The 72,089-nt window shown below is 39.1% G+C and overlaps 1 protein-coding gene across 1 annotated transcript; it reads right to left on the bottom strand.

The window, feature by feature from the left end:
• Positions 1-54,000: 54,000 nt before the first annotated feature.
• LOC126251923 (S-phase kinase-associated protein 1) lies at positions 54,001-67,973 on the bottom strand. Its single transcript, XM_049952672.1, has 4 exons — positions 67,847-67,973; positions 67,630-67,732; positions 60,426-60,634; positions 54,001-55,031 (listed from the first exon to the last, which is right to left on the bottom strand). The coding sequence occupies exons 2-4, from the start codon at positions 67,730-67,732 to the stop codon at positions 54,855-54,857; spliced, it is 489 nt and encodes a 162-aa protein (XP_049808629.1). The 5' UTR covers positions 67,847-67,973; the 3' UTR covers positions 54,001-54,854.
• Positions 67,974-72,089: the final 4,116 nt, after the last annotated feature.

The following is a 72,089-nucleotide window of genomic DNA, read 5'->3' as shown; positions in this document are numbered from 1 at the left end:
CACTACACATCACAGGCTGCTACTCAGGTAGCTGGCTGTATGTGGTGTGCACACAAAGGTTTTTTTAGAGTAGGTGGTTCTCCATCCAATCCAGATAACAAAAGCTATCAGAAACCCAGAAGAGTCAGTGTAAGATGAAAAGAAATGCCTCCCACAGGTGAGAGTATTAAAATCCTAATGGTAAACTGACAAAGCATTCATCACAGAGTGCTAGTGTTTAAAGTGCTCATGAAAAGCAATGAAGTTCACATGATACTATACAGAAAATTTGTTGAAACCTATAACTGATAGTAGTGAGCTTTTTGGGGAAATTTTAAGTATATATCAAAAGGAAAGGCTAATGGGAAATTGAGATGGTATATTTGTCACAGTTGACAAGAAACTCAAATCCTCCCATGAAGAAATTGCAGCTGCATGTGAGATTGTTTGAGCAAGACTCAATATCAAAGGTGGGCAAAAACTGGTAACTGGATCCTTCTATCACAAACGAGACTCATCTTCTGATGTAGGTAAAAACTTTAGAGAAAACCTCAGTCTACTTGTGCGTAGGTTCCCCAATTGTACTGTGATCATTGGTGAAGACTTTAATCATCCAACAATTAAAAGAAAAAATTACAGTTTTGGTAGTAGTGGGTGTGATTAGACATCCTCTGAAACTTCACTAAATGCCTTCTCTGAAAATAACCTAAAACATATAGTTAGGAACCATGCTGATGATGGAAATATATTGGGTCTAATGGCAACAAATGGACCTGATCTCTCTGAGGACATGAATATCAAAACTGGTATCAGTGACCATGACACGGTTGTGGCAACAATGATTATCAAAGTCGAAAGGACAGCTAAAACAAGCAGAAAGATATATATGTTCAGTGAACTAGATTAAAAAAAAAAAAAAACAGTAGTGTCATATCTGAATGAGGAACCTGAAACTTTCAGCACAGATCAGGAGCATGTAGAGGAACTATGGCTTAATTTTAAATTAATAGTTGACCATGCACTGAATAGATATGTACTCAGTAGAACAGTTCATAACGGGAGGGAGCCTCCATAATATACAGTCACTGTAAAGAAACTTCTAAAGAAACAGAGATTACTGCATAACAGATGTAAAACAAAGTGTAGGGCTACAGATAGAGAGATGCTGAATGAAAAGCATTTTGCTTTCAGGAGAGAAATGCGTGATGAGTTTAATGACTACTGTAGCAGAATATTGTCAAGTGATCTTTCACAGAACCCAAAGAAATTTTGGTTGTATGTAAAGGCTGCTAGTGGCACCAAAGTTAGTGTCCAGTCTCTAGTGAATGAGACAGGAACTGAAACTGATGGTAGCAAAGCAAAAGCTGAAATGCTTAACTCCATTTTCAAATGTTCCTTTACAAAGGAAAACCAAGGAGAACTGTCCCAGTTTAATCACTGTAGCACTGAAAAGATGAATGAAATAAGTATTAGTGTCAGTGGTGTTAAGAAACAGCTAAAATTGTTAAAATTGAACAAAGCTGCAGGGTCCAACAGAATCCCTGTCAGGTTCTATACTGAATTTGCAGCAGAGTTAGCCCATCTTCTAGTTATAATCTATTGTAGAGCCCTCAAACAAAAAACCATGCCCAGGTCTTTGAAAAAAGGCACAGGTCACATCCATCTACAAGAAGGGTAGTAAAAGCGATCCACAAAACTATTGTTCCAATATCCTTGATATCGATTTGTTGTAGAATCTTAGAGCATATTCTGAGCTCAAACATAATCAGGTATCTTGAACAGCATGACCTCCCCAATGCCAACCAGCATGAATTTTGAAAACATCAATCATGTGAAACCCAACTCGCACTTTTAACACATGATCAAGGCAATCAGGTAGATGCTATATTTCTTGATTTCTGAAAACACCCACAAAGGCATTCAGACAATCATTTTTACTGCACTCCATACATGAATGGAACAAGAAGTTCTAGTAACTGGTACAATGGGACATACCTCTTCCTTGCACCTCATGGTGATTTGCAGAGTACAGATGTAGATGTAGATGTAGCAAACTACATGTCCCTGTTTGTATGGCTGTTATGACTGTAACATCTTGTTCATGGTTTTTGTGAGTAGAATAATTGATTATATTACATAGTATGTTTTTTTTGTATTACACAGCAAGTTACAGGATTATGCTGTTTACTACTGTGCTCTTGTCATCTGTGTCTTTCACACCAAGACCTCGAGCATCTTGCTAGTAACTAAATGTCGAGTTATATGTTGATAGTGTAAATATTGTGAGCCAGCTAAGTGATTTCACTGTATGGCTCCTGTAATTATGAGGATGTTTTTGTTATAGCTATGAGTGGAACACTTGATGTTCCCTTTGTAGTTTCCTTCATCTTTATTCAACTACACTAAGGTACCAAAAAACAGTGTATGGTTGTCAATGTCTTACACTTCCTGCATATTATAACATGTACATTTCTATTGTATCTCTTTTTATAATATGCCATATGGCTGGCTTCACTATTTGTGTATTAAATGATATATTGAAGGTACAATGCTTCCTGTTCTGTTTCTAAGGTGGTTTTAAATGTTATATAAGTGAATTTAAAATTATTACACCCAAATAATTGTAGCATACTCTGATTTGGACTGTTTATTGTGTGTCTGCTGTGTAACATTCTTGGATCATTGGTTTGCCTTTATTCTTTATATGACATGATGCATTTTTTTGTTTGCAACTACTGCCACAGTGCCACCTGGTGACTAGTTGTAATATCTGTTTGTTTACTTGAGAATCTCAGTCTTCATTCTGTTAATGTACAAACATGAGCTTGTATAATCAGTTCAATATGTGCATGCTGAAGATAAGGTGGGTAGATCACGTAACTAATGAGGAGGTATTGAATAGGATTGGGGAGAAGAGAAGTTTGTGGCACAACTTGACTAGAAGAAGGGATCGGTTGATAGGACATGTTTTGAGGCATCAAGGGATCACAAATTTAGCATTGGAGGGCAGCGTGGAGGGTAAAAATCGTAGAGGGAGACCAAGAGATCAATACACTAAGCAGATTCAGAAGGATGTAGGTTGCAGTAGGTACTGGGAGATGAAGAAGCTTGCACAGGATAGAGTAGCATGGAGAGCTGCATCAAACCAGTCTCAGGACTGAAGACCACAACAACAACAACATGTGCATTGTTTTATGTAACAGTTATTTTACACTTGATTTGCTGATATACTATTGTCCTCATGTTCATGAAGTGACACAATATAATATGCACATGATCAAGATTCAGTGAAATGTACTGCATAATGTATGTTATATTCCATGGTATAGTCCATGTTTATGTAAACCTGTATTACACACCTTTACATTCCAGAGTGTCACATAACAAGTTTTTTTTATAACTGCAAAATAATTCTTCCATAATATAAAATGGGGTGTCCAGCACATGCTTCTTTAAATTGGTTTTAAACAATGATTCACAATTTTGCAAAGTAATGCACTATTTTGGGTGCTTCTTTATACCAGACATATTCGTTGCATAAATCAGAACGATTTGCAGACTTCAGTTATGCTGATACAGAAAATTTCATTCAAAGTTATCAAACTTCATGTAGTCAAGAGCAAATTCTATCATGCTTAGTTGTGAAATTTGCAAAACGTGACTTTTACTGCTGTATTTCCTAAAATACTATAAATGATTGTGCGTATAACTCAAACAATGGAAAATCTGTGATGCAACAGCATGAATTAGGATAGATTGCTACTCGACATGTGGAGGAAGGATTGAGGATAAGGTAGGCACATTTAAAGGTAGACTGTGGATATTATTCAGCTTGGACAAAGTCCTTCACCAGATGTAGAAAGACACATGTTCAAACATGCACAACTCGCACACACATGGAAACTGCCATTTTCAGGCACTGAAATCCCACTGTCTAGCTTAATAATATCCAACACTCTGCTGTTGAATATGCGTATCTGCTGCTCAATGTCTCCTCTGTGCAATTCCTACAGTTAAGTATATCCTGCTAGCTGTTTTAAAGCACACAAGTTACGTCTTACTGAAGCAGGCAAAGTGCTGACACCATAATTAGGGACCAAGTCATCTTCATTCTTCACCTCTAGTATCATGGAATGATTCACCAGTCACTTAAATACCTAACCCAGTTTCTTTTACAGCCATTATGTAGCTTTGTGTCCACTGCATTCGAAAAACCAAGTGATAAAAGGTACTTTTTATTGCTGCCAATAAATAACAGAAGACTGATTCCCAATTTTGATATACCAAAGTGAATTTCAATAATAATAATAATAATAATAATAATAAAATCTTGTACTGAAGTTCCTTTGGTATGTCTACTTTTAAATGAGCCTGCCTGCCTATTGCTCAATGCCTCGTCTATGTGATGAGCAGCAGTCTAATTCATATTGTTGTTATTTAATTATAGACAGGTAGTCTATTATTTGATTTAGGGGAATCCTTGACAGCTCTTCAGGAAATACATCAATAAGTCAGTTTTTGCAACAAAGAAGAAGAAAGAGAGAGAGAGAGAATGTGTTTAATGTGATCTTTTTTATTCCCTGTGGAGCACGTTTCTTCATACTACGTGCTCTTATATTACACCCATTTTGCTTGTCAGATGTTATTTACCTTAGCAGCTTCTTTTTCTGTCTGATGGAGCATTTTCATTCTTCTTGTAAGCTGTCATTTGCCTTCTGTGAGTATCATCTTCTGTTATGTTTATAAACCTCTCCCCCTCTCCAGATTCTAACAACCTCACTGCTCAACTTACTGCAGTTCTCTGGTTACTAATTTTTATGATTCTGTTCCATTGATTCATTAAGATGCTTAAGATCTTCCATCCTGCTAACAATTAAGTCAATGTGATACAACCATACACACCACAGACAAAAGACACCAATGGCTCTAAGCCTTCACAAGTACAATGGTGTTTTTCCATGGTGTTCAGCATCATTATTGAGGGGCCTGAAGATTATGAATTGCACCATGGAAACCAGTTGTAATTAACAAATCACTGGTACATAAAGCGGAAAGTATTATCATTATTGCATTTAAGATAAGTGTCTTGCTTTTTTTTATAACTTTACATAATTCTGGTGTCCACATTTTTAACCATTTCTTACTTCTTATTTTTTTTTTTTTCCTTAAATTGTCATCAGCTGCTTTCTTAAGTGCAGTTTATATATTTTCCCACTCCTCCTCTATATCTTCCGTTTGTTCTTTGTGCTCTAGTTCTTGATTAAGTCTCCTCCGATACAGATATCACATGCTGTATTCACTTAGTAGATATACTTTGTAGATTTCTTACTTCATCTTTTCTTCTGTCAGCTTTTTGCTCTTTCCCCATTTGGTGTACATATCTATTTGAGATATCAAAAAGAAATTGTGAGAGCCTATGTCATACACTATTTAAGGATATAATTTCTCAATCACTACCAATAACACTATGGTTAAAATACATGGAAATAATCTGCATAAAGAAATTTTTGTAACTTAAGGCATTTCAACAACATGTGGAGAACTAACAGGCAACTGTGACTGAAGTGTTACAACCTCAGGTTAAAGCCATCATTCCCCCTTTTCTTAGTAAACATATTATAAACATATTACCTTTTTCTAAACCTCACTCTTTGAAAAGTTATTTGTAGTTAAAGTCTTCGTATTCCAGATTGTTCCATTACTTAACCAGTGATTATTTTCAAAATTCGGTCCCATGGTTTCCTCTTCCTCATTTTTATGATTTCAAAAATGCCCACTCTCACAAGAAAAACTTGTTACATTGCTATTTACTTTATCTAGAAAATTTTACAAGGTGTACAACTTTGCTTCCGCGGTTTTTTCCCCAACATTTGAGGCTTTAATGGAACTAATTGGTTACACGTGTATCATTCAAAGTATTTTACATCGCTGGCCACTACTTTCTCCCATCTTTTGGGAAGTGTACGAATCCCGTGTCGAAAAAATTGTTAATCTTTTGAAGCGATCCACAAATCAATCCAATTTGGGACTTCTTCTTGACATCAGAAGTGTTGGTCAGCCAGGCCATGCACCATTGATCTAAACAGGTGATAGTCAGAGGCAGCAATGTCTGGAGAATACGATGGGTGGGGTAGGACTTCCCATTTTAACGTTTCCAAGTACGTTTTGACCTCTTTTGCAATGTGGGGTTGAGCATTGTCATGGTGTAAAATCACTTTATTGTACCTCTTGCTGTATTGTAGCCATTTTTCTCTTAATTCTCTACTCAAACACATTAATTGCATTTGATAATGAGCACCTGTGTTTGTTTCACTTGGTTTTAACACCTCATAGTACACGACGCTGAGCTGGTCCCACCAAATGCAGAGCACGATCTTTGAGTCGTGAATATCCAGTTCAGCTGTCGATGTGGAAGCATGGCTGGGATATCCCCATGATTTTTTGTGTTTAGGGTTATCGTAATGAATCCATTTTTCGTCCCTGCTCACAATGTGTTGCAGAAATCCCTTCTGTTTTTGCCTCTGAATCGACTGTTCACAAACACATGAACGCCGTTCAACGTCTCTTGGTTTAAGCTCACATGGGACCCAAGTTCCTTCTTTCTGAATCATGTCCATAGCCTTGAAACATTTTGAAAATTCTTGCTGTGTCACTCCCACTAATCATGGCAATTCTTCTTGAGTTTGTCGCAAGTCTCACTCAGCAATGTCTCCATTTCTGCATCTTCAAAAACTTATCTCTTCCACCACTATGCTGGTCTACGATGTTAAAATCACCATTCTTCAAGGGTTGAAACCACTCACAACACATTCTTTCACTAATAGCGTCCTTACCACATGTATATGAGAGCATTTGATGAGACTCGGCCACTGTTTTCTTCATATTGAAACAAAACAGTGAAACCTCCCGCAAATGACAAGAATTAGGCTCATAATTTGACATTTTCAATCAAGAACAAATTTATGATGCAGACACAAATCAATTAATGTTTGAATGAGGTTACGTTGACCAAGGTCCAAGCTAACTGCCTGATGTCTGCAATCTGTTTCTTTCAACTGCTACTTACCGTTGTCACCACCTATCGGCAAATGGCGGAAGCAAAGTTGTACACCTTGTATATTTTAGTCATTTTTGGTGGTATTTATGAATTCCCACAAGAGCGTACATACAATCACATTATAGTTCCTATAATTCTGTCAAATTCCCCATTACCCAACCCATAGTTACACAGGCTTACTCCTTTGCTCATTATAATTTCATGTCCACTAATTTTGCTCTCTTTTAAGATAACATCCATAAGATTAATAATTAGATGTGAATTCTATAAGTAGATGTGCAAGATAATGATTCAAGCAGCTGCCTTTTATTTATCAAAACATGAACATTGAAGCGTCAAAACCAGTCAATGCCAGATGTTAAATTGCAAACATCTGTTTAAATACCTTTTGTGAGCTTCCTTCAGTCATTCGCATCCTATAGCAAAATGGTTAACATCTTACACTCACTTCCAATCAAAAACTTCTTATAGGTCAGCTAAAGTATATTATTGTGTTGTGATTCACTCTGCAATTAATTAGCAATCTGCAAACAACATATAAATTGTATGTGTGAATATCTACTACATGCAGTTACTATGTTCCCAAATTTGAAGATGGAATTTGTCAGGTGGCATGTAGCACATACTGTTAAGATGTGTGAAGTGTATGTACTGGCCAGTGATATGTCAACTATATAAATCCACTGTAGAAGCTGATCACCATAACATTTCAAGCAAGCAAGAAAAGATTTCAAGTTGATCTCTACAGTATTGTATTCATCATTTAACAATCAGGTTACTACACCAAAGAATACTTACTTGAATATCGGAGAGCAATACAGAGATATTGAGTAGGAGTAAGGAACCTACCTACAGGAACAGAAAAAGAAAAGAAGTAACTGACATAGCATTTGGGTCCATCTCAGTGGATACTTATCTCTAACAATGGCAAATGGCAATGGAGCCATCCTTATCTGGTCACATGTATATTAAGTTTGGAGTGAAATGGGTGCTAAACAGACCATTACCTATAGACATCCTAGGAAGACCGACTGGGACTTGTATAGAAACATCTAAACTCATACTTATCTGAATTTAAATTTTCAGTAAGAAAAACAGCAGATTTAGAGGAATGGCAGATGAAGTGATGTCTGCCATCATGATCTTATACTAAGAAAACTGCCCATCACCAAGAAATGCACAAACAGGAATGTAGTTTTGTGGAACATTTAACCATAGTGCCAGTAGTGCTAGTGTTTGTTTTCAATACAGTCCAGAGACAGGTAGTGCTATTTTCATTGTTTTCTACAAGAAGTGGCTAGCAACCACAGTTTATTCGACAATCAACCGCCTTTAGTGAATTAGCAGTCTAGTTGAAAGTTGATTAACTCTCTACAGTAAATTGATTTCTTAGGATGGATAGGATGTGTGACTGCTGTGTACGGACGCAGGAGGAGCTGGCCACTGTTCACGAACAGCTGTACGTATTGATGGCCGCGGTCAGCCGTCTTCAGGGTGCTGCCTCGGAGTGTAGTGGCAGTGGGGAGTCTGGTGCGTCGCATGGTACACCCCAGGTGTTACATGCTTCACCCACTGTCCCTGCTGTCAAGACATCTTCGCGGGTACCAGGCGCGGTTGGGCCACCCTCTCCCCAAGGGGAGTGGCGGGTTCAGCGGCGTTCGCGGCGCACGAGACGAAGGGTCAATGTGAAGGCTGGCCATGTGGCATCGCCCACTCTGCCTGTGAGTGGACATGTGGCCGCTCCTTCAGCAAGGTCCGAGCAGGCACACGGGGGAGGGGTTTATTAGTTATTGGGAGCTACAACGTTAGGCGGGTGATGGAGCCCCTTAGGGAACTAGCGGAAAGGTCGGGGAAGAAGGCCAGTGTTCACTCTGTCTGCTTGCTGGGGGTCTCATCAGAGATGTGGAGGAGGCCCTGCCAGTGGCGATAGAGAGCACTGGGTGCACCCGACTGCAAATTGTTGCTCATGTCGGCACCAATGACTCCTGCTGTCTGGGTTCAGAGGTCATCCTCAGTTCATACAGGCAGTTGGCGGAATTGGTGAAGGCGGAAAGCCTCATTCGCGAACAGCTGAACGTGTTGATGGCCGTGGTCAGCCGTCTTCAGGGTGCTGCCTCGGAGTGTAGCGGCAGTGGGGAGTCTGGTGCGTCGCATGGTACACCCCAGGTGTTACATGCTTCACCCACTGTCCCTGCTGTCGAGACATCTTCGTGGGTACCAGGCGCGGTTGGGCCACCCTCTCCCCAACGGGAGTGGCGGGTTCAGCGGCGTTCGCGGCGCACGAGGCGAAGGGGCAATGTGAAGGCTGGCCGTGTGGCATCGCCCACTCTGCCTGTGAGTGGACATGTGGCCGCTCCTTCAGCAAGGTCCGAGCAGGCACACGGGGGGGAAGGGTTTATTAGTTATTGGGAGCTCCAACGTTAGGCGGGTGATGGAGCCCCTTAGGCAAATAGCGGAAAGGTTGGGGAAGAAGGCTAGTGTTCACTCTGTCTGCTTGCTGGGGGGTCTCATCAGAGATGTGGAGGAGGCCCTGCCGGCGGCGATAGAGAGCACTGGGTGCACCCGACTGCAAATTGTTGCTCATGTCGGCACCAATGACTCCTGCCGTCTGGGTTCAGAGGTCATCCTCAGTTCATACAGGCGGTTGGCGGAATTGGTGAAGGTGGAAAGCCTCGTTCACGGGGTGGAATCAGAGCTAACTATTTGTAGTATCGTTCCCAGAACCGATCGCGGTCCTCTGGTTTGGAGCCGAGTGGAAGGCTTAAACCAGAGGCTCAGACGATTCTGCGGAGATCTGGGGTGCAAATTTCTCGACCTCCGCTGTCAGGTGGAGAAATGTAGGGTCCCCCTGAATAGGTCAGGCGTGTACTACACGCCGGAAGCGGCTACAAGGGTAACGGAGTACATGTGGAGTGCACATGTGGGTTTTTTAGGTTAGAGAATTCCCTCCCTAGGCCCGAAAAGACGCCTCCTGAGACGCAGCAGGGTAGGAGTAGGCAAAATGCAACAGGGAATAACAATATTAATGTGCTAATAGTAAACTGCAGGAGTGTCTATAGAAAGGTCCCAGAACTGCTCTCATTAATATACGGTCACAACGCCCATATAGTACTACGGACAGAAAGTTGGCTGAAACCAGACGTAAACAGTAATGAAATCCTAAACTCAGATTGGAATGTATACCGCAGAGACAGGCTGGACAGTGAAGGGGGAGGCATGTTTATAGTGATAAGAAGTGCAATAGTATCGAAGGAAATTGACGGAGATCCAGAATGTGAAATAATTTGGGTGAAGGTCACTGTTAAAGCAGGCTCAGACATGGTAATTGGATGTCTCTATAGGCCCCCTGTCTCAGCAGCTGTTGTGGCTGAGCACCTGAAGGATAATTTGGAAAATATTTTGAGTAGATTTCCCCACCATGTTATAGTTTTGGGTGGAGATTTTAATTTGCCGGATATAGACTGGGAGACTCAAACGTTCATAACAGGTGGCAGGGACAAAGAATCCAGTGAAATTTTTTAAAGTGCTTTATCTGAAAACTACCTTGATCAGTTAAACAGAGAACCAACTCGTGGCAATAACATATTAGACCTTCTGGTGACTAACAGACCCGAACTATTTGAAACAGTTAATGCAGAACAGGGAATCAGTGATCATAAAGCGGTTACTGCATCGATGATTTCAGCTGTAAATAGAAATATTAAAAAAAGGCAGGAAGATTTTTCTGTTTAGCAAAAGTGGCAAAAAGCAGATTTCAGAGTACTTGACGGCTCAACACAAAAGTTTTGTCTCAAGTACAGATAGTGTTGAGGATCAGTGGACAAAGTTCAAAACCATTGTACAATATGCGTTAGATGAGTATGTGCCAAGCAAGATCGTAAGAGATGGAAAAGAGCCACCGTAGTACAACAATCGAGTTAGAGAACTGCTGCGGAAGCAAAGGGAACTTCACAGCAAACATATACATAGCCAAAACCTTGCAGACAAACAAATATTACGCGAAGCGAAATGTAGTGTGAGGAGGGCTATGCGAGAGGCGTTCAATGAATTCGAAAGTAAAGTTCTATGTACTGACTTGGCAGAAAATCCTAAGAAATTTTGGTCTTATGTCAAAGCGGTAGGTGGATCAAAACAGAATGTCCAGACACTCTTTGACCAAAATGGTACTGAAACAAAGGATGACAGACTAAAGGCCGAAATACTAAATGTCTTTTTCTGAAGCTGTTTCACAGAGGATGACAGACTAAAGGCCGAAATACTAAATGACTTTTTCTGAAGCTGTTTCACAGAGGAAGACTGCACTGTAGTTCCTTCTCTAGATTGTTGCACAGATGACAAAATGGTAGATATCGAAATAGACAACAGAGGGATAGAGAAACAATTAAAATCGCTCAAAAGAGGAAAGGCCGCTGGACCTGATGGGATACCAGTTCGATTTTACACAGAGTACGTGAAAGAACTTGCCCCCCTTCTTGCAGCGGTGTACCGTAGGTCTCTAGAAGAGCGTAGCGTTCCAAAGGATTGGAAAAGGGCACAGGTAATCCCCATTTTCAAGAACGGACGTCGAACAGATGTGCAGAACTATAGACATATATCTCTAACGTTGTTCAGTTGCAGAATTTTGGAACCAATTATGTTGGAGTATAATGACTTTTCTGGAGACTAGAAATCTACTCTGTAGGAATCAGCATGGGTTTAGAAAAAGATGGTCGTGTGAAACCCAGCTCGCGCTATCCGGCCACGAGACTCAGAGGGCCATAGACACGGGTTCACAGGTAGATGCCGTGTTTCTCGACTTCTGCAAGGCGTTCGATACAGTTCCCCACAGTCGTTTAATGAACAAAGTAAGAGCATATGGACTATCAAACCAATTATGTGATTGGATTGAAGAGTTCCTAGATAACAGAACGCAGCATGTCATTCTCAATGGAGAGAAGTCTTCCGAAGTAAGAGTGATTTCAGGTGTGCCGCAGGGGAGTGTCATAGGACCGTTGCTATTCATAATATACATAAATGACCTTGTGGATGACATCAGAAGTTCACTGAGGCTTTTTGCAGATGATGCTGTGGTGTATCGAGAGGTTGTAACAATGGAAAATTGTACTGAAATGCAGGAGGATCTGCAGCGAATTGACGCATGGTGCAGGGAATGGCAATTGAATCTCAATGTAGACAAGTGTAATGTGCTGCGAATACATAGAAAGATAGATCCCTTATCATTTAGCTACAAAATAGCAGGTCAGCAACTGGAAGCAGTTAATTCCATAAATTATCTGGGAGTACGCATTAGGAGTGATTTAAAATGGAATGATCATATAAAGCTAATCGTCGGTAAAGCAGATGCCAGACTGAGATTCATTGGAAGAATCCTAAGGAAATGCAATCCGAAAACAAAGGAAGTAGGTTACAGTACGCTTGTTCACCCAGTGCTTGAATACTGCTCAGCAGTGTGGGATCCGTACCAGATAGGGTTGACAGAAGAGATAGAGAAGATCCAACGGAGAGCAGCGCGCTTCGTTACAGGATCATTTAGTAATTGCGAAAGCATTACGGAGATGATAGATAAACTCCAGTGGAAGACTCTGCAGGAGAGACGCTCAGTAGCTCAGTACGGACTTTTGTTGAAGTTTCGAGAACATACCTTCACCGAAGAGTCAAACAGTATATTGCTCCCTCCTACGTATATCTCGCGAAGAGACTATGAGGATAAAATCAGAGAGATTAGAGCCCACACAGAAGCATACCAACAATCCTTCTTTCCACGAACAATATGAGACAGGAATAGAAGGGAGAACCAATAGAGGTACTCAGGGTACCCTCCGCCACACACCGTCAGGTGGCTTGCAAAGTATGGATGTAGATGTAGAACATTTATCTCGAACTGCAAACAAAGCAAGTAAGGAGAATGTTTAATACTGTAAGAAGGAAAAGACAATGGGTAAAATATGGGGAGGTACTTGCAGAATACAATCTTGTTCTTAAGTAAGCAAAACAATCATTTTGGAAGCTATTCTGTCAGGAGGTGGAAGGTTCAGCTGTCAGGACCAGACTTCATAAAACTCTCACAAACGTACCAACAAATCCAGGAGCAAGGAGGACGGTGAATATACAAGGACAGTGTATGAGACCTTGGGTGTGCTCTTCAAGACTCACTTCCCTCAACACACTCAGACAGATGATACAGACCAAGATTCAGTCCCTGTGAAGTGCTGGTGTACAGATCACAAGTGGGAGAACTCAGAACCTACCAGAATATGTGTTGACTTCAAGAAAATCCAGTGGGCAGTGGGAACATTTCAACTGTTCAAGTCATGAGGTCCAAACAGAATTTTTCTGGCTCTACTGCAACAAGCAAGAGTGAGATTAATCAGACTCATATGCCAACTGTTTGGAGTCAACCTAGCAACAGGAGTCATTGCTATTGCTAGGAGGAGGAAGAAGTTTGTTTTCACTCTTAAGTTGGGGAGAACTGATCATACCAGTGCCAAGGTTAAGGATATGAGACCAATCAGTCTGTCTTCCTTTCTTTTAAAGACGTTAGGAAAATTGGTTAATATGTATGTTATGGGAAGGAGGGTAAGTCAGGTTCCTCTACATGAAAAACAACATGCAGATCAACCAGGAAAATCATGCGAAACAGCACTTCACTTTACCATCTTTCTGGGAAGGTAGAAAAAGCTCCACCCTTTCAGGAAACTGCTCTCTGCATCTTCCTGGGTATGAGGTGGCTTTTAGCAATACATGCTTTGATTTCATGGTTAGAGTTGGAGAAGACCAGGACATTAAGATCACTATATGTAGATGGATTAAGACAATGATGAATGGACAAAAGGTAAAAGCCACCATTATGGATGTGACAGTGGTGATCAACACTACCAGAGGGTGTATGCAAGGTGGGGTTTTGTCCCCAATACTGTGGAACCTAGTGATGAATGAACTCATTAAGAATTTAAATGCTAGGTGTTACTTTCGCCAAGGATACAGAGACAACTTAGTCATGGTAATACATGATAAACTAGAACAATGGCACATTGCACTCTGAACATTGTACAAAGCTGCTCTAGGAAACAGGATCTGAGGGGCGGTCCTGCTAAAGCTGTTGTAGTGCCATACACAAGGAAGGACATCCAGGACACACATTGGAACCTTAACCTCTTAAACGAATTTCTACCAGTGGAGGGGTTTGTAAAGTACCTAGGGCTAGGGTGACCAGATGTCCAGATTAATCCGAACATGTCCTCCTTTTTAGCTCTTTGTCCGGGGTCCAGGAGAATTTTTACAGTGTCTGGCTTTTTCGCAAAGTTGAGCGTAATACAGTTAAATTTACAATTTGTCCTGTTCTATTGCTCTTTTCTTAAGTACTTTAACTATTGGCACAGCCTTCATGATAAACGCGTACGAAGGCGGTGTTAGTAGGTGGCACCAGGATCGTCGATGTTATCGTTGATCTACCTATGAGCGAATGCAAATATCGATTATTTAAAATTTTCATTGCGTATCTTCACTTTGTATTGCCTTGGCTTCCTGTAGTGCACGTGTGATTTGTGAGTGTAATTCTTAACCGAGTGAGTTACGTAAAATATTTGGCTATGCCTAAACGAAAGTGTACATCTTCTGATGTCCTTTCTTGCAAATATCTGGCTTCAAGAAAGGGGGAAATGAATTTGAAGCGCAATGTAAGATATGTGGAGCTGGAACATACATCTCAGTGGCCAATAAAGGTAAGAAATAACTCAACAGATTAACTGTCATGGTTTTATTTCATTGTTTCATAGTCATTCAATTTATTTGTATTCAGAAGGTTAAAGTGGAGTTTACATGTCATCAGCTGCTGCTTGAACTGTAGATGTTGGTAGCGGTGCATCGAATGAAGGGAGGTGAATGGTCTTACGTTTTTCGCTTTGTAAGCAATTCCATGTTGTTGACATAACAAAACAATTGATGCCACACTGTCACCACACTCAATGTTTTTAATTTTTTTTTATATTGCTCAGTTAACCACCACCTGACCATCAGTAACCATCAACTACTAGTTTTACCGGTAATTCCCAGCAGTCACGTGACTTGTCCAAAGCTGACGGGTGGTATCCTCATCTGCAGTTGACCCGTTTGATGTGTCCTCTTTTTTTCTTCCTTTGTCCTCCTTTTTGAAGCTGTTTGTCCTCCTTTTTAAACAATTGCATCTGGTCACCCTGCCTAGGGGTAAGCCTGGATGTGAAACTAACATAGCCCCTCACATATTGAATATAAGTTCTAAGGCATCTACATCTACATCTACTGATTTCTCTTATTTTATTATGATGTTCAATTCTCCCTACATAAGTGTGTGTCAACAAAATATTTTTGCATTCGGAAGAGAAAGTTGGTGATTGAAAATTTGTAAATAGATCTCACCTCAAAGAAAACTGCCTTTGTTTCAGTGACTCCCACCCCAACTCACATATCATATCAGTCACACTCTCAACCCTATTGCTAGATAATACGAAATGAGCTGCCCTTCTTTGTACTTTTTCAGTACCCTCTGTCAATCCTACCTGGTAAGGATCCCACACTGAGCAGCAATATTCCAGCAGAGGGTGGACAAGTGCTCTGTAGGCTGTCTCTTTAGTGGGTTTGTCCCATCTTCTAAGGGTTCTGCCAACGAAGTGCAGTCTTTGTTTCGTCTTCCCCACAATATTAGTGGTCTTTCCAATTTAAGTTGCTCGTAATGTTAATTCCTGGGTATTTAGTCGAATTGACAGCCCTTAGATTTGTGCGATTTATCGTATACCCAAAAGTTATTGGATTTCTTTAGTACCCATGTGGATGACCTCGCACTTTTCTTCATTTAGTGCCAATTGCCACTTTTCGCACTATACAGAAATTCTCTCTAGATCATTTTGTAATTGGAAATGATCATCTGATGATTTTACTAGATGGTAAATCACAGTGTCATCTGCAAACAATCTAAGGGGGCTGCTCAGATTATCACCTAGATTGTTTATGTAAATCACGAACAGCAGAGAGCCTACGACACTACCTAGTGGAACGCCAGTTATCATTTCTGTTCTACTCAATGATTTACTGTCTGTCACTATGAACTGTGACCTCTCTGAGAGGAAATCATGAATCCAATCACACAACTGAGATGATACTACATAAGCACGGAATTTGATTAATGGTCACTTGTGAGGAATGGTATCAAAAGCCTTCTGGAAATCTAGGAATATGGGAATCCGTGTTGGTTATGTATCAATAAGTAATTTTCTTCAAGGTGATTCATAATGTTTGAGTACAGTATATGCTCCAAAATCCTACTGTAAATTGAGGCCAGTGATATGGGTCTGTAATTCAATGGGTTACTCCTACACTCCTGGAAATGGAAAAAAGAACACATTGACACCGGTGTGTCAGACCCACCATACTTGCTCCGGACACTGCGAGAGGGCTGTACAAGCAATGATCACACGCACGGCACAGCGGACACACCAGGAACCGCGGTGTTGGCCGTCGAATGGCGCTAGCTGCGCAGCATTTGTGCACCGCCGCCGTCAGTGTCAGCCAGTTTGCCGTGGCATACGGAGCTCCATCGCAGTCTTTAACACTGGTAGCATGCCGCGACAGCATGGACGTGAACCGTATGTGCAGTTGACGGACTTTGAGCGAGGGCGTATAGTGGGCATGCGGGAGGCCGGGTGGACGTACCGCCGAATTGCTCAACACGTGGGGTGTGAGGTCTCCACAGTACATCGATGTTGTCGCCAGTGGTCGGCGGAAGGTGCACGTGCCCGTCAACCTGGGACCGGACCGCAGCGACACACGGATGCACGCCAAGACCGTAGGATCCTACGCAGTGCCGTAGGGGACCACACCGCCACTTCCCAGCAAATTAGGGACACTGTTGCTCCTGCGGTATCGGCGAGGACCATTCGCAACCGTCTCCATGAAGCTGGGCTACGGTCCCGCACACTGTTAGGCCGTCTTCCACTCACGCCCCAACATCGTGCAGCCCGCCTCCAGTGGTGTCGCGACAGGCGTGAATGGAGGGACGAATGGAGACGTGTCGTCTTCAGCGATGAGAGTCGCTTCTGCCTTGGTGCCAATGATGGTCGTATGCGTGTTTGGCGCCGTGCAGGTGAGCGCCACAATCAGGACTGCATACGACCGAGGCACACAGGGCCAACACCCGGCATCATGGTGTGGGGAGCGATCTCCTACACTGGCCGTACACCACTGGTGATCGTCGAGGGGACACTGAATAGTGCACGGTACATCCAAACCGTCATCGAACCCATCGTTCTACCATTCCTAGACCGGCAAGGGAACTTGCTGTTCCAACAGGACAATGCACGTCCGCATGTATCCCGTGCCACCCAACGTGCTCTAGAAGGTGTAAGTCAACTACCCTGGCCAGCAAGATCTCTGGATCTGTCCCCCATTGAGCATGTTTGGGACTGGATGAAGCGTCGTCTCACGCGGTCTGCACGTCCAGCACGAACGCTGGTCCAACTGAGGCGCCAGGTGGAAATGGCATGGCAAGCCATTCCACAGGACTACATCCAGCATCTCTACGGTCGTCTCCATGGGAGAATAGCAGCCTGCATTGCTGCGAAATGTGGATATACACTGTACTAGTGCCGACATTGTGCATGCTCTGTTGCCTGTGTCTATGTGCCTGTGGTTCTGTCAGTGTGATCATGTGATGTATCTGACCCCAGGAATGTGTCAATAAAGTTTCCCCTTCCTGGGACAATGAATTCACGGTGTTCTTATTTCAATTTCCAGGAGTGTATTTCCTTTCTTGAATCTTCGTGCGACCTGTGCTATTGTCCAGTCTTTAGGAACAGACCTTTCATCGAGTGAGTGGTTGTATATGATTGCTAAGAAAGGTGCTATTGTGTCTGCATACTCTGAAAGGAACCTGACTGGTATACCATCTGGACCGGAAGACTTGCCTTTCTCACGGGATTTGAGTTGCTTTGCAACACCTAAGGTATCTACTTTTGTGTCACTCATGCTAACAGCTGTTCTGGTTTCAAATTCTGTTCTGGTTTCGAATTCTGGAATATTTACTTTGTCTTCTTTCGTGAAGGAATTATAGAAAACTGTATTTAGTAACTCTGGTTTAGTGGCACCATCATTGGTAACATTTCCATTGATATCGTGCAGTAACAGTATTGACTGTTTTTTGCCACTGATGTACTATGCATATGACCAGAATCTCTTTGGGTTTTCTATCGTATTTTGAGACAATGTTTCGTTGTGGAAACTATTAAAAGCATCTCGCATTGACATCTGCCCTAAATTTCGAGCTTCCATGAAACTTAGCCAGTCTTGGGGTTTTGCCTTCTTCTGAATTTGGCATGCTTTTTTTGTTGCTTCTGCAACAGTGTTCTGACGTGTTTTGTGTACCGTGGTGGATCAGTCCCATCTCTTATTAACTTATGTGGTATGAATCTACCTATTGCTGTCGATACTGTATCGTTGAATTTGAGCCATATCTGGTCTACACTTACATAATTAGCTTGGAAGAAATGGAGACTCTCTCTTAGGAAGGCATCATGCGAATTTTTATCTGCTGTTTTAAATAGATATATTTTGCATTTATTTTTAGTGGTTTTGGTTGATATGGTTTTGAGCATCGCTACAATGACCTTGTGTTCACTGATCCCTGTATCCATCATGACACTCTCTATTAGATCAGGATTATTTGTGGCTAAGGGGTCAAGTGTGTTTTTGCAACAATTTACAATTCGCACGGGCTCATGAACTAATTGTTCAAAGTAATTATCAGAGGAAGCATTTAGTACAATTTTGGAAGATGTTTTCTGTCTACCACCGGCTTTGAACATGTATTTTCGCCAAAAAAATCAATGGTAAACTGAAGTCTCCACCAATTATAACTGTATGAGTGGGGTACTTATTTGTAATGAGATTCAAGTTGCTCTCATGTGCACTAGAAGTGCCTGTGGTAGAAGCTGTGGTCTAAACCCCAGGAGCATGTACTGGACACACACCTCTGTAATAAGACTCATGATAATTTAAGGGGCTACAGTATGGTGTAATAAAGTAGAACAGAAGGAGTCTGTTAAAGAGCTGGGGGAGGTGCAGAGATGGGCCTGCCTAGCCATAAGAGCAGAATTAATGGCACAGCTCAGAAGGAGTTCAAGCTGGACATGCATGCACTACATTTTTGGTTTACAACAATGGAGGCAGCAGCAAGGACATGAGGATTAAAAACTGGAAACCTTTATGAGGTCCAGAATCCCAAACTAACTATAATGAATGTGGTAAATATAGAAATTATTCAGGAAATGTTCACTGACTTTGCAGTAGCTTCAAGCTTTCAGTGCAACAATGGGAAGTATGGAGCAGTGGAAGAAGGAAACATGATACTGTTCAGGAGACATGGTCTGGTTTACTGACATATGGGAAACAGATAAAGGTAATGGAGCCAGTGTATACAGGGTACAGCCTGGACTAGAAAGCATACTCTCTGTAGGGAAGCTGGCTACCGTATTGTGGTTGGAGATTTTCACTGTCATAGTGTGCACGAAGGAGAATCTAAATGGAAAATTCAGAATGGACCGTAGCAATATTATGTAAAGGATAGTCCCCACTCACCATATGGTGGAGATGCTGAGTTGCAGATAGGTACAACAAAAAGACTGTTGGAAAGTGAGCTTTCAGCCAACAAGGCCTTCATCAAAAATTAAAACTTGACAAATCCCCCTCCCCCCTCCCGACTGCACCTATCTGCCCTATCCTCCTGCCACCTTGTCCCTGTACACTCACACAAGCAACGCTTTACAGTATCCCTCCCCTACCCTGCTATCTGCTTGATAACTGTAGGCGCAACGTTTACTTAATTTGCAGAATTATTTTCTGGGTTTGTGGAGCTAAAGTCAATGCAGTATTAAGCGCTTCCCAGATGGTCAATAATACTGATAATATTTCCCAGATGCACAATAATATTGACTGTCTAGGAGTCGGACATTCATTGAGAATGGAGTGCTTGCTAGCAGATGCTTTGGAAGGATTGGTTTGTGGGAGAAGGCTGAGAGGAAGAAGGAGATACAAGATGATAGATGACATGAAGGGAAGAGGAACTTATGCAGACCTGAAGAGGATGGCAGAAGCCTGGACAGCCTGGAGGGCTACCATGTGAAAACCTGCCTTTTGGCAGAACACTGATGATGATTATGATAATGATTATGTCTAGGAGTGAGATTGAGATGTTGCATAGTAATATTGAGAACATCAAAACTTTGGAAATATATTGCACTACCTGAAAATATTGTGCAGTCTGTGGGCTGTACTGACAATCTCCTCAACAGTCTCTCACATGCTATACAGACCATGAAGATTACGTTTGTCATTATTGTGTGAAAAATGAGTTCAAAGCAAGATGAAAGAGCATTGTTATTAGAGAGCATCAAATTGTATACATCACTGCCAGCACTGTGGGATGTTAAGGCAGATGACTATAAAAACAAAAAATATAGGGAATGGCCATGAAGGAAATTTTAAAAAAATTAATTAATGAAAAGTTATATATAGCTATTTATCTCTGTGTCTAGATTACTTACCCAACTATAATACTTCTGTGCACATATTATTGCACAACACATTTCCATAAATCAATCTGAAATACTGTAAGATGGAACTGCACTTGCAAATTTCAAGTCTTTGAAATAATTGGCCGTACAACTTACTGAAGTGTAATACATAAGCACAGACTTGGTGAATCTGCATCTCACTGCAGTATTTTGTTTTTTGATGATGGGGATATGGATGTCTGCAAAAATTTATCTGACAAAATGAAAGGGAGTTAGTTAAGTGCCTATGCATGGGGCTGCCAATTTACGAAGAGAATCATTTCCAGCAATGTATCAAATCTTGAACCATCAGCACACAAAAAGTTATGACAACTTTTGTTTTCATTCAACCTCAATTTTCTCCAAAGGCATCCTCAAGTGATCTTTGATGTTTCTTGAACAAATTTTTCATCCACCTTCTTTTCTGCCTGCAACAAAGCAGCAGTGTCTTTATCGTCCAACATTCTGACCCACGTATACTGTACAATATAACTGACAGTGTTACTGAGCAGTCTAGGGAGAACATACTGTGCAATATTATTGACTGTCCCAGGACCACTTTATTGTGAAAACTTCTTCAAAGATTTTGAAATTGTTAATTACTTTCCCAGAAAATTTGTTGCTTAATGCTACTTGTGTTGGAAAAATATTCCAAAGTGAATGCAATGTACACAGCCATAAATATCACTCTATGCAGATTCTACCCCTGGCTAAGATTCTGAGTGGGACTGCATACCTGGTGTGCATGGCCACTAACTTTCCAACCTGTATTTAACAGTTCATCAAGTGACCCACAAGCCATGCTAAGTATGAAATTAAAAATCACTGCCCATTTTCATAAAAACAGTCTCATAAATATTTAATAACCAGTAGTCCATTTCACATCCCATGATATTGTTACATCCAGGTATTTGTATTAGTTGACCAACTCTAATTCTGATTTGTTGATGTTGTAGCCATGGAGTATTACTTTTTTGTGTTTTGTGAAGTGTACAATTTCAAATTTCAAGATATTTAAAAAAAGTTGCCAATCTATGCACCACTTTAAAATTTTATCAGGCTCTGACTGTTAAGCTGTGCGGCTTTTTTTAGATAGCACTTCATTATAAATTTCTGTGAGTATTATTAATACTTTTTGCCAGGTCATTAAAAAAACCACAATGAACACCAAAAGGTCCCAAAACATTTCCCACAGGACAAGCTTGAAATTTCTTCTACTTCTGTTGATGACTCTCCATACAAGATAACTTCCAGCATCATTCCAACCAAGAAATCCTCTATCCGGTCTCAAGTTTTATTTGACAATCCATATAATTTTTCTTCTTTTAACAAACATTGATGTGATATCAAGTAAAATGCTTTCTAGAAATAATAATAAAAAAAATACTGCATCCACATGACTGCCTTTATCCACAGCTTTCAGGATGAGCGGGAATAGAGTGAGTTGGGTTTCACATTAGTGATGTTTTTGAAATCTATGCTGGTTGGATTGGAGGAGGTCATGTGTTTAAGATATCTCATTATATTTTAGCTCGGACAATCTACGTAACTATGACAAAGGGCAGGTTGTTATAGCCTGATGTCTGAAAATGAGCATCTCAGAAACAGTGAAGCTAGTCAGCTGTTTGTATGCTACAATCTTGAGCATCTATGGAAAGTGGTTGCAGGGAAGTGAAACCACAAGTCTGTTGCAAGTTGCTGGACATCTGTGCCTCAACGAAACTTGTCCAGGAAATAGGGTTCTGTAATTAGACCTATGGTAATTTATGGGGCTACATTATGGTGTAATAAAGTAGAACGAAGGCGTCTGATAAGGAGCTTGGGGAGATGTAGAGATAGATCTGCGTAACCATAAGAAGAGGAATTAGCAGCACACCCACTGCTGGCTACAAGAGCTTGCACACTCTGCAGAGATATATGCAGGCCATTTGTGACAGATTACAATGGAAATGCATGCACAAGCATTTTGAAGCACACAGTTTAATGCACATTGTTGAACAATGAGATCTTCAGCAGATGATCATTATGTGCTTCCACAAAGAGCCAGAAATATCATCATTATGACTGCATAGGATCATTGAAACTAGCCCACAGATCAATGAAAAAATGTCACCTGATGGAATGAATTATGTTATTTTTACATCAGGTCAGTGGTAATCTCTGGATATGCCATCATCCAGGTGAACAGCTGCTTGAAACATGCAACTCATCACAGATGCAGGCCAATGGGGACATTGTTACGTAACAAGGGACAATCTCCTGAGCATCTTGATCAGCAACTACACATTTTAACCATTTCTTAACTTCCCCTTCCTATACTCTAGGCCTGGTCTATTAAAAAATATAACATATGTATATACAGGGTGTTACAAAAAGGTACGGCCAAACTTTCAAGAAACATTCCTCACACTCAAATAAAGAAAAGATGTTATGTGGACATGTGTCCGGAAACGCTTAATTTCCATGTTAGAGCTCATTTTAGTTTCGTCAGTATGTACTGTACTTCCTCGATTCACCGCCAGTTGGCCCAATTGAAGGAAGGTAATGTTGACTTCGGTGCTTGTGTTGACATGCGACTCATTGTTGTACAGTAATAGCATCAAGCACATCAGTACATAGCATCAACAGGTTAGTGTTCATCTCGAACATGGTTTTGCAGTCAGTGCAATGTTTACAAATGCGGAGTTGGCAGATGCCCATTTGATGTGTGGATTAGCATGGGGCAATAGCCGTGGCGCGGTACATTTGTATCGAGACAGATTTCCAGAATGAAGGCGTCCCGACAGTAAGACGTTCGAAGCAATTGATCGGCATCTTAGGGAGCATGGAACATTCCAGCCTATGACTCGCGACTGGGGAAGACCTAGAACGACAACGAAACCTGCAATGGATGAGGTAATTCTTCGTGCAGTTGACGATAACCCTAATGTCAGCGTCAGAGAAGATGCTGCTGTACAAGGTAACATTGACCACATCACTGTATGGAGAGTGCTACGGGAGAACCAGTTGTTTCCGTACCATGTACAGCATGTGCAGGCACTATCAGCAGCTGATTGGCCTCCACGGGTACACTTCTGCGAATGGTTCATCCAACAATGTGTCAATCCTCATTTCAGTGCAAATGTTCTCTTTACGGATGAGGCTTCATTCCAACGTGATCAAATTGTAAATTTTCACAGTCAACATGTGTGGGCTGACGAGAATCCGCACGCAATTGTGCAAGCACGTCACTAAAACAGATTTTCTGTGAACGTTTGGGCAGGCATTGTTGGTGATGTCTTGATTGCGCCCCATGTTCTTCCACCTATGCTCAGTGGAGCACGTTATCATGATTTCATATGGGATACTCTACCTGTGCTGCTAGAACATGTGCCTTTACAAGTATGACACAACATGTGGTTCATGTATGATGGAGCTCCTGCACATTTCAGTCGAAGTTTTTGTACGCTTTTCAACAACAGATTCGGTGACCGATGGATTGGTAGAGGCGGACCAATTCCATGGCCTCCATGCTCTCGTGACCTCAACCTTCTTGACTTTCATTTATGGGGGCATTTGAAAGCTCTTGTCCACGCAACCTTGGTATCAAATGTAGAGACTCTTTGTGCTCGTATTGTGGATGGCTGTGATACAATACGCCATTCTCCATGGCTGCATCAGCGCATCAGGGATTCCATGCGACGGAGGGTGGATGCATGTACCCTCGCTAACGGAGGACGTTTTGAACATTTCCTGTAACAAAATGTTTGAAGTCACGCTGGTACGTTCTGTTGCTGTGTGTTTCCATTCCATGATTAATGTGATTTGAAGAGAAGTAATAAAATGAGCTCTAACATGGAAAGTAAGCATTTCCGGACACATGTCCACATAACATATTTTCTTTCTTTGTGTGTGAGGAATGTTTCCTGAAAGTTTGGCCGTACCTTTTTGTAACACCCTGTATATCGCCCGCTGCTGTCATTTTTTTACTAAAAAAAATATGCGGCCTCACTTAAGGTGTTAGCTACCTACTTCACTCACTAACTTTCCAACCTGTATTTAACAGTTCATCAAGTGATCCACAAGTCACCAGTTGTGGACAGTGAAGTTGCTATTTGCCTCCAGCTCTTCCTGAGGTGCTACTGGAAAACTGTCATCAGTCAAATACTACTTACTTCTTGCTTAGAACTAAGGATAGGGGAGGAATCAATATTAATGGTTTCCCTACTACTGATTAACATCACAAATTTGGAATGTGACTGGATCAGTTCACATCAGTCCAACTTTCCTACATTTACAAATTCCACTTCTCTGTGGATCCAGGCACTGCATGTAATTTCTTCATCAATAGTTAGTTTTGCATTAGTAAAGTTTTCGAAATCTATGCTGGTTGGCTTGGAGGAGGTCATGCTGTTTCAGATGGCCATACTGTTTGAGATATCTCATTATATCTCTAGGAAATAGGATCTAAGGGTCATTCCTATGAAAGCTGATTGTGTACCATTCACAAGGAAGCATACCCAGGACACACTATGGCATGTTATGCTCTTCAGTGAATTTCTACCCATAGAAATGTCAGTTAAGTACCTAGGGGTAGCCCTGGATGTGAAACTAACACAGCCCCTCACATAACACAGAGGCAAAAGGTGCTCTTATGTGCATTAGAAGGGCTGCAGTAGAAACTGTGGTCTAAACCCCAGGAGCATGTTCCGATACACACCTCTGTAATAAGACCTATGATAATTTATGGGGCTACAGTATGGTGTAATAAAGTAGAACAGAAGGTGTCGGGTAAGGAGCTTGGGGAGGTGCAGAGATGGATCTGCGTAACCATAACAGGCAGAATTAGCAGCACAGAGAGAGATGTGGACGATTTGTGATAGATTACGATGGCATTGAATGCCTAGAATTTTAGAGCACACAGTTTAATGCACATTGTTGCACATGAAGACCCAGTAACATCATCATTATGACTGCACAGGATTTTCAGAATTGACCCATAGATCAATGAGAACATGTCACCTGATGGAATGAATCGTGTTATTTTTATATCCAGACAAAGAGCTAGTCGAAACATGCACCTCATCACGGATGCAGACCGATGGGGACAGTATTATGTGACGAGGGACATCTACAGGGCGTGTGGTAGTAACCAAAAGCAGCATGACAGCTGTGGCAGATGTAACATTATTGCTGACCACTAGTATTCCTTTGTGCTTGATGTCATTACTGACTGCAGTGGCATCTTCCAGCAGGATAACTGTCCATGCCGCTAGGTCAGTATCATCACACAGTGATTTGAGGAGCACAACAACAAACTTGTGTTGATGTCTTGTCCATCAAATATGCCTGATCTGGACTGCATGGAACACAGACAGGGCGCTATCAGTTGCCAGCTCCCCACCTACAAAACGACGGTCCACACTTTATAAACCGAGCGAGGTGGCACAGTGGTTAGACACTGGACTCGCATTCGGGAGGATGACGGTTCAATCTCGCGTCCGGCCATCCTGATTTAGGTTTTCCGTGATTTCCCTAAATCCCTCCAGGCAAATGCCGGGATGGTTCCTTTCAAAGGGCACGGCCGACTTCCTTCCCCGTCCTTCCCTAATCCGATGAGACCGATGACCTCGCTGTCTGGTCTCCTTCCCCAAACCAACCAACCAACCACACCTTATAAAAACTGAATGACTTCTGCATGGACTTCTGGTGACACACACCCTGCCATGAACCTGTAAAGTCCATGCTGTAGTCTCTCCCAAAGGAAGATCAACACACTATTAAGCAGGTTGTTCAGTTGTTTTATCTTGCTAAGTACAGGAACGTTTGAAAATATTTGCATTTCTGCTTTCACTGAGGGTATGGGCACTATCTTTGTGCCACTGACAGCCTTTACACGTGAAAGAGATTTTTTGAGTTTTGTTACTTTCATGCTCCATGGATCACTTACACAGTTAATCATATTGATGTGGATTGAGTCATTTTTTCACATTCCTATTACATGTCCACAATTGGCTACATGCTGACTATTTACAAGATTTTTTTAAATATAGATATGAGTTTTTAATTCATACCACCATGTTTTTCAGAATAGGAGTTTTCCAGGAGAAACTTTTTCACTTTGTTATAAAAATTAACTTTCCTGTCTGTCAGACATCTTGTATCATTACCTAAGTAACCAAAAATTTTGATTGCACTATTGCACCCCCTTTTTGAGCAAAGATGAGTTGTGATATTGCAGTTAGATACATCATTGTTTCTTTTCGACTGCAACAGATTTACAACAAACTTCATGAGCAAATAAATATAGTGTGAGACAATAGTATCCAGTGAGGCATTAGGAGATTTTTCATTGAGATTCTGCAACAATATATGTTAAAGGCTTAATGATAGCCAAACACATTTCACTAAGCATCACTACTTCTTAATATAACCAGAAACCTAATTCTTAATATAACCAGAAACCTAATTCTTAATTAAACTAATTTTTAATTAATTGATTAATGTTTTTCAAAGCAAACATGTCACAGCTGATTTATCCCAGGCAATGTAATCTACAAAAAGTTTTCACAGCAGCTGCTTCTGGTAACTCAGACACTCCATGTGTGATGGCCCAAAATTTTCTGGGATATTACACTGTCCTCTGTACATAATGAAGAATTATGCAATGTCATAACTTTATATCATGTGCTGTAATAATTGTATTGTTTTAGTATGTTGATATGTGGGAGGGAAGGCACAGCCTTTGTGGTCAGACAGATGACCTGTAAAGTAATGAAAAAAATACATTTGGTGCTTGGAGCCATGGAGAAGTGGCACCAAAGAAATTTGTAACTGAAGGAATGTCAGACTGACATGAATTGAACCTGTCACATTCCAAATTTATGATGTTAATCAGCAGTGGGCAAACCATTAATGATCGATTCCTCCCTTATCCTTAGTTCTAAGCAGGAAGTAAATAGTGTTTCACTGAAGATGGTTTTCCAGTAGTACCTCTGGAAGTGCTGGGAATGAACAGCAATTTCACAGTCCACAATTGCTGGCCTATGGATCCCTGGATGAACTGTTAAATACAGATAGGAAAGTTAGTGAGTGAAGCACAGAGTATAGGAAGGGAAATTTAACAAATGGTTCAAATGTCTAGATGCCGATCAAGGAAGGAAAAGAAAATCATATTTTCATTACAGGCATACTATCATTACAGTGTGGAACCACTGTAACAAATATGTATGAAAATGCTGCTAGCAGAATTGGGGTTTGAGGGGGTTTTGCTGCTCAGTTCCTATTTAAGCTAGGAACGTGGAGTAAAAAGTTTTTAGTTTTATCTGGATCAGTGGCCATTTGTGTAGCCATTCAAGCATCTGTCTTACTGTAGCTATGTTGCAGTATATTAAGCAAAGTTTGAATGACAAACGGGAGCTGGCATCCAGGCCAATTGTGTGGATTGATTAATGCCTATTGCAAAAGATTTTAATTGGACTGAAACTAATGCTCAGCTAATGGCACTATTTGTGTGTACACTGTCCGATTTTACGTGCAAAAACCGTCATCCTTAAACAACTTCAGGCTGGAGTGAGATTCACAGGTCAAATTTAGTCTTCCAGTGTATCAGACCTCCATTGAAGATGAGTTGTATCCATCTGAAAAAATCTTGTTTTTTTATGGGCAAAAAACATGTTTTTGTGTGTATTTTATGTGAACTACTTCTATGTTTCAAACTAGTCAAATTGGTGCAAATTTTGTAACAAAGTAGACAAAAACATGTTATTAATGATCTTCCTGTTTTGTGAAATCTTTATCCATTGCCATGATATAGCAATCAAAAACCGCACAAAAAATCCAGTTTTACACAAAGCACACATACCAAGACAGTTTAAAGTGATACAGATGATAATAAAAATTATATTCTTGTTGTAATCATAAGAAGCTTTTGCAAAAATCTTTCATAATTTAGGTTTTACATGCAAAAAATCAAGCATTTGCACATGAAGCAGTATCTTATAGAAATGCATTGCATTTTAAGCACTACATTTGGATATGATAAAAAAAGCTGGTTAGTACAGTTGATTACAATTGCATTGTTTATATGTTAAAGATTTTATTGACCAGTGGCTTGAAATCATAAAAAAAAAAATCTTTGGACATACAAAATAATGCATGAACCAAACCAGAATTATATCCAGCCGTGTACAAAATGATATACTGTTTGAGTGAACATTTAAAACTTTATCAATGACCATGCAGAAAATTTAACAAACCCAAATATTGCTACAAAAATATATATCAGAAAAAAGGTCATCTTATTTCATAGAATAGAAAATGTTTTACTGCATTTTCTTCAAAAACTACTATGCTATCTAGTAGAAAATTTATTTTCAGACATAATACGCTTAAGTTTGTCCATTTTTGTACAGGATTGAATAAATTGATAGTATTTTGTCATGCCTATGTTGTTTCACAGTTGTTCTGCAAATTTCAGCCAATCACACCCATACTCAATCCGGCTTGATGTTGCAACACTTCACACCTACATTATTCACGAGTTTTTCTAGCAGTGCTTTCTTAACTTTCAATTTTTATTACTAAGTAAATAATGATAAAAATTTTAAGCTAAGCGATAATAAGAAGATGTATGCTTTCAATCGTTTATTATTTGTTGCACAAATTGTTCAGCTTGCAATACAGAACACTTTTAAGTAAGTTTTTCTATGTAAAAAGATCATATCGTAAATTTACCTATTTTATATAAACCATTTATGTACATTACTGTCATAAGCTTTGCACAATATTTAATATTTCTTTCAGTATTGTTATTTGTATTAAGTATTTATTGTTATTAATCATACATCAGTGTATACAGTCTCATGCATTAAAATTTCTGGCATGGATATGTTCTAAGGGTGTGGTGGGGAGGGAAGGATGCTAAAATTTTTTTTTTTTTATTATTTCTGGGAGGGGGGGGATGACTTTTTCCTAAGGGCACCATCTCTTCCCCAAATCCATCCCTTGTTACATGTACAGTGAGAGGTGTAAGAACAAATAAGACACAAAAATATGTGTTTCTAGAAAGTGGTTGCATACCTACAATAGGAAGTATCCAAGAGTGGGGGTGCTTGCATTCTAAACTTTAATGACCTATTGTTTCATCTTGCACAACACGAAAAATGCCATGTTGGATGACATGATGGCACAGTTCATGTTATACAACATGACATCACATTACTTTATTTGAGATGTTGCATTAAATTACGTAACACAGGTACTAATACCAACAAGTAACAATAGGGGAATATGTCATGAAGTTTTGATTTAAATGTCTTTGAAGCTGCCATGTAAGCCACGTAAGTTGAAAAGCCAGTTCCTTTCTTTTACATCCCTAACTCAGCCAAGGATATATTCATCTATTTATGCTATGACAGGAGCATTTTAATTCTTGTTTTAGTGTGCCCCATTTGTAGTGTAGTTTAAGTAATGTGAAGATATTTTCACGACACTTATTATGCAGACCACATGCATGTGCAAGGAACCAGAAGGAAGGCAGATAAAACACAAAATGTTACAATGGGCAATCTTCCAGATCGGACTTGTGCTATGAGTGGAAGAGCTGGAAGAGAACGTTTTCTCGCACTGTAGCGAGGAATATAACAAGACAATCAGAAAACAAAAACAAAAGGTTGTCCTACAATACCTCAGTAATACCAACACATATTTATCTCACAACACTGAAAAACAAGGAACAGATAGAAATATTGACACACCAGTACAAAAAACACAAAAAGATACAACACCTGTTAACAGTTAACTAGGTCAGAACACATAATTAAAATTACATTCAGAATATGACTCTAGCAAAGGCCAATCATTCATAAAGCCGATATGTTTTACATATGGTGGGAGCACACACAGCGCTGACACACAGGGAAATAGCCACAAACAAAACACTCATTAGCCAAATAACCTCCAGATAGGCAAACAATATTACAAAAATAGAGATACTGAAAGTCTAATGCTAAATCTAGCAAATAATATAGTTAAAAGTACTTCATCCACATGCAATTCCCAGCGTACACAAACAATAGAGGAAGACAAAAATAATGTAATTTATAATGATAATCTTGAGAGTAACTTACACATAAATAGGATAGAAGCTAGAGAAAGTTTACAAACTCCTCTGCGTCTGGTGATATGCCTCAATCAACCAGAAGCGAAATAATATATTTTGCTACAACCGAGCAGACTGACAGAATTATACTTACAACAGAGAACTCACCATCCAACCATCATGAGCACTGCAGACTCTTACGACAAGCATGCGCATGGAGAGGTGAAGGCTTAAATGTAGATAAAGTTTATAAGGACTTCATCAGGCTGCATGGGCACGTTTATTATGATGCTAAAGAGACTACCCCCCAAAGTGCTATTCCTTTACTAGATACCTCCCGCTGTGAAGATCTTACAACTAGACTGCAATAGGAGCTCAATGGTTGGAATGGAACTGAGTAGTTTTCTAAACAAATACAGGCAGATATAATCCGTCTCCAATAGCCATCTATCCATAGCAGGACACTTCCAGGCCTTCCCAAAAATGTCATAATTATCAGGACCCAAAATGCCAAGGCTGAAACTGTAATGGTGAACACAAATTTAAATTGTACAATCACAAAAATAACACAACTTTGCTCTGAACATCTAGCCACAGCTGAAATTATGCAAGGACAAGATTCTTGGATTATCATATCCATGTATCCACAGTATTCATATGACATAAAGCCTTTCGCTGACCAAATAAGAGATATAGCACAATTGTCAGGGACAAAAGGTTACTCATACTTAGTGACATCAATGCACTGTTGACTCTATGGCACGCAGACAGGGAAAATAGGGGACAAACCATAGTTGACTCAATAAATGAATCCAGCCTCATTGTTCAAAACAAAGCAGAACAATCGCCTACATACTGCAATAATGCAGGAGGAACCAGTAATATTGACATCTCACAAGCAAATGCAGTCATATATGTCAACAAATGGAACTTAACAGAAAATGCCACACACAGTGACCACACACCATACTCATACACACAAACATGAACACACAAACTTCACATCAACAAAAATTATGACTTCTTCTAAACAAGGGATATGGTTGAAGAATTTTCCCTCCATACAGTCAATGGCAGCATAAAGAGCATGTTCTGACAGACCTGCTTCAAAAATCACAACAGTAAGCTATGTCAAAGTTCAACCGTGCACCAAAACAGAAACTCCTCTGGTCCACTGAATTAACAAAACTAATGAAAGACACTGGAGACAAAAGGAAACATTAACAAAAAGCGAAAACAGCACAAGAGAGGGAGGTAAGATTGAAATTATATCACAGCAAAAATATAAAAACAAATTATACAAGACCATATAGGGTCGCTGGAAAACATTTTGTCACAAATCAGCTACAAAACAATACATCAGGGGAACCATTTAAACCTCAAACAGATAAGGTAAAGACACTGACAGTACTGGCAACTCTTAGGCACACACACGGCACTACTACAAGGAGCTGGAGATGTTCAGCAGAGTATCTTCTGAGCAATCCTCTCCCTGACGATCAAAAGGCAAATAACCAGCAACATCACACAGACTTACGAAGACAGATGGATGACACCTACACAAATGGGACCCTTACTGTCCCATTTGCCCAAGAAGAGGTACCGTTAGCAATAAAACAATTAAAGAATAAGAAGACTCCCAGCCCAGATAGCATACACTCAGAAACACTAAAAAATACTGTTACACAGGTCATCCCATTTCTAATGGAGCTACTGAATGGAGCACTGCTGCAAGGTAGGGTCCGTCCATGCCATGTGGAAAACAGCAAACATAGTAATCATCAAAAAGTCAGTGGATCAGGATCCAACAGACCCAATGACTTCCAAGGCCCATCTTCCTCTTGACAACTTTGGCCAAGGTGCAAGAGAGGTTCCTGTGTAATTGCTTACAGTCACACAGGATGCTCTTTGGTCTTAGTCCACATCAGTATGGTTTTTGACTAAAATTTCCAATAGACAATGCAGTTAACTGCACATTGGAAATAATACAGGACACACAAGAAAAATACACAGTAGCAATAACAATAGTTACAGCAGGCACCTTGGACAATCTCTGGTGGCCTGCCTTGTCTGCAAGGCTACAAGAGATGCAGGCACAACAGTATTATACAATAGCTTACTTGACCACTGCAAAGATAGGGTTGTGCAATGGCAAGCACAAACACATAAAGTTATCAAGAAAATAACAAGAGGATGTCCACAAGGCTCAACCTGTGGGCCAATTTTCTGGGATATTGCCACAGAACTACTCTTAAACAATCCGCACGAAGATGATAGGGTGAAGGGTATAGCATTCTATGCTGATGACTTGCTGGCAGTAATAACTGCAAACTCAGGTATGCAATTTGAAAGCAAGGCTACACAACTCCTTATATAAAATAAGTGAATGTGCTGCCATAACAAGCTCACAATCGTGGCAAACAAGCCAGTACATTTACTCATCAGACGTGTTGCAGGGAAACCCAACCATTACACTGAACAACAGCAGCATATAGAGGAAAATAATAAGATACCTAGGGGTGCATCTTGACAAACGACTGATATTCAACGAGCATACAAGACTTACAACTGAAACTGAAACAAGACTAATGCACAAACTCGCCAAGCTAAACTCAACTCACTACAGACATCCATTTCAGACACTGCAAATGTATCACACAGTCCTCTTTGAATGTATAATATGTTTCACAGCAAGTGTCTGGGCACATTGACAGTCACTTATGGCCCAAAAAATCACTGTGAGGCATGGACAAAGAGGTGTATCACTCACAATGTCAGGGGCATTTGGCACCACATCCGTGGAAGCCTTATGTGTTGTACTTGCAACATACCCTATTAACATAACTGTTAGACACAGAGCAGCAGCATATTGGCTCAAAAGGGGAAGACTGGATAAGGTATGAGAGACAACAGGATAGGATATTACAGAAAAATACCCATTAAATCTTTGGAAGATTGAGACATGGCAAAAAGAATAAGAAACATCTGACAAGGGCCACCAGGTTTTCTCCTTCTTTCTGAACATCAAAGAATGGTTGAGGCTCAGACATGTTGACTCAAGTTGTGGTATGGCACATTTCTTGATGGGCCATGCCCCTTACCCTACAACCTTCACTGCTTTGGCCTTACCCAAAGTGATATATGTCAATGTGGGCAACATGGATCCCATGAACACATAACACTAAAATGGTCAAGCTTTAAGAGTTCCAGATAACTGGAGCATGCTTAACTGAATCACTGATGAAATATCAAGAGGGCTTCACAAGACATAAACAGAAATGACCATATACAAGATCATGACCTGAAACACACCCTACGTCGCAACATGATGCATGGAACAACAGAAATTCAAACACTGACAAGGAAACAGATGAACATGTAGACACAGATGATGACATGAACACTCCAGTATCACCAGATACATACACAGCATAGTAGCAGGTCACACGACTGCAACACTACTACATGTAATACATACATGGAATTTAGAAATAAGTTAGTAATATAAATAAAACAAAGAATTTTCCTGTTTGCACAAATAAAACAAGTAATTATTTAATTCTTTAGATCATTAGTTTCAAACACATAATTGTGTAATTTGTAAAATGTGTAAGACAAAAACTATAAAACATGTGAACTTTATAAAACTGTGCATAAACATAAATATGCCATATAATAAGATGTAAATACACAAACAAAAGCGCATAACATAGATAACAAGCGCAATTCAGAGAAACGAGGCTTGAGGTCACTTCTCGGGACTCCTCTCCCACTTATGGCATATTTAAGTGGAGGAAGCAATTGTAATAACAAATAGTACTGTATTAACATATTCGCTAATCACATAGAGTTAATATCACAACAATATACATACATACATACATATATTAGTAACTATAGCAGAACAGATTATGTTAATACTGGTCACATGACTTTAAAAACAGAAAAAAAAATAGCAGATAAGGCTGAAAAGAAAAATATTACAAAGACTAATATTAAGTAAGAGATGTTCCAATGCTATTTTCTGACACTATTCACCAAACTTTTCAGATATAACTTGTATATACAGCACTATACAGAAATAAAAAGCTATTGCTGCAGCAATAATAAATCATCGGTGCAATCATCCAGTCGATCAGTTCAATACTAAGTTTAAGCTTATTTTTCATTATTAGTTATCTGCAGTAGATTTTAAAATTGCTGGAAGCAGTTGATAGATCTGTGAGTAAAACAGTACATTAGCCAAACAAAAAGGCTTGGCAAATGTTTTGTCTGGAGTGTGGCAGTATATGGGGCAGAAACATGGATGCTGAGATGAGAGGATGAAAAAAAGGTTAGAAGTATTTGAGATGTGGATGTGGAGGAGAATGGAGAGAATAAGCTGGATGGAAAGAGTGGACTGGTTGAGACATTCATTGAGAAGGGAGTGCTTGCTAGCAGATGCTTTGGAAGGACTGGTTTATGGGAAAAGACTGAGAGGAAGAAGGAGATACAAGATGACAGATGACATAAAGGGAAGAGGAAATTATGCACACCTGAAGAGAATGGCAGAAGACCAGACAGCCTGGAGAACTACCATGTGAAAACCTGCCTTTTGACAGAACACTGATGATGAGTAATATATTGTGTGTGTTTTTGCAAGTCAATTTTTTTTTCAATATTTGACATTTCTTGGTAAAAGATTGTTCGGGGTAGTTAGTAGTGCATTTAACAAGTATGATTTGTGTCTTGATATTTGTATTTAAGTTTTAATTAGGAAATGGAGGGTGATCAAAAAAGATGTTTGCCCAGCTAATGGCAGGATAGGAACAGTTAAAACAGGAACTGAATCGAAGACAGGAACAATTAAAAAGAGACAAAATAAAAGAAATACTGAAAAGTAACCAGGAAAAGGTCAGTGCTCAAACTGAAGATTTATGAGAGGGTACACAAACTGAGTTCCCTTCCAGCAGAATTGCATGATGGACTCTCAGGATATTGCAATACGGTTATTTTTAAATGATGTAATGGAACAGAAATATGATAAATGTGATAGGATGATCAGTAATTTTAAAATCTGTAAGGAGAACAAACATTTTCACAAATAGCGAAGTATAGAAATCAACTGAATTGCAAGAACAAATTAAAGGCTTAGGGTTTGTTGTCAATACAAAACTGGAAAAAAAAACTCTCAAAAATGGGTAAGCGAGAAGGTTAAACAGGCTACTATTCCTTTAAAAGAAGTTAGTTTTACGAGCAGGGTGAAACACACAATAATTAATTGAATTCAGTTAGTGCGTGCTTTGTAGCTGCAACTCCATGCAGTAAACATACGAGTAAACATAATAGTAATAATAATAATAATTGGAGGGCCTATTGTGGGGTCCTCAGCCCCCATCTGGCACATACCCAGGTGGCAGATAGGGAAATGCCCGGCAGATATGCAGGGAATGTGAGAAATAAAAAACCACCCATGGACTGAAATGACAACCAAAATCCATGCTACGTCTGATTTGGAGCAAGTGGCAGTATGGTCAGCATCTGTTCACCAAGAGGTGTGGCTGCAACATGTGCTCCAAGAACTGACAATCCCTGGTTCTAACAAACCTAGTGTGCAACCACTGGACACCACTGCTTACAAGCAACCACAGCTCGTGCAAGTAATAACAGCAATACCCCAGGTGGTAACCAATCCATCTGGGCAGTCTAGGGGACCCCAGCTTCAAAGAATACAGAGTAAATTGGAGTTCTCTGACAAATTCCCACTCAAGACAACAACATACTTAGGGACTCTCAACTACCATACAGCCTGTAAAGCTGTACAGCCTAGTGATAGAACTCGATAGACAGAAGATTCTAATCCTTGTGCTCCAGGAGACACGTATCACAGATGAAGACACCATGGATTACGGCAAATACCGCATCTTCAAAAGCAAGACTGACAAGCGCATTGCCAAAGGTGCTCCACTACTAGGGATGGCCTTCATGGTTCACAAGACCATAGTCGAATCCATACAAGAAGTTACACCAGTAAACAACCAACTGATGACTATGCAGGTTCAGTGCGCCAACAAAAAGTACACACTGATCAACACCCATGCCCCCACTAACCAGAGTAACAAGAAAGACCCACAGGACGCAGAAAAATTCTGGTTGACCCTTGAGAAAGTGATGTCCATAATCCCTAGAGATGATGTCAAACTCCTCCTGGGCGACTTTAATGCACAGATCGACAGAGAAAAATGACACAGGAAAACAGTCAGAAATTATCCACTGCATAAATTTACTAACAAAAATGGCACATGACTCATAGAACTCTGCCAACAGAACAACCTCAAGCTTATGCCAATATCCCTCAGAAAAGACCCTAGAAAACAGAAAACCTGGCACTCACCAGTCTAGCAGTTAGGTGAGTTCCAAATCGACCATGTGCCAGTCTCGTACCCAGTACAGAAAGAGATCCACAATATGCAGGGGAGCCAACATTGACTCGGATCATTACCTCACATGTGTCACAGTCAAATTTACCCCAAAGAGAAGTCTCAGTAAGAAAACCCCCTTACCAAAATTTCACACAAAGAAGATCACAGAATATGGAGTGAAAGAAACCTGGGAAAAAGAACATGTAAATGACTGGCAAAATTTCCACCGAAAAATCACAGAAAAAAGCACAAGCCCTCATTCCTCTGAAGAAGAACACCAAACACCCTTGGTGGGACACCAACTGTGAGAATGCACTCATCACTAGGAAAGTTGCATACCAGAAATAAAATAGCAAAAAATACCCAGGAAATGAGAAGGTATTGAATAGAATTGGGGATAAGAGGAGTTTGTGGCGCAACTTGACTAGAAGAAGGGATCAGTTGGTAGGACATATTCTGAGGCATCAAGGGATCACCAATTTAGTATTGGAGGGGAGCATGGATGGTAAAAATTGTAGGGGGACATCAAGAGATGAATACACTAAGCAGATTCAGAAAGATGTAGGTTGCAGTACTTACTGCGAGATGAAGAATCTTGCACAGGATATAATAGCATGGAGAGCTGCATCAAACCAGTCTCAGGACTGAAGACCACAACAACAACCCAGGAAATTTACAGGCCTTCAACGAAACACGAAAAACAACCACAAAAATTATCAGACAACCCAAGAGAAAATTCATGACAGAACATTTGGACTCCATAGAGGACAACTTTGGTAACTACAATATAAGACTTCTACAGGGCATTTGCTGGACAAATCCAAGGATACACGCCCCCAAACCTCTGCTTCAGGAAAAGTGATGGAAAATTGGCACTGACAAATAAGGATAACTGCAAGGTGCTGGCACAGTATTTCTCAGAACTTCTAAATTGCCCAGAACCCACAGAGAGATTCATAAAGGAAGAACCGACAGAAAAGCACACAGCTTCATAACCCCCGACACAAGAGGAGGTCTACAGACACGTTCTCAAACTCAAAAACAACAGAACATCTGGCTGAACTACCAAAAACCCTCGGACCAAACTCACACAGATTATCAAAGACATCTGGACATCAGAAAACCTGCCAGACGACTGGAAATGCATCCTGATTCATCCAACACATAAAAAAGGTGACTGCACAGATGTAAACAATTACAGGGGCATTTCTCTGCTACAAGTCACATACAAGATCCTTTCAGCATGCCACAGGACCAGCTGGAACACAAAATTGGCGAGTACCAGATGGACTTCTGACCTGGTCGCTCCCGCACAGAAAAAATCTTCAGTTTGAAAACTATGCTGAAAATCAAAGCCCTCAGAAATACACCAGTCATATGAACTTCCATTGACTATAAGAAAGTGTATGACTCTGTTGACCACCAGTCATTATTCAACATCCTATATGAACAAGCTTTGGACAACAAGACACTGTGATAAATCAAAAATACACATACTACATCAAAAGTGAAATTTAGGGGGGAAATCTCTGAACCCTTTGAGATCAGGACAGGTGTGCATCAAAGTGATTGTCTCTCACCTCTCATCTTCAACATAATGTTGGACAAAGTCATTAAGGAATATGAAAAAAAGCTTAAATTACAAGGATAATGGAAGCCAGTGCGACTAGGATGAACTGGAAGTTGGCTGTTTAGCATTCACGGATGACCTGGCACTACTTGCAGACAATGAAACCACAGCAATGAGGAAGGTAGAAGAGTGTGTAGAAAAAGTAGGGCTACAGATCTCCTTCCAAGAAACAGAGTTCTTCTGCACAAAATTTAACATACTGAATTTAAACACAAAATATGGCAAGATCAACAGAGTAACACATTTTAAATACCTAGGGGAAGTGCTCAAACCGACAGGAAAGGAGAAAATCACGCAGAACACCAGCTTACTGGAGGTGAAAAGAGTCTTATACAACACACAGGCTATCTACAACAAAAAATGTGTGTCCACCTCCATCAAAATTCGTCACTACAATACTGTAATCAAACCTGGGATGCTATATGCCTGTGAGACACTGACACTACACACAAAGGGTGACCTAAGAAGATCTTCACACAGGAAAGAAAAATTATAAGGAAAGTTATTGGATCAAAACTCACAGGTGAAGGATACAGGCTTCACTCCACAGACACCACAGAGAAGCTGTCCAACCTTGCAGCGGACATCAGAGGAAGGCAACTAAAATTTTACAGCCTCATCAGCAGACTCTCTCAGATCAGACTCACCAACAGAATCCTCAGATATATACAGAGGCTGAAAATCACTATACCTCGGATAGCACAAGTCAAAATTGACCTGGAAGAAGCACAGGTAGATTCAGTGGACATCACAGACGAAAGCATCTATAGACACAAAATGCACAAGTGGGAAGTATGTCAGAGAAGACAGCACCTAAAGCTCAGAGACCAAAGTAGACCAAAGAAAGGAAAAAGCCTTTAGCGAATGAATGAAAGAGTACTGGAAGAACAGGAAGAACAAGTAGCCAAATGCTTTGTGTGGTCTGATAATGGCCTGTAATGTGTGTAATAAATAATAATAATAATAATAATAATAATAATAATAATAATAATAATGGGAGGGCCCATACCACAATCCATAGATCACAAGACTCCTATCATAATACAGAAATTATTACAGCCCATAGCAAAAAACTTGACTGGGTTCAGAATATAGTTTGGAATAAAGAATGGCATAAACCATTTTCCTCATTTTACACCAAAAAGAGAAACACAAACTGTAATATATTTTAGTTATTTCATGGAACTTTATATACAACTTGAAATAACCACTGGAGAATTAGCATTGTAATCACTCTAAAGAACGAGATGCAGCTCAATTAAAAAGTTTAAAAAAATTATAGAAGATTTTTCCAGATCTCTCAAGGCTAAATATTGGTCTAAGAATGCTCAAAGGGAACTTAGAATTATTTATTCCACAAAGATATAATGACTGTTTGGGGTGGTTACCACAGCTTCATGGAGTACCAACTTAATCCGGCTTTTTATTTAGGTGAACTCGTTAGTTTCCTTAATTTAATAGATGTATTAACAAGATTAACAGATTGATTTAGGAAACAGCTTGTAGGTGAAAAGTGAACCATTATTAGAGTTTTTTTATTGATTAAACCAAAAAAGAATTCCAGAGAGAGAAAAGAAACACCCCATTCAAAGGATATTCAGAATTATAGAAGTACATGGTCCAGTCAGAATAATGTGACCACTGCCTATGTTCGACATCAATGTAAAATAACCACACACAAATGGCAGGTGGCAGCACTAGCAGTGAAGGGTCCATAAAGTGCGTTCGGGAGGGAAGGAGGCAGGGGACACAGTAAACTATGCAGTCGTCATAACGTAGAAACTGAGCGATTTATCTGACGTCCTAAAGGGCATGATCACAGGCTTTCAGGCAAAGGTTAGATACCTTTCTGAAATGGCTAACTTAGTAAACTGTTTACATGCCACTGTGCATAAAGTAGACCAGGCATGGCAAAATGAAGATATCCAAAACAAGTGCTGAGGCAACTAAGGTGGGCCATAGATGGTGGGGATGAATGACAGCTATGGAGATGTGGGTGGGCAAACACTTGCAACTGCTGACTAACAAGACAAAGCTAGGAGCTACCAGCAGTGTCTCCTCAATGACTGCTCAGTGAATGTTGTTGCATGTGGGCCTCCGCAGCAGATGCCTGGTTCATGCACCCATGTTGGCTGCTGTTAATTACTGACAAAGGCTGGAATTTGCACACCAAAGCTGCAACTGGATGTCCACTTAGTAGTGGCTAGTGGCCTTTCCATGTGAATCATGTTTTACACTCTATTGGACAGATTGCCATGTATGGCGTGAGACACCTGAAAGTAAACAACCTGCAACCATGAGGGAGCATTATGGTCTAGAGAATGTTTGCATGGAATTCCCTGGGTGATCTCATCATTCTGGAAGGCAAAATGGATCAACAAAAGTATGCATCTGCCCTTGGGGACCATGTCCACCCCTACATGCATATTGTTTCTCCTTGGCATGATGGCATCTATCAGCAGGACAATGCAACATGTCACACAGCTTGCAGTGTACGTGCGTACTTTGAGTAGCACCAGGATGAGATTACTGTAATCCTCTGGCCACCAAACTAACTGGATTAAAACCCAGTTGAGAATTTGTGGTACCACCTCGATCGCACTGTCTGTGCCATAGATCCTCAGTCAAGAAACTTAGCGCAGCTTGCCATGGCATGGGGAAGGAGCACATGTTTAAAGATCACACTTATTTTTTCTTGAATACCTTGAAAACCACAGCTTCTAGTGAAAATGTTCCCTAGCACAAAATTAAACTATTCTAAATTTCCTACAAAAAAGTCCTGTTCACTTTTACTCTAGGATTAGCAGTTTCCACATTGCTACGGATGGGAAAGATGGTAAATTATTAAAAATTGGGTTCTAAAAGCAAAAAATTATTGTTTGTTGCTAAATAATGTGGGTGAAGAACAAATATGAAACGTGTATACTAGTTCTAAGTAGAACCATAATAAATGGGTTAAATTGTGTTTTGGTGGTGAAAGGGAGGGGTAGATATCAGCAGGAAGGTACCAGATTCAGGTCATACACTTAACCCTCCTTCATACATCTGCAAAGTAAAGAGAAAACAGACAATTCTTTCTCTCGCACTATGTCAAAAAAAAGTAACTACACAGTATTTCACAAAGTTATACCAACTATTGCACAGCTCGCCTAATGAATCACTGGCAACATAATGCGTAAACACTCCCTGAGGAGTGTGTGTTAACACTACGGTGAATACAGATATATGAGATGCTGATAGTACAAACACAAGGAAAGCATATAGACAGATTCTATGTAAATCTATGCACACTGTTGTGCACTGCTGCTGGAGAAATTGATTCTTAGTTACGCAGTTGTATCTGTCTTCCAGAAAAGGTGACTTCCTCCAACACAAGTTCTAATCACTTTTTAGTTTACAGACAACACTGTATCTGCTCAGCAAATCCTGTCCAGTTCTCTTAGAGAAGTAGACACAATAACTTCACAGCTCTTGTAGTGTTGTGGAAAATAAACATGATGGCCCCCTCCCCTGAATGGTCTGCGCACTATGTCACCAGTAATTCATAAGGTGAGCTGAGGAAGGGTCATATAACTTTGTGGAATACCCTGCAGCTGATTTTTCATGATGTAGTGCAGAAGAGAGGCTGAGAATTGCCTGCTTGCTTTTTGTTCTGCAGAACTATGAAGGAGGGGAATGCATGACCACAATCTGGCACCCTACCTTCCCTCACATTTCAAACCTCCTCCCCCACCTTTCCACCCTGTTACATACCCACAACACAATTAATTCATTAACACCATTCTACTGCACTTAGATGTGGTACACACATTTAATATTATTGCAGCCTACATTAAAACTTTGGCTGAGTTGTGTCGTGCCCTTCTTGACAAACACCACAATATTAATTCTGACACTGTCAAACTTCATGTCAATGCTCGCCCCCATGTTACTTTATCTGTTAGTGAGAACATCGCCACATTTTTTTGGGACATGATCCAGTGTCTTGCACAATCAGACTTTCATCTGTTTGGTCCCATGAAGAAATTTCTGGCCAGCCAATGCTTTGTGACAGATGCAGAAGTGAACTCATCAGCCCAAAGATGGATGTACGCCATACAAATGGACTTCTACAAAGAGGACATATTGAAACTGGTGCCACAATGAGAAAAATGTCTTCAGAACGTTATTGACTATGTAGAAAAGTAGCTAAAAGATATAAGTTCATTTGGTGATTTTTTTTGTTGCCTATTAAACTTTTTGGTAATAAGGTTATTGTCCATTAGTTTATGAACTTCCCTCATAACATATTAGATATATATTCGTAGTAGTAGGAAAAACTCATTGCACGGAATAGTCATCACTAAGACAAGAAATTGGTTAAGAACGTAACCAACTTCGTTTAACAATCAACATTAATTTCATACCATCAGAACATTACTTTTAATGATCTGTGATTCTTCCATTCCCTGTGACACAGAAAGTATTAATAAGAGAGACAAAATGAATATGACCTTTTTTGTAAGAAATCCAGTGTAGTTTAACTTTATACTGTGAAACATTTTTGTTAGATGCTGTGGGTTTTCAAGATTGTCAAGCAAAGCATAAAAAAGTGCTTGCACCCCATCTGCACACTCACACCCCACTGGCCAGACTTCTTAATATGTTGTTCATGACACTCCCATCTACCACTGCACAAAGATTTGTGACTACATGAATTTTTCCCCCCAGTTGACATTTTCTGGTCTTCATTAACTGAGCTAATAGTTTACACTTTGAGGAGACATGTAACATTATGCATATGTAGGCAAACTAATCTATCACTGAGAACTAGTACAAGGTAAGGTGATTTGCTTGCAAAGCTGTCTGGCCTCAGCACGAACAGAACAATGTGGCCTGGCAGGCCACCACAGCCACTCCAGGCAAGCCATATGCATTAGCATAGGACCAGATGTGGGGAAAATCCTGAAACAGGGAATTTGGATGGCTGTTACTCACATGTCCTTTGCACAGGAGATGCTCCGGAAAAGGGCATAGCCCAAATACTTAAAGTATGAGCAACTACAGGAAAATAAATAGAAGGTTTGCTCATATGGGATGCTGCTTAGGAATAGCAGCTACTCCTTCAGGATCTGAATCTAATCCCTTTTAGAATTACAATTGTAATTGTAACACTTCACTATATTCTGTGATCCAGGTCACAGGCACCTGGAGGAACATAATTTTCAGCAGGAGAATTTAAGTTAGGCAGTGACTGTTTAGTGCGAATTATTGTAGGAGCAAAATTGTCTAATTTCTGTAAGGCAAAATAAAATTTCTGTAAGTGGCAATCTGATCATTATGAATGATTCTAAAAGTAGATAAAAGTGTGTCATTGTGGACTAGAAAAGAAGAGGGTACTGTACAATGAAACATGCCCTGTTGCAACAGTGGTTGGTAAACAAGTGAAAATCCTGCTATAATATGGCGCAATCATAAAGAAAGAAATTGCACCTGACAGTTGTAGCAGCAATGGATAAGAGACATTCCTGGCTCCAGTTTGTATTTGTTTAAGAATGGTAAGCAGTGAGTCTTTCGTGTCAAATGGCTCCAACAATGAATTATACTTTTGCTTACAAGTTGATCATAGGAGAAGATTGCCATTTGGAAATTTGTGGGAAGTTCCGATGGGACCAACCTGCTGAAGTAATCAGTCCCTAGGCTTACACACTACTTAATCTAACGACGCTAAGGACAATACACGCACCTTTGCCTGAGGGAGGACTCGAGCCTCCGACGGGGGGAGCTGCGCAAACTGTGCCAGGCGCCTTAGACCGCGCAAGAAGAGTGCCATGATAAAGTTCCTAAATGGATGTATTTGCACATCAACAGGGGACTTGTTTTAATGCTTGTAAGTGAAGTGCAATGCATTTGCTCACAAGTTCAGTTATCTGGTAGGAAGCTGATAATGAAAAAGGGATAGCCATAGTAACTTTCCAAAGACTATTCCATGCAATGAATTTTCTTACTACTAGATACAGAAATGTAATATGGAATTATAGTAAGTGGTGGAATGTCTTTTTACAAGACTAATAGAACAATACAAAAGCTGAATACTGAAAGAAATTAGAATTGTTATTTTACCCACAAAAATCAGTAAAAGAGCCCAAGTGTTATCCATACAGTAACCAGAAGAAACTTAATAAATATATCCTCTATGAAGATGAAAACTATATGAAAATACGTAGACTGTTAAAGGAGGATGTAATGTGACAGTCCAGTTTTTTTTTGGGACATCAAGACTTCTGAATCATACCGTCTCCCATACATAATTATGAACAATGTCACAACTTTGTACCTTCTGTTTAGTAATTGTTATAGAAGGAGGAAGGACACAACCTTTGTGATCAGGCAGACGACCTGTGAAATGTTGAAGAAGGTACAGGCAATGCTCAGATCCACAGAGCAGCAGCTCTAGCCTCAAAATAAACAAGATGGAGCCCAGCCACCAGGAGTCTTGATTTTCTTGTTGGAAATTACATAATGTTATTGGACAGTGGAAACACTGTTTACTTTATCAAGGAATAGAAATTGTTGGGTTGGTGAATGTTAACAGTTCGCGTAGAGCATTCTGAAGTAGAACCAGACAAAATAACTGTTACGGCAGAAAATACTGGACCTGTCGATGAACTTAGAACTGAAAGCTACTATAAAAGTTTTGTCAGTTTCGATGAAATTTGTAGCTGTAGAAAAATTGGATTTACATGATTTGAACCACTCACATTCTAAATGTGTAAAGTTGGAGGTAATCAACTTACTCCATGTTCATAGTTCTAAACAGGAAGTGAACAGTTTAGTTAGTGTAAGTGCTTCATTTCTTATAGGAAATTAGTACGCTTTTGCTCAACAGATTAAAAGATCGTTATTTGTTCACTGTCCTGTAATACATTTCACCAACCAGAATGCAGCCCCACTGTGAATGCTGTTCTCGAACATGGAATGAGTTGGTCAACATTCGTAAGCAGCTGTGGTACCAGTACTAAAGGTACATCAAGTACTGTCCTCTCCTGGAACCCTGTCTCCTCTGCAGAAAGGATGAGATCTGTCATTACTTGTCCACTTGGCCACAAATGGTGCTTCAATGGTAGAACAAGACATCCTGCACAGGGTGGATTGAGACCAGGGAGGACCGTTATACCAATCCCCCTAACCAACAAATTTGAGTTGCTGCCTCTCACTCAAACTGCAAATGAGCCAGTTTTGGGAAAACTTTTTTCCATTGTCAAGAGGATGCAAATGGAAAAAGGTGGGTACCTATTAATCGTCGGCAGTCAAACATACAACAAATGGTCGTCCCCTTAAGGAAATGGCAACAAGGGCCAGAAAAGACACTAGGTGCACTCATTATGTATGCCTGTCAGCCTCATTAAACATGTTTAAGAGGCTATTTCAGCAGTCATTGAGGAAACAGGGTGCAATCAACTGCAGATTTTGGCACACGTTGGAACAAATGATGCCTATCATCTGGAATCCACGGTAATTCTTTGATCATTTCAGTGACTGGCAGTGAAGGTTGAGAAGACCAGCCTCGTGCACGGAGTTTCAGCAAAGCTCACAATTTGTAATGTTGTCCCCAGAACTGATCGCGGCCCCTTGGTTCTGAGTCTAGTAGAAGGACTGAACCAGGGACTTCAAACCTGTGACAAGGTAGGCTGCTGCTAGTTATTGAACTTGTACCATAGGATTGAGAACTGTAGGGCCCCCAAATGGGGTCGGGTGTGCATTACACATCAGAGGCAGCTAGTCAGATAGCTGATGGTAAGGGGTCCACACAAGATCTTTTTAGATTAGATGACTCTCCACTCAGTCCAGATAATGATAGCTGTAGTAAACCCAGACATATCAGTGTAATACCAAAACAAATGCTTTCCTGAGCAGTAAAATCCTAGTGTTTAGTTGCCAAAACATTTGTAACAAAGAGCCAGAGCTTTCTTGAAAAGCAATGGACCTGTTTGAAACCTGAAATTGATGGTGAGATTTTTGGGAAAACTAAGTGTATATCAAAAGGATAGGCTAGTGGGAAATGGAGGTAGTTTATTCATCACAGTAGACCAAAACTCATGTCCACCGAGGTGGAAATTGAAGCTGCTTGTGATACGGTTTGGGCAAGACTCAGTATCAGGGGTGGTCATAGAAAGATAATTGGATCCTACCACCCACCACTCATCTCTGATGTAACCAAAAATTTCAATGACAACCTCAGTTTGCTTGTACTTAAGTTCTCAAATCATATTATAATCATCAGTGGAGACTTTAATCATCCAACAATCAATTGAGAAAAGTACAGCTTTGTTAGTGGTGGGTGTGATAAGGCATCCTGTGAAGCATTACTAGATGCCTTCTCCTGAAACTGGCTTGAACAGATAAGTTTGAAACCCCACTCATGATGGGACTACATTGGATCTAATGGCAACAAACAGACCTGACCTCCTTGGGTATGTCCACATCAAAATTGGTATTAATGATCATGTCACTGCTGAGGCAACAATGAATACCAAAGTACAAAAGTTAACTAAAACAAGCAGGAAGATATACGCATACAGCGAACTATGTTAATGTCATTTCTCAATGAAGAACTTTAAAGTTTCAGCACACAGCAGGAGCATGTAGAGGAACTCCAGCTGAAGTTCAAAAGAATAGTTGACCATAACTGGACAGATATGTATCCAGTAGAACAGTTTGTAACAGGAAGCATCCTCCATGGTATACAGGAACTGTAAAAGAAACTTCGAAAGAAACAGATTACTTCATAGTAGGTGTAAAACAAAGTGTAGGGTATAGATAGAGATGCTGAGTGAAATGTGTTTGGCCATCAAGAGAGTAACATGTGATGCCTTCATGACTACCATAGCAGAATATTGTCAAATGATATTTCACAAAACCGAAAGATATTTTGGTCATATGTGAAGTCGGTTAGGGACACCAAAGTTAGTGTCCAGTCTGTAATGCAAGAGACAGGAACTGAATTTGACAGTAGCAAAGCAAAAGCTGAAATGCTTCATTCCATTTTTAAATGTTCCTTTACAGAGGAAAACAAAGAGAATTGCCCCATTTTTAATCCTCACACTAGTGATAAAATGAGTGAAATAAGTATTTCTGTCACTGATGTTGAGAAACAGCTGAGAGTGTTAAAACTGAACAAAGCTCCAGGCTCTAATGTAATCCTTATCAGTTTCTAAACTGTAATCATTATAGATCCCTTGAACAAAAAAACACCCAGTAGTTGTAAGAAAGCACAGGTCACACCCATCTACGATGACAGTAGAAGTAATCCAAAAAAAACTACTGCACAATATCATTGACATCAATTTCTTGTAGAATCTTAGACCATGTTTTGAGCTCACACATAATGATGTACCTTGAACAAAATGGTCTCATTCATAACAACCAGCATAAATTCCACAAACATTGGTAATGTGAAACCCACCTCACTTTTCTCACGTGACATATAGGTTCTGTATCAACGCAGTTCCGAAAAGCATTTGACTGTACCACAACTATGCTTATTGTCAAAAGTGAAGCCATATGTTGTATCAAGTGAAATTAGTGACTGGATTGAAGACTGGTAGGGAGGACACAGTATGTTATCTTGGATGGAGAGTTATAGTCAGAGTGCACCCCCCCCCCCCCCCCCCCCCCGCCAGGTAAGTGTGTTGGGACCCTTGCTGCTGATATATATTAAAGACCTTGCAGACAATAGTAACCAAGCCTTTTTGCAGGTGATGCAGTTATAGTGAAGTACTACCTGAAAGAAGCTGCATAAATATGAAGTGATATAAAAGTGGTGCAAAGATTGGCATTTTGCTTTAATGTTCAAAAATGTAAAATTTTGCACTTCACAAAATGAAAAAATAGTAGTTTATGACTATAATATCAATGACTCATTTTTGGAATCAGCCAACTCATACAAGTACCTGCATGTAACAATTTATAGGGATATGAAACGGGATGACCACATAGGTCAGTCATGGGTAAAGCAGGTGGAAGACTTCATTTTATTGGTAGAATACTGGGGAAGTGCTATCAGGAGATTGCAAACAAATCACTCGTGTGGCCTGTTTCACAATACCACTCAAGTTAGTAGACAAGTTCCAAAAAGGACTAACAGGATAAATGACGCCATGGCTATATAAAACCCACCCTGCTGTCCGAGTCATTCAGTGTGAATAGTTTCATTCAGTGCATGCTGCAGAAGATATGTTTAGTGTTCCGACTTTAGTGTCTAGTGGACTATTTTACATGACTATATTTTCTTCATTTACTTTAGTCTCTTAATGTACTGTGAATTAAGTTTGCAATGGATAAATTTGTTACCAAAAAGGCACACTTGGAAGTTGTTGATATTGTAAGTCAACCTCCAACAATTACTGTGTCGCCAATTGCTTCGTCGTCTTCAGGCAAGAACCGTTCACAGCCGAAACCTGGACAATCCAGTAAGGGAAGATCATTTCAGAAGTCTTGGTTGATCAAATACACACAGCTAGAATATCAAGCATCTACCGAAAAACTTTTTTTTGCAAAACCTGCAAAGTGGCAGATGCTAAAAATGTATCACAATTTTCTTCAAAAAAAAAAAAAAAAAGGATGCATTTGCTTCTGTAGGTTTTCTAACTTGAAAAGGGCTTTGGAAAAATTCCGTCTTCATGAAAATACACTTACGCATAAAGGTGTTCTGAAACTAAATTCTATCACTAACCAAACTGTGGCCTACCAATTGAATGAACAGTTAGATAGTGATATGAAGAAAGGCCATTTAGCTCTTGAGGCAATTTTTACTGTCATGCAATTTCTATGTCGATAAGGACTATCAATTAGAGGGCACAAAGATGTAAACTCAATTTTTTTCCAATTGTTGGAACTCCGAAAGAATGACATACCTGAGTTTAAAGATTGTTTAGGGCGTTCAGGGTATAAGTGGACGTCCCACTATATTCAAAACAAGATCACGGTTCTACTAGGAAAATCTGTGTTGAGAGAGGTGTTGGCTTCAATCAAGAAGACTGAACATTTTTCTATTATGGTTGACAAAACAAGTGATTCTTTGATTCACGAACAAGTGTCATTTTGTATTCGTACTGTTGATGACTCCTTAATCATCAATGACTTTATTGGCTTATACGTGACCCCCAAACTGAATCGCAAACTCTGATTAGTATTTTAAAAGACATTTTTGCTCGTCTTGATTCGTCAATGGATAACTTAAAGAGGACAGTGGTGCCTCGAATATGAGATTTTAAGTTCAAAGGACTAAAAAAGTTTTGGATATAGAACCAAAAGCACGTTATGTGCACTGCACTGCTCACAGTTTAAACTTGCCAGTTGTAGACAGTCTCCACCACCTTACGTCTATGACGGATATTACGGCTTTAGCCAAGGACTTAATAAATACTAAGGAAATCCAACGAAAGGACGGGACTTTTCAGAACCATACACTGTGAGAGAGCCAACGATCATGCTGATCTACAACCCTTTTGCCCAACTCGATGGACTATGCGAGCTTCTAGTATCTTGAGAACATTGAAAAACTTTGAAGAAGTTTATGAAACATTTTCTGCGGCGAACAAAACAGAGGCAGGTTAGAAATGTGCAGGCTACCTTGAGTCAATGTTAGAATTCAAGACTTACTTTTTTTTATGTCTTTATTGCCATGCAATGAACCCAGTAGAGGATGTCGATGAAAAAATTAAATGCCCTCATCTAAGTGTTGCTGATCTGGAAAAAATATGTGAGGGCTTGATTTGTATATTGAATGGCTGGCGTGATAATTTTGAACACTTTTGGGAATTGTGTTTAAAAGAAAAACATCCACAAGTTGATGATCCTTCGGAATCGAAGTATACGAAAGAAGTATGAAAACAAGGAAGCCAGCTCACCGTGAACTTTCAAAACCCCAAAGGAATACTACAAAGCTATTTACATTGAAGTTTGTGAAATGGTGCACTCTTGCATTACTGAGCAATTTGCTTCAACTGGACTCACACAGGTCACTCCAGATGAACAAGAGTGCTTGCTTTTAGTAAATAGAGGTGAAAAAAATTTGGAAAAATCAACAAGTTTTCAAAAATGAATTAAGACATTGAGAGACTGCACTTACACTTTAATATGTTAGCTGATATCACTAATAAAAAAACAACTGGTCTTTAAAAAATGTGTGGTGTAAGAAAGTACATTACACAAGAGCCTGCAGTTGTAGAAATGTTATGCGAAGTAGTGAAGTGCATTAAGCTTCTCCAAGTAGTTCCAATCGTAACAGCAACAGCAGAACGGTCATTTAGTGCCATTAGACGCCTGACGTCATATCTCCAATCAACAATGGGACGGAAGCAATTGAACAACTTGGCTGTTCTCCATGCCCACCAAGATGTTTCGGATGAATTGGATATCCGACCAGTCATCAACAATTTCATATTCAGTAATTCAGACAGACCGTCTACATTTGCATCTTTCTAAAGACACTCTAGCCCTAATAATGGCATTTAGAGCAATATTAAAAATATTTATAAAATAGAGAATTAAATACATACATAATGTTAATTTTCAGTTTTGAAATATTATTACTAGTTTAGTAGTGCATTACTATAGTACTATATTAGTTATTTTCAAATACTCAAATATTTTTAGGGTGTAAGACCCAATTAAAATAGACTGTTTACATAGTTTTCGACAAAGTATTAGTCATACTGTATTAAAGCATTAACTTTGAGATATTGTTTTTATTTAATGAACCCTGAGCCTTATTCAAAGTAAGCTTAAATTAGCTATTTCATTTATTAATTGAACTGTTATTATTGTGCAACAGCAATATTTTACGTTTTATTCTTTTAATGATAGTTTAGGATTTATGTAAACATAATTTCAGTCTTTTCAGAGCTATATATTCACTGCTCTGTAATAGTCTATTAGTATGATTATTACTGTAAATTAAATTAGCTTTTTACAAAATTACTGTGTGTATTTATGTTTTGTTTCCCTTTTTTCCCAAAGCCAAAAAATGTCAGGCTTGTTGAGTTTCCCAGAGTGGGGAGTTACCAAAGAGTCTAGTTTTCAGGGTTCTAATGTTGATCATATGACTTACATGCTTAAAACTCCCTATTTTTCCATCTAAAATTTAGCAAATTTCCTGGGGCAAGACACCCGTAAGGGTCCCTGTATTCCTGCACTGATTGAATCTTAGCAGCATGCCTTTGTATAGCTTCAAGTGTCTTCCTTTAATCTGACCTGGTAGATATCCCAAGCACCATTAGTTATAAAGACAGGGTCGGAAGTATTCTATATGTGGCCTGCTTTGTAGACTCACTTTCCTACAACTCTCCCAATAAACAAAAGTCAACCATTCACCTTACCTACCATTGTCCTTTTACACTCTTACCATTTCATAATGCTTTGCCACAGTGTAGCTAAGTAATATAGGTTATTGAATCGGCACACCGCTAGTACTGTGTTCAAACATTACAAGACCTTTTCCCCCTACTGATCTACATTTAATCATATTTTTCTACATTTACAGCATGCTGCCATTCATCACACAAAGTAGTTTACTGTTGCGCATGTTTCAGTATTGCAATATGCAGTGTCATCTGCTCCCTTTTGGAAGGCAATGGCCAACATTCATAAAATTAACATTTTCCAGTACCTCCTCAGAAAGAGCTCTGCATTTTTTGGGTTCCAGAACTTTTTGGCATCTAATCTGGTTTTCCCTACAATTATTCATCCCAGAAGTGTGCTAACTAGTTGATATTTGAATTCAGCAGCAGTGGTGGTTATGTAGGTATGTATGTGTGTATGTACATATAGAACACTCAGTTTATCGGTGCTCTTACTCAACTAAAAGAGTACATACAAATTTGAAATTGCTATTATCTTGTGTTAATATTTTCTGATATAAAATGTAGCCATTGACAATAGTTTTAACGAAATTACCATCTTCACAATTTCCAAACAACTATACAAAGAAGTACTGATCAAATTTATTAACTCCACCCGTGTATTCCTTCAGATAGTCCAGGCATTTGAACAGGGCACACCCCCAAACAAACATTGCGACCTTTGGGATTTTGGCACACTATACTAGTCACTTCTTATAAGGTGTAGTACTTGCAACAGCTATTTCCTTCACATCAAATCCCAACGACGACATTCCCACACTGCATGATAACACTTCCCAAATGTCCTATCTGTAGCTGGCTTCAAACAATTATTTGCAGGAGAGAGAGAGAGAGAGAGAGAGAGAGAGAGAGAGAGAGAGAGAGAGTGTGTGTGTGTGTGTGTGTGTGTGTGTGTGTGTGTGTGTGTGTGTGTGTGTGTGTGTGGGGGGGGGGGGGGGGGGGAACTGATTTAAAAATGCTCAGGCTGACCTGTCACAAGCAGAAAGTTCCAGTGGAAGGCTTGGGGGCGGGGGGGGGGGGGGGGGGGGGGGGGGGAACACCCCTTTAAATTAATAGATGCTCTCAATTTTTCCACTGGTTAAGCTTCGACCACAATTTTAGTTTTCACTTAAGGATTGAAAATGGTTAAGTTCAATAAAACAAATGTACAGTAATAATGCACTGCCATCATGAAAGTGCGAAGCAATTACTTGTGCAATTGTCAGCCACCATCATGAAGTTCTTTGCCGTACAACACATATGTTTCTCTAAGGCTACATTTTGCACCATAGGGAAAATAAATTTACTTTTGACATGTTTAAAAGCATAGAAGATCTGGATTTGCTTAAAGTAGAAGAAACTTCCAACAAAAAGATAAAGTATTGTCATTTCTAGCAGGCCAAATTAATTGAAATCTATATGCTTAGTTAAAAGTATGCCAGTATTAACATTGTAGGGATTTTTCCCCCAATGACATTTTATGATTTTATCTAGACATTGCTCTTCTATTTGTGTATCAATAATTCACTATTTAAGAATTTAATTTTGATTAGACTTTTCCACCACCAATTTACAAGAATGAATTGGGCAGTGTTCCGCAGTAAGACCAAAATGTTTCTAGTGTAACTGTCACCCCACAAATGAAGAAATCCAGATTTCATGATATGCGTCAGTGTTTTCACTATGCCAACTATGGAAGTTATCAGTATAACGCAATTTTGGAGACTTGGCAAAAGCACTTTCATTTTAGATATTTTATGAAACCCACTGCAAATTCACAGAATACGAACCAGAATATATCAAATCATCAACATGCATGTATTTAATACATTTTTATGCAGTACATGCATTTATTACTAAACAGTTTTAAAGGAAGGAATTTATTTAACATAATTTAACTTACATTCTCTCACCACAATGGTTTATTTCAATATGTCAATAGTATACATTAATAAATAGTAAACAAAACACACAGAATACACCACATAGAAGTTTTATATCCACAATATAACCTCCCTTCACTACGACAAACATTTAGCAAGTAAACTGAAGATTTCCTTAGAGCTAAATACACAAACTTGCCTTTAATGTGCTTCTATTACACAACCCTTAGTAATATTCTCACTTAAGTTTAAAGATGTTGGAATTTCTTTTCGAGAGAGCAACCTGATTAAAACAGATCATTAAACTGTGACAAGCTTAGTCTACACAAACTTTCTAAGATCAACTATTCAACTATACTTTTTAGTTTAAATTAAACTGTGGCAAGTAACTCCAGATGCACTGTCCTGGTTATTACATTTAAAATAAAATTTGCTCACACCAAGTACCAAAGAAAATGCAGAGTTGGTTTTATGCAAGGTTTTATTAAAATGCAGTCTATAACAGATTTCTCTCTAATCTACTTCACATACATTTTACAACTGACAATAAATACTGAGGTCATACACTTAAAGGAACTTTTATTTTGCAATAACCAAAATAAAGAGGAAAAAACCCTGGATTTGCGTAAGTGTACTTAAATGTACAACTGCCAAAGCCTTTTCTAATCAGCTTTATATGATGACTTGGCAGCACATCTGTGTTAAGATACACTATGTCATTAACAATAAATGTATGCACGAAGTTTATGTGGTTGGACAATCAGAAGCATATGATTAGGTACAATTAACAGAAGGGAGAAGATGGAGATTACAATTGTGTATACATAAATTCAAATAAAATTTTAAGTGACTTGAGCAATCTTTTTACTTCTCCTCACACCACTCATTTTCTTTGCGGACTTGTTCTTCTTCGCTAGCAGTAAAATCATTCTTTATGTTGAAGGTTTTGCGTATCTCCTCCGGAGTTTTGCCTTTTATCATGTTAGCAACAGTCTTGCATGTGACATCAAGCAGACCCTTTATGTCGAGATAATTTGCTGCCTAGATAAGTTAAAAAAAAATTTAATGCATTATTACTATCCAGCACTGTACACACTTTAAGGATAAAAAGCTGAACAAGGGGGAAAAAAAATATGGCATAAACTAACATTCAGAATTAAGTTATCTTCAAAACCAGCAACTGTTCCTAATTTAGTTCACAGTTCTTTAATAAGGCAGTAAGCATTTTTCCCCAGAAATGAGTTGTTTTTAAATATTTAAAAAGTGCATCCAAAAATGCATGTTATCAATATTTGTTTGTTTCATGAGGAAGTCTAATATGGCAGAAGTAACATTTATTGAACAGCCAAAATCAGTTTTCAACACCAAGAATTTATAGCGAATTAGTTATACACAAAATAAATTCTACACAAATTATATGGTAAATATTACAAAATTGGCGGCTACTCAAGAACTAGCTGTCCAAACCTACACAACAGAAGGTCTACTACCAAAATATCTGGTCAAGATGAGCTGTCCTTTGTAATTACACAGCAATGCATGAAAAGCTAAAATACAACCTATTTTCAATTTAAATGCAAAATTACGTTGGGGTTAATCCATAACTAACAGTCCAGGACTGGTTTCTCAATCACCCCAGAGAAAAATTTTTATTAGTCATTTGAAAACATACCATTTTGTTTCAGACCACAAGTATTTTTTGCATTTACAAGTGTCTGGTTTTTTTTTTAAAAAATTATTCTGTAGGGGTTGCCTCATATCTTCCAAATGATAAGCATTTAGTTCCACAAAGTAGACTATAAATTATAACCATGATCACATAGCTGATTGAGCCATTAACAATATATTAGTGAAAAGTATTTACTTTTTGTATAGTATGCTTACACATACACTATTTTAAAAATAGTTTTCGAACTTTTTCATTCTTTGGCCTGCAATATCTTTGTTAGGAAAACTAAAATCTACATATTTTATAGACCATTCTGATATCAAACTTCAGCATGAATTTAATGTTTGAAATTCAATGGGAAGCAAAAAAAAATTAACAATACGAGTTAATATGTGCTAACGGAACATAAATTTCTTCATTCAGTCTGGGTATTACATTATAAGTTCATCCAGATGCAGCTGGAAATTCCAGGGAAGACTGCTTCAGCACATTTTTAACATGCATTTTTTTAAAAATTAGGTCCTTGGTCCAGGTGGGTGGAAAATTTAACATGCACATCTGTTTTGACAAAGAATGTTAACTTCAGCAATCCACCATTGTTCACAGTACACACAAGCCACTATGTCCTCATTTTGATGTCTGAGTGGTACAAGTTATACACACTGATGAAGTTAACTATCAGGGAGGTTCATGTGAACCTACACTTTAGCAAGCTGTGTGGCTGAGGTATGAAACAATGTAACATCAGGTACCTCTAATCTGTAACAAATATTGAATCCTTCCTCAAAGACACCAGCAGAAAGTACTTTTATTTCCTCTATTTTTTAAATATGTCTATAAGTCCTTTTAGGTGTTCTTTACAGAATTTAAAGATTTCTCGAGATGTCAAGATCTGGATGTCATAGGTTCGCTGCAGACAGCTTACTTGGTTGTATCCCAAACACCATCACATGCATTGTTTCCATGGCATGATTTAAGTAAGTGGCACTCTGTATGAAGTCCACATCTTTTGGTTTGTTTTGGCTCACAACATCACAGAAGTTTCATCAGTTTATGGAAGAGTAGTGCAGTTTTATGTAGTTAATTGCAGTTGAAAAGCATGTACTGCCATAGCGTTGTGTTCAAGGTGGTCAGTCACCTATGCCAAACTGTGACTATTATAGTAACAATATTGTCAGAAGGAAAGTTTCTACTCACCATACAGCGGAGGTATGGAGTCGCAGATACGCACAACAAGAAAGACAACGCTATCGGCCATTAAAGCCTTCGTCAACAATAGACACACATACAGATGCATGCAAACTCGCACTCAACTGCAGTATCAGGAAACAAACCTTAGACTGCCCGAGACTGCAGCTTTGTGTGTGGGTATGTGTGCGTGTGCGTTTTGACGCAGACCTTAATGGCCAAAAGCTTCAATTATCAGTTTTGTCTATCTGCGACTCAGCATCTCCGCTATATGGTGAGTAGCAATTTTCCTCGTAACATTTATTAGACATTCCACCCTGGATTTTCCATTGTCTGACTATTATAGAACACAAATGGATGCACTATGGCCTGTGTTTACCCAATGGTGCTCTTTTACTTCACCTTGAACAAACATTTTTCAGGATAGTCAGCAAGAATTAAGCATTTATCAACTGCCAAGGTTTGGTTTTCGGCTTTCAAAAATTTGCCCTGTGCTTTGGCAATAAAATTATGCATTTTCAGGTTTTCACAATTAGCTACCAACAGCTCACAAAATTCTTCTGGTTTTGTGATTAACATTTGTGTCACCCATTATTTGTATTCTATACTATAAGGCGTCAAATCGTCGTCTTCAGATTACTCAAACATTGGAAGTAAAGTTAGTTTGCCTGGACAGTTCTGACATTTTCCCGTGATCATGCAACTGGAACTGTCAATACTGTAGACCCAAACTTCCTAAAGGTTTACACTCAACTGAGATTGGATCCCATTTATTTTCAAAATTATATTCTGATGATATAAATGCAAGTATTGTGTGTGCCAAATGCCCCTGCAACAATACACCATTTTGGTCTCAACTCATGAAAATTCAACCTTCCAATTTTAATATTGGAATTTTCCAAGTCTGTTAATAGTTCATTTAAGCCACACAATGTTAATCTTTTTGTCTCTGGACCTTATTACTATTTTCTTTCGCTGGAACAATCCTTTTGCCAGGCATCAAATGTTATGCAGATAACAGCATAATAACTTTTTCGAGTGTTTTTCATTTAATGAAGTTAGAGGCACTTCATTTTTTTTTAATACAAATAGCACTTCTTTTACCAACTGCCTTGTTAATTTAAATATTCAGACATTAAATTCGTCACTAATTTTGCTTGACTCCAAGATCTGATAGTAAACTGATAACTTGATCCTCTTTGAAACACAATGTTTCATTTTCAGCTTTTCTATCAAATCATATTTAGGTGGAAAATTTTTTAGAATTATGTGGTTGTATCACCTTTTCTTTTGAAATGAAAGTTCCAAATTCTGACAGTAGTTGCCAGTTTCAATATTTGCAATAACTGTAAAAGGTCTTCTTCACTTGGTTTTCCGATACACCCAGGATTTCATGAACTAAATCCACATTTTATAGTTTTTGATAAGTCAAATTCTTATCTGAACTATAACCACCCATTTCTCTGTTAATGGCAAATACCTTAGAAAAACATGTTTGACGGAACGACTTTCCTGGTATTATATTGATAAAAGGATTATCTTTTTACACTGATCAAACATTATTTCTCTCAGGCCTTTTGGTATAGGCTGCTCATGTTTTTTAAGAAAGAGTTCGAGGAAGACTGAGAGCCAGAAACAGATGAAGTTTCTTTAAGTTCTTTATTTCATGGTACTTTCAAGCTTAACCTGTGAGTTAACTCTGAAGTAAAACTTTCTTCTTCACTGATCATTAATGTCTTTAGGAAACAATTACTCTTACAGCAAGCTTCATTAATAATAAAAATGAAAAACAGACTTATTTAACTGCACACTTCAAGAGCTCACCTTCAACTGAGCAAGTTAACAAGTTGGTGGTAAGGGAGGGGGGGGGGGGGGAGGGGCAGAATGACAGGCTTGTCTGTGAGCCTGTCGTGCATACTTGCAGATGCTGTCTGCTACCCTGCTGAAACTTTCTGCAGATGATTGTTTTAACAAATAATCCATCACATAATTTACATATGAAATTAAATTTATGTACTTTATTCCATTAGTATAGACAGTGGAGATATTAAGAAGTGCATTTTTGACTCTTTTGTAATTGTTTCCCCAACATACAATTTAATCTCCAAGTTGAAAATCATACTTAAGTTTGATATAAAATGTATTTTCAGAGTAATTTTAAGATCCATATCTGTTCCCTTAATGAAGATGTATGCCAAAGAATGAAAAATACAAGAATCTTATTCTTGTATTTTTAAGCATAAGCTCACCTCTTATACTCCACAAAAATTACCTGTAGCATGTAATATACAAGCACAAAGTATTAAGGCTCAGAAATTAATCCTCTGAAAAATTACTGTTCAAAAACTGATTTTTTTTCAATTTGCAACCAACAACTTTGAGCCATTAAAAATGTACTAAGGAGCATATTCAGCTAGGAGATCATGGTTTTACTTTATAGTTTAGGGTATGGTGAACTAAATGCTTCACATTTGGAAGGTCCAAGACAAGCCATTATCACATAATTTAAGAAACCACACGTACTTGTAAATATGAAATAATGCTTGTCGCCTGAAACAAAAATGGCTGTTTCTAAATGATAACTTTTTAAAAATGTTTTAGCCCATTTAACATTAGGAAATTCACCGAGCAACTATGGAATTTTCTGGTGAGGTCAAGCAACCAACTATTTTTTTCTTGGGCCACTTGGTAAGGAATGAGCCCTTTATTCTTTCCAACTTAATAAGTAATCAATTATAACCATTGCACGTAACAAGGAAGTGAGTTGATAACTAAGTGTTATTACATCAGGTCAATTTACATTTATTTAACATGCACACACTGATTGCTGCACAAGTCCCCACTCAGCTACCTGCATCCTTCACCCCCCCCCCCCCCCCACCAAATCACCATAGAAAGTGGAAGATGGTTTAACATCCCACAGCCTGTGTGCTGGAATTTATCAGTCCGTGACTAGTCCAGGTAATCCGTTACCAAGAACAATCCAAGGAAGAGAGACTGCTACATACTGTAAAGATGACATGTTAAATTGCAGACAGACAAGACACTAATTACCAGAATGAGATTTTCACTCTGCAGCGGAGTGTGCGCCGATATGAAACTTCCTGGCAGATTAAAACTGTGGGCCGGAGCGAGACTAACTCGTGACCTCTGCCTTTCACGAGCACGTACTCTACCACTTGCCCGGTAAAGGCAAAGGTCCCGAGTTCAAGTCTCAGTCCAGCACACAGTTTTAATCTGCCAGGAAGTTTCAAGACACTAATAAGTTTTCAACAACAGCCTTAACCAGCAAAGGCAACACACAGACCAGAAGATACTAGTCTGAGCTACTGGAAATGCTGTTCATGCCCCATATGCACACAGTGTGTCTTTTCTAACTAGGGGTATGGCTGCCAATGTGTAGCTGCTGGTTGTGCCTGCAACTTAATATGCAATCTCTGTGGTAAACAGATCTATCTTTTCTGTAGATTGCTGACATTCCAACCTGCGATTTCCATTGTCTCATTACAAGCAGTAACATGACCACAAATACACTGCAACAGTTCGCAGAAATATGTGCCAGTAGACAGTATACGTACCAGTATCAATTCAAACAGTGTTCCTTGATCAACTTTCAAGAAATCTGCATCCCATGAACTGATATCATCTGTTCTCTTTTCCTTATTTTCATCATCTTCTGGTGGAGGAGGGTCATCCTTATGGTAAGTAGCCCACTGAATCACTTTTTTCAAGATTGCAGAGTTCACATTTGGCAGAGGAACAACTTCTTCATCATCTTCATCCATTCCTGTTAAAAATTGCAACTGGAGTTGTGAAAACAATCAGCACAATATTACACAGGGATCAGAAACATATTTTACAGAACTCTGAAAAGGCAAGACATCCAGTGCTTATTTGAGCACCATCTGTAAACAATTGGATCCTACAATTTGACTTTAGTAACTGTAACAGGTGCATACAAACAACATGACCCAAATTGATGTTTTCTTTAGTGAAGCTCAAAGAAAAAACTTAAGTGGCATGCTCTGTCTGACCATGATGGACAGTTAGGATAAATAACGGTTCCTTAAAGTAATCCTCAGCACGTATCAGAATAATGATTCAAAGACAAATGTTCCTAACAAGGCAAACTACTTTTGCTTTTATTCCTTCACAGATCAGTACACTATTCTTGTTTTCATGCTTGATCTGCTTTCAGTTTTTGACAGGCTGTCTACCGGACCCTCTTATCAGTAAAGATGATGAGAAGGTGGAGGAGTAGTAGTTCCATGGGGGCATTTCCCTTTTAAGGACAATTTACGAAAGATGACTGAGGTGAAATTATATTGAACCAAACACTAACACAAAATTCAACTTATTTTTAAATACTTCATGTAAGCTACTCAGAACATTAAACAGCCATGTAAAAACCAAAAATCGCTAGGATTAAAGTATCTTGTAAAACGAAAATGGAAATGTGTGCGATATGAGGCAGGGCAACTAGCCATAGAACAGGCTAATATCACTACCTAACTGAATGGAAGTACCCTAAATGATTAGTCAGATAGCAAATATTTAATAGTCATTTCTTAAACATAATAGGAAGCATAAAGGCACAGTTCTTAAAAAAATATAAATATCACAGCAGTATGTCAAACTTCAATTATATGCAAGCATCACCAATTTCCCTTCTGAAATTAAGGAAATTATACATTCTTGAAAATGTTTGTTGTTTTGACGGTGTTTCCAATCGACTACTGAAGATTTGTCCCATATAATCCTAGTCTTACCTGAACGCTGCAATACATCAGAAACTCAAATGCATCTTTCCAGAGTGATTGAAGTATGCTGTTAAACATCTCTAAGTAAGGTGATAGAAGGGTCAACACTCACCGATCTGTTTCACTGCTGAAATTTTCCAGAACTTGAGGTGCTGGGGTATTCTACAGTAGCATCTCGGCTTAGCAACAATAATGTCGTCAGTAAATTACAATATTGTTTCAGAAGAGTTGCTATACCACAACCATTAAATAAAATAGTGCCAGTTTGTATTTTCTGCAACTTATCAAAGGCATTTGATTTTGCAAATAACAGTATTCTGCACATAACTAGGTTTCACGAGAGTGATGATACAGACAACCAGCGGATTATGATATCTATCAACAAAATGACAGGAAAATGTACTTAGCAATTCAACCTATATAGGCCAAGTGAAAATCATGAGGTTCCTCAAAGCTCAATGTTATGTCCCTATTGTTTCTTATATGTAAACCACCATCGGCCCAATATACAAGCATAATAAGTTTTCAGCAATACCGAAATTTAACAATTTTTAGGATTTTTCTTATGGATGTCACTAAATGTAAAACTGAGGATTCCAAATTATTGGTCAAAAAATATGCTCTATTACAACAATGCAAAAAATGTTATGTCACGCAATTATTTTGAACTGCTTTTATGTATGTGGCATTTTTCAGATAACCAGTGCCCACTGTAAAACCGCTTATTCAAAATTCAACCTCTTATCACTAAATTACTGCAGATATTTCAAAGTGCAGTTGTGCCGGAGAAAGAAGTTTGCATTGACAAAACACTTGAGCCATTTTGAGGAAGACAGTTTCATTCAGTATAAAGAGAATAAGCGCCATAAATTCGGAATTAAATTGTTCAAACTTTGTCTAAACAGTTTTTACACCTGGAATATGAAAGTTTTCTGTGGGAAGAATGCAAATCCTGGTTTTCCTCTTGCCACTTCTGTGGTTATGAAGCTTACAAGTAGATTACTAAACGAGGGCAGACTCATATATACAGACAATTTTTACACAAGTGTTCATCTAGCACACCAGCTTCTTGAACAATCAACACATTTAGTTGGTACTCTAAGATTATACAGGAAACTGAATCCACAAGATGATGTAGAGGCAAAACTGAAGAAGGGGGAACGAAGTGAAGGAAAGTACCAGAGGCGTAGTAGTACTGAAATGGAAAGATAAGAGGGATGTTCTGATGCTGAGTAATGTCCATGGAGAAGAAGCAGCCGAAGTTCAAACCAGGAAGGGCACAAATAAAAAACCAGCAATGATAACTGACTATAATCAAAGTCTTTTATAGATTTTTCTGACCAAATGAGGTCTTACTTGCACTGTCTAAGGTGGGGTGTGAAATGGTACAGGAAGCTTGGAATTTAATTGTTGACAGGGTCAACACTGGTAAATGCCCATGTGATTTACTGACAAGATCTCAATCACAGAATTCAAAGAGGAAGTGACTTGAGACTACTCCATACAGAAGATGCCGATGAGCCCGAGACATCTCTCTCACTAAAGCCTCCGAGTTACCTGCAGATTGTGCACTTTTGAACATGGGAGCAGCCAGACGTAGGTATACAGTGTGCTACGAAAAAAATGAATTCTGATGAGAGGAAGCTGTCAAGAAATGCAAAGTAACTGCATAAAGCACCGTGCATACAGGTCTTAGAGAAACAAAGTGGAATGACCCAAATTATTTCAGTTTCATAGTTGTTGCAGTTAGAGTGGAAGAATCGTAATAAAACTATATGCGATTTGCATCTCCTGTGTAAGTAATATGCCAAACCAAATAATAAATAAATAATGAAAAGCTGTAAAGTCTAATATGACAGAGCCATGTGAGTTATATATAACTCACGAATTCAAATGTCAGTAACTACTCTTGAGCTCTTTAAAACCGTACGCCACGAACATGCTTTGTTACTGGGGCCATAACCTACAACACAGAGTCACAGTATGTTCCTGCGAGTTACAACTGCACCACGGAGCTGTAAATGGAAAAATGTTCGCGAGTTTTATTTATATCACGTGGCCCGAAGAGAAAACTTCCTGCGAGTTATATTTAACTCAGGTGGTAGTACAATCATGATGAGGATAAAATAAGATGTCCATGTTTTTGAGAGTAAACTGGAAAAACTTTTGCGAAGCCATGTCCTAAAACAACTTAGTTCTTCAGACACATTTGCACAATCATTAGAATTCTTCAGAAGAGAAATCAGTATGTTGACACTATGCACATTCTCATTCAATAATGTCATGTTTAATGATTATCTGGTGAGTATCTTTAAAGAAATAGAATTTTTGTCACAAATATTCTTTGAGACTAATAAGTAGTGCTCACCCACAATCCTCCTGTACATAACTAAATAGTTGAGCAATCTGACTACTGCTTCACATTATATTTGTCCCCTCAAGATGTTTGTTGTAAGTAAACTGCCACAGTTCGAAAGGAACAATGATATACATTATTTAAATACCAGAAGGAGGAATGTTCACCACTCTACATCATGGTTTTCTTTAGCACACACAAAAATTGTACTTCCTGCATTGTATCACATACCCAGTGATATAATGGCTGAGACAGCAAAGCAAAATTTGAAAACTTGAAGTTTTGTCTTGACAACTATTCTGTTGAATGATTTCTTAATTACTGTAATGTGCCAAAGGCAGCAGGTAAGAATTACTAACTTACATTTGCATATTTTAAAAATTACTTAAAAATGTCCAGCATGCAGCCATATTTATGAACTAATTAATTTGTTGTGTGAATGGAAAATGACTATCACTGCAATTTATCATGCAAAACTTTCCCTGGACTATGAAACTTAGTAAAATAATACTCTGATGACTAAGGCCTACCCACAACAGCAACAAAATTACAAAAAATTTAGACAATGGAAATTTAATCCATTTACTTTTGGCCCGCATAGCCAAAGCCATCTCACATAAGGTCCAATATTAAAAATAATTATATTATCCACAATCTAAGAAAATTATCGCATTAAATGCTGTCAAGGGCGTAGGTAAGAGACATTTGACCAGATGGGTAGGTCAAAATGTAAAATACTGTAATTTATCGCAACAAATACAGTCCTTTTTAAGAGGAAGGAAATCCCCAGCACACTTCCTTTGGACGAATTTATCTTTCACCTTTTGTCTTCACTCTTACTTGCCTTAAATATATTGAAAAATTTCATTGGAACAAAACCTTTTATTTGGATTCTTAAAACTGATTTTAAGTGTATTTTGGTCTGGGGTTGGAAGGTTACCCAACTCTTCACAAGGAAGTTCTTCCGAGCTTTATTTTTCCTAATAGAAGATTCAACAAGTGTAACTTCTATTGCAGCTTTTCATTTAATTCATTTTTGCATATTTTCTTTAAAAACTTATGTCTTTTCCACTCAAAGGTTTCCTACTCAAGTCTCTCTGGAGTTCCAGCTAATGTGTGCTGTTTCCACATCATTCCTTCAATTTTCATGTACCAGTTTCACATCAAGATAACTGGAACACCCTCACATTTGTAATTTCATTCTGTGAGAAAAGAATGTTTGCATAATTCACAAAATTTTAGGACACTGCTTTATTGGAGTGTTATTTTAACAGCTACTATTTTCAGCTTTATGCCAACTATCAAAACCCACAATCCAAACACCAACTAATATACCTACATCAATTACATTGCTGGAGTCCAGGTATTTCACTTATACAAAAATGAAAGCTGTTACATTTTCAAGTCAGCCCATTAGATATAGTTTTAATGTAATAAAACTCTGAAGTTAACATTTTTCATCTGCAGTGAAATCTTGAGGTTGTATATTGTGGATGCCGCAGCTGCCGCTTAATATAGCTATGTTATGAATAGCATGCTAGAAGACATGTAATGATTTACAGCTTTCACTGCCTCTGCAATTTATTCCTGAATTCTAATTTAGTATGCTACTTCCTGTAAGCTCACACCACATTAGCCAACTCAATTTGGTTTCCACCTGCCATCCTGTACAGTAACATTAATGCTCGAATTATGTGGCTGGGCTTGCAGGTGAGGCAGCATATTTTAATAGTATTTAACTAGACTTTCACTGATTAATTGGAACCTGCCCTATGTACTAGCATTAAGACAAACACTTTTAGAAAATAAATAAATAAAAAGTGGAGAAGTCCAGGATAGGACAACAATATGGAAATGACATTACTAGTTACCACATAGGAGCCACTGCATTGCCAATGGACATAAAGAGCAATAATGTTGGAAATATTTAGGCTTTTGGATGAAGTTCTCCTTCAAAATAGTAATGGGAAAAACCATCACTCAACGATAACAGCCACTGTCTCCTAACCGTAGTGCCTTAACTGCCACACTGGCATAAACAGGCATAATTTACTTGTGGTTTACATGCCACATCAACCAACAGAACCTAGAACACTGGCTGCAGTACAGATTAGTTTCGCCACTTTACACATTGATGTGAACAAGTACCGGCAGTCTTCTGTTCAATCTTTGTTTGCAAACCTATGCAGCCACATCACTCAAATAATCAGGATCAGGAGACTCAATTAACATTTAAAAATTAAAAGAATTATTTTCCTACACCACCAGCCTTTCCCAGGAGATCTTACAACAAATTAAAAATCCTTAATATTACAAAGTTTACAACAATGCTGATACACTTCTGACCAAATCATGGATACCATTTGTCTATGTGACCCAGTAGTGCAGATGGTAGCTTAGGTACCATCAGAAATACATCAGTGGAAGCTTTCCTAAAAAAAAAGTATGTAGGCCCCATATTTTGTTTAGAACTAGATTTGCTCTGTTACCGTATTGCTGCTACTCTAAAGTGGAAGGAAAACACTCAACTTGCGATGGAAACTTCGTAACGATTATCAGTTTCTTACACATTATCGCCACAAAAGAAATTTCTCATAGAGACAAGTCAGTCTCACTACAATCTTGACAATACTAACAAGCAGTATCTTAATTACCGTGGAATAAGGTTCCCAAATGTCTTAATAGAATGAACTGATAGCTATTATTTTAACTTAACAATTGACATGAATATTATATTTAAGAAACTTAATAACCTGGAACATTTTCAGCTCTGGCATACCCTAATTCTGAATGGGTCGAATGATGTAGTCTCAACTCCAGATCGCAACCTTTTTCCTGTCCTAACCCCATGACAGAAAAAGGCGTCTGTAGCTCACCAATTACGGTGCTGTATATTGGAGTATAACGGCGGGGAAAAAAAGAGAAGCCGAACCAAAGCGTCGAATGAGCTACGCGACGGAATGCTCCATGTCAACATTTTCTTAAATCAAGAACAGAGCTCGATAAATTTAAAGTATATGCATAGATCATGCCACAGTCACGAATATCGATTACATCGCCAAATTTCTAAACCGCTGTAACTACAATTCAAAATAACGGCGTAGGCGGAAGGTGCTAACCTTCGATTTAGCAAGAGTTAGTCTTCCGCCGATCGTTTCCATTACACACCCAACACGCTTGCATTAGCAATAAAGACTATAGATTAAACCGTAACGCTGAGATTTATCTTAATTGGATGAAGTTATACAGGGTGGCGCAATCCGATCACACAGTATAGCGTCACCCTTACAATTAATCGAGAGGTGATTCAGAGTCATCCAGGGACATAGTGGCTTAACACGAGACTGAAGCACAACCGGATTCCACAATACACTGATACTGGGCGTGAACAACTTGACACTAGCTCATGTGTAAAGCAGTAAGCTACAAGTCAAGGCCATTATAGTTTGCAGGACGCTCAATAGCTATCTTTATCTGTCATCGACTCAACTTTCTACACTGATACTGTAACTATTTCATAACTAACTGCTACGCATTACAGATTGATTTTTCCTCTGTCAATTACTACTACTTAATACTGTCGGTAAGTTCACAATGACGTTAAGCGGACATTTTTGGTATGGCAAGCACCGGACGTTAATAGACGAAGTAACTATTTCTACTTACCAAGATCTTCCAACATGGTTTTAATTGTTACTGAACACTTCGCTATTTCAACGTCAACCTCAAAAACTTCGCCATCAGAGCTTTGCAGTTTTATATTCGGCATCTGAAATTGAATTATTCGGTTGAGAAATGCTACAACATTAACGAAATATCTACTGGCGACAGAATAAAACACAGTTTCTTAAATAATAACAACGTAATATATTGAAATACATACTTCGAAAAAGAAACGATTATCTGCTCCTAAACAAGAAAACACGACACAACTCCGCCTTAGCTGGAACTATTTCCTCCCTAACAAAAGGTACCACAGAGTTATATAGATTCATCCGCGATCAGAGACATTTAAACGAACAAACTGTTGCATGGATATTAGAAATAGTATCGATATAATAATTGTCCTAACGTTGTAATTTTACACCAATAGCTTCACAACCGGGAAATATTATTGTTTTCAGCGCAGTAAAAAAGTTTCTTCTTCGTACATCTTGTGAATTTTTGAACGAAGACTTTTGGTTAACATACAGTTTCTTGCTATCTCTTATGCGATCCATATTTATTATTATTTTCATTTAAGATCTAGTAGTAAAATATTGTTTACACAGTATTCGCCTGAAAGTCGCTTATCTGCATTTGTATTATACATGATATCGTAATGCTTCTCGATTTTGTAATAAGTTTAAGTGATTAGTAGTTTCTAGAAATATAGGCTACTTTTACGTTTCGTAAGACATGAGTTCGAAAGAAGTTTGACAATGAACTGATCGATCTAATTCCTAAATACACTGTGACTCCAACACTGTACTTCAGTTTGGTTCTTACGCCAGACGAGATGTTCATAAAAGTTATCTTCTTATGATCAGTTAATTCTGTCAGTGTTTCGTAATGAATAAGTGTATTAGTGGTTATTCCAGTTCATATAACAAAAGATTTTACTTTTGTAGTGGTATTATACACAAAAAGTGAAAAGTAAGATGAGACCTCACATACTTGGGCTTAAATTTGTCGACGACAAACACAGGAAAATCATCATCAGGGTTACATTTTTTGCGTTTCCTTTTCGTTTAAAACAATAAATGTCAAAATACTTAGAGCTTATGTGTAGCAAATAACTGAGGTTAGATTTCCAATAAATGTTAATGTAGTATTCTGTATTAGAAATCACAAACATTTTAAGCACATCCAAAAAATTTTTACTCTTTGTTGGCCATTCAGCCCCAGCAGATGCAATACGCTCCATCAGTACATTTTACATTATAAATTTTCCAACAATAGATTTTAAAGTGGCATCTTCATAATGCAAATTTATAAAATTCTTCTAGTTAATATATTGGGTTGTTAACAAGAATATGTGCAGCTTTTCCTTAAATAATTTTATTGGCATGCTTGAGGCGTATTTAACGAATTTGTTATACGTTTTAACTGCCATGTACACATGACTGTTATTAAGCTTTTGCTGATCTGTTTTGTGGTAAGATCAGAGAATTACAGATTCTTGTAGTATAATCATGTCTTTGAATTGTTGCAATTAAATAAAGAAGTTCAGTAAGTATGCAGTTAACACTATCAATAATATATAAATTCATTACTGTTAAAATCTTATATTTAACAATCCCCCTTTAACTAAATCAAAGAAAAATACATTGAAGTGCCAATAAAACTGGTATAGGCATGCATATTCAAATACAGAGATATGTAAACAGGCAAAATACGGTGCTGCTGTCAGCAACGCCCATAAAAAATGTAGATGTCGTGTTACTAGGGCCTCCCGTCAGGTAGACCATCGCCGGGTGCAAGTCTTTCGATTTGATGCCACTGATGATGATAAGGACAACACAACACCCAGTCCCTGAGTGAAGAAAATCTCTGACCCAGCCGGGAATCGAGCCCAGGCGCTTAGGATTGATAGTCTGTCGCACTAACCACTCAGCTACCGAAGCAACACCCCTATAAAGCAAGAAGTGTCTGGCACAATTGTTAGAACTGTTACTGCTGCTAGAATGTCAGATTTTCAACATCTAAGTGAATCTGAACATGGTATTATAGTCGGCGCACAAGTAGTGGGACACTTCATCTCTGAGGTAGAGATGAAGTGGGGATTTTTTGGTACGACCATTTCACAAGTGTACTGTGAATACTAGGAATCTGCTTAAACATCAAATTTCCGACGTCGTTGCAGCTGGAAAAAAATCCTGCAAAAACGGGATCAACAACAGCTGAAGAGAATCGTTCAACGTGACAGAAGTGTAACTCTTCTGCAGATTGCTGCAGACTTCAATGCTGGACCATCAACAAGTGTGAACCATTCAACGAAACATCATCGATATAGGCTTTTGCAGCCAAAGGCCCATTCATATACCCTTGATGACAGCATGACACAAAGCTTTACGTCTCGCCTGGTCCCATCAAAACTGGCATTACACTGTTGATGACTGGAAACATATTGCCTGATCAAACAAGTCTTGTTTCAAATTGTATCTAGCAGATGGACGTGTACAGGTATTGAGACAACATCATGAATTCATGGACCCTGCATGTCAACAGGGGACTGTTCAAGCTGGTGGAGGCTCTTTAATGGTGTAAGGAGTGTGCAGTTGGAATGATATGGGACCCCTGATACGTCTAGATATGACTCTGACATGTGACATGTAAGTTAGCGTCCTGTCTGATCACCTGCATCCATTCATGTCCATTGTGCATTCCGACGACCTTGGGCAATTCCAGCAGGACAATGCGACAGCCCACACTTCCAGAATTGCTACATAGTGGCTCCAGGAATACTGCTCTGAGTTTAAACACTTGCGCTGCCCACCAAACTCCCCAGACATGAACATTATTGAACATATCTGGGATTCCTTCCAACCTGCTGTTCAGAAGAGATCTGCACCCCCTCATTTATGGACAGACCTGCAGGATTCATGGTGTCAGTTCCCTCCAGCATTACTTCAGACATTATTTGAGTCCATGCAATGTCTTGTAGCAGAACTACATGATTGGCAGGTGTACCAGTTTCTTTGGCTCTTCAGTGTATATCATTATACAAGAAAGCAGTTAGTAGCTGTATTTGTGGGCTGCCATTAGCTAAGAAAGCTGAAAAATCTCGTTGGGATCATTGTCATCTAACTGACAAATTACGTAGTACAGCAGATAACACATGCAATCTGAACTACCACGACACATACAATTTCTTCTGCCCCAACCACCCTGGCAATGAGTGAACGTCGGTTTTGCCAGTCCATTCAGGGGAGCAATTTGGTTGCTAGTTGTTGGCATCCTCTCCTCATTCCATATGTTGCACGGATCCTGTACACCATATCTGCAATAGAGGGGGCACCTTCCATTCTGTATCGTAACAACAGCCCTCAGTTCACAGCATCTGGTTTCCTGATTTCCACAATGGCACTGAACCCCTGACCAATGCTCCTTTTCACTTCGTATCTAGTTCAGAAGCCGAGCGGATGATCAGGACAGATAAGATACAGATATACAAAATAATGGTGACAGCTGACTCCGGGGAAGCACTCACCAGCTTTCTCGCTAACTACTGGTACACCCCCCCCCTAAACGGACATACCCTGGCCGAAATTTTACATGGACACTGGCACTGCACCCTGTTTGACCTGCTGCACCTGAGAGAACAGGATCACCACCTCTGTGCACAGTCATACATGTGATCTCATGTGTCTGGGTTTGTACTTTTGGCAAGAAAGCTGGATGGGCTTAGTGCATGGCCATTGGAAATCGGTGGTGGCAGATGTTTATAGTTGCAACCAGTAGGGAGTAGCTGGTCTGACAATGGAATCAAATCAGTTCCAGCCAAAATGTGACATACCATTACCGCTTCCTACACCCACTCTAGGATCTAGCCAGTCCACCAGCCTGCCTCATGCCACTATAACCTCTGCCCCCATGTTAGGTGTCAACAGGAAATCGACAATGACTGTCAGTGGAAGTTGATAGAGGTGGTCCTCCTCTTACACTGCTTCCGGTTTCCAACCCTACCACTGGTTTCCCCCTCCCCTCACCATCAATGAAGGTGGAGTAATTTTGGCCTGTGATGCCTCTGGGGGCTGAACTGCTGGTTCCACTAGCGCTCTGTTCAGCACCCATTCCCCAGTAGGCTGGCCAAAGCCGCACACCACAACCAGGCAATCGTCTGGGACTCCCACAGATATAGTCGCCTTACAACCCACCAATACACATTGAGGACCTACCGTGAGAGCCTTTGGAAGGAATTCCTGCATCTCTCTCTCTCTCTCTCTTTCTCCTTCCTCAGGAAAATAAGTTGGGCCATTTTTGGTCTTACATGCTGATTAAATGGGGGATGGGTATAGTAACCTATGGTGAATCAGAGTACCTGCGTAGCCAAAGTATCGATAGGGAGAACATGTTGGAGATGCTCGGGCTTCAGAATACAGTACCAGGTGGTGCCCATGTGACGTGCAGCAGCTACAGCAAGT

This window comes from Schistocerca nitens, chromosome 4 (genome assembly GCF_023898315.1).
Source record: "Schistocerca nitens isolate TAMUIC-IGC-003100 chromosome 4, iqSchNite1.1, whole genome shotgun sequence".
Classification (NCBI taxonomy): Eukaryota; Metazoa; Arthropoda; class Insecta; order Orthoptera; family Acrididae; genus Schistocerca; species Schistocerca nitens.
This window is presented reverse-complemented; position numbering and strand designations above follow the sequence as displayed.

Bases quoted from the DNA above. Each gene is read 5' to 3' on its own strand.
- LOC126251923 (XM_049952672.1), bottom strand. From the start codon at position 67,732: ATGCCGAATATAAAACTGCAAAGCTCTGATGGCGAAGTTTTTGAGGTT. The intron at 60,635-67,629 runs GTAAGTAGAAAT...AATTTTTAACAG, and splicing joins AACCATGTTGGAAGATCTTG to GAATGGATGAAGATGATGAA. The intron at 55,032-60,425 runs GTACGTATACTG...TAACTTATCTAG, and splicing joins CACTGTTTGAATTGATACTG to GCAGCAAATTATCTCGACAT.